This window comes from Candoia aspera, chromosome 6 (assembly GCF_035149785.1).
Source record: "Candoia aspera isolate rCanAsp1 chromosome 6, rCanAsp1.hap2, whole genome shotgun sequence".
Classification (NCBI taxonomy): domain Eukaryota; kingdom Metazoa; phylum Chordata; class Lepidosauria; order Squamata; family Boidae; genus Candoia; species Candoia aspera.
This window is the reverse complement of record NC_086158.1, coordinates 75,405,466-75,471,490: the sequence shown is the minus strand read 5'-3', so window position 1 is coordinate 75,471,490 and position 66,025 is coordinate 75,405,466. Positions and strand designations below refer to the sequence as shown.

The window sequence follows — 66,025 nt, the reverse complement described above, 5'->3', positions numbered from 1 at the left end:
ATAGTTTCCCCAGAAAAAGGAAGATTGGCTAGATCCCTCTTGCACTGTTCTAGCTCTTGTCTTAATTTAGAAAACTTGGAGGAGTGGGGAGGGGGAGGGGCCGAGGCTGTCACTGGGACAGGTCCCAGATTCTCCGGCCCTCCTTCCTCCTCTTGTTCCCCTCCAAACCGCTAGTCTCCATCCACCTGATCTGGATTTGCAGGCGAAGGAGGCAAATTATCAAGGGGGTCCCAAGATTTTTCTTTCATTTTCTGACCCCCTTTAGTTTCTTTGGCCCTAAGAGGCATCATTAGGCTGGTAGATTCTACCCAACACTGGGCATATTTTGATTCCTCCTCTGGCCAAGGCTCCTTATTGTTAACATAAATGTTTAGGGCTTGTCTCACCCAATCTTCCCAAAATCCAAACTTGGGCCACCAGACAGCTGTCCCTTTTATAGGTTCTTTGGGCCACACAAAACAACAGTACTGTATCATTTTCTTCTTATCTTTATCCCTTGTACAAGACACATGTTTCCAATTTTTCAACATCACTCCTAAAGGACTATCTGGAGGAATGTTACCCGGACTACCTTTCCTGGAGTCCTTATTTCCCAGAGACCCTGTCTCCCCACTAGGCCTAGATTTCCTATTCCCCATTCTGTCTGTCCCGAGACTTCGACTTTCACCCATTAACCAATGCTTCGTCCTTCTCTGACTGTTTCCCTCGCAGGAGAAAAGAACTGCAGATCCGGACTACACAATCACTTCGTACACAGTTGTACATCTCAACCACACACTTTCAAAGTCTCATAGAAGGTCCTACCCTCACAGAATGTCCAACCAGGGAAGTTCTTAAGTCCAATTTTCCTTGCCCCGGTCCCAACCACCAAGGTAAGTACTTATAGTCCCCTTTTCCTTACCTCTGGCTCGTGCACGAGGTCTGACTGGTTGCCGTGGTTATAGGTCCGGTTTTCTTTTTCTCAATGTCCTTTTGCTACCTCTCAAATAGGTTTAGTTTCCCTGGGATCCTCTGTCATTCAGAGACTCCAGACCACTGCTCCAGGACAGGACCACTGAAATCAGTGGGGCATGCCTTCCCGGCCGTCAGGGCAGTGCTCAGAAGTCCGAAGACTTTTGGATCCTGGACCAGCCCCCAGTTGTGAGAAACATACTCACCGAATAAATTTTATAAAGTCTTGAGAAACAGCAAAAAGATTTTTATTAGCGTTCTTGCAAGGACGGGTGCCCAGTCAAGATAGGCACACCCCTTCACACAAAACATGCAGTTTTATTCTCTATCCCAGCCAGTGGAATCCCTCCTCCTTTTCCCCATTGGATAGGTACTTAGGAGTTTACAGCCTATCTGAGACACCTAAAATTCTGCAGGAAGTCCCGCCTTTGTTTGTATCTCCCATTCCTCACTTTTTATCTCCCCTAGTCCCCTATTTATTCTTTTCCTTATAAGGCAGCCGACCCCCTTGGAGCGAGGTCAGGGTCTTGTCTGACCACAAAGCTTGCTAGTACTGGTTTGGAGCATATTTTCAACTTGGGTAGACAGCCTACTTCCTTTATACCTGCCCTTATGGAGGAACAGTCTCCTGCTTGCCCAACCACATATATCCCACATCCTCAATATTTTGCAAGCTGAGTTTTGCAAGCTACTGGGAAAGCAATCTTATAGAAATAGCTATTGCAAAAACAACATTGTGACCCTCCCCCTTTTTCTCACACATTTGATAATCAGACCTACTCACATTATTATATTCTTTTGTTAAATCCACGAATATGCATTTCTTAATGACCTGCCAAAGAACAGAAGTCTGCCTAGCAAAAAACCACACTGGACTTCCCAAAGTTTGCTAATGAGGACTATTTGTACCCAAACAGCATCTAGTTCAGCAAGTTACCGAGATACTCCATAAGCCTATGTTGAATTGGGCCTACCATATCTGGAGTGCATAAGCCCAGATGACCAACAGAGGGCAGAAGACTCTTAAATCGTTATAGCCATCTACTGTATGCCCACATTTTTCAGCTTAGATTTGGTAGCTCAATTACAACCAAAACTATTTTTTTAGTGTACAGGTAGTCCTCACTTAACAACCATATGTTCAGTGACCGTTCGAAGTTATGGCAGCACTAAACGAAGGGGCTTACAACTGGTCCTTGAAGTTACAGCCATTGCAGCACCCCTGCAGTCACGTGATCAAAATTTAGGCTTTTGGCAGCCTGCCCATATTTATGACTGCAAGGTGCACTTCAACTCCCCCACCCACCTATCTTCTCCCCATCTCTACCCCTTTGGCGCCCCGCACTCCACGGCCTCTGCTTGCCCTGCTGCCCTGCACTTGCAGGCCCTGCTGACCCTGGAGGCCTTGCTGCCCTCTGCTGGCTGGCCCTGCTGTCCTCCCATCCCTGCTGGCCTTGCCATCCTGCACTTGCTAGTCCTGCTGGCCTTGCCGCCCCCAGCTGACCTTCACAGTTTTCTTCCTGTTGCTGCTGATGAGGCACACACAGTCTGGCCCTTTGCGAAGCAGCAGCTGGCCATGCCAGGCCTTCTTCCTGAGGCCGCATCCGCTCCTTGTCCAAATTACATGTGGCCTTGTCTAACTTGTGTGCAGCCTTCTTGCGAGGTTTTGGAAGGCAGGTGCATAAAAGAAGGCGCCAGCCATGCCAGCGTGAAAGAAGGATCCGGCTAGAAGGGGTCCTTTTCTAGCTGGGTCCTTCTTTCACGTGCCTGCCTCAAAAAGGACCCCTTCTAGCTGGGCCCTTCTTTCACGCTGGCGTGTCTGGGGCCTTCTTTCATTTGCCTGCCTTCCAAAACCTCGCAAGAAGGCTGCACACCATTTAGACAAGGCCACACGCAATTTGGACAAGGGGCGGGTGTCCCTTGATCGATTGAGGTACCATTTAATCTACAATTATTCCCCCCACCCACCCCCAAGGCATATTTCTTAATCAAGGAGAAGAAGCTACATAGGCCCCCTACGTTCTGCAGAAATCGCTGGGTAATGGTACACACTTTGCACAACTGTCTGTTTTCTCCTCTTGCAGATCTGTTGTGGGGAGTACCTGAAGTAGCCCCATCATAGATGCAGAATTGTGGGCAGGCTTGTTTTTTTCCCTTTCAACAATCATTCATATGTTTCCCCACTTCCCTCTTAGTGGGAACTCTTCACAAGGGAAACGGAGGATTCATTGCTAGCATGATAGATGAAAAGATCTGAAGAACTTTGGGCTGTTGAAAGGTCTCTCTGACTTTCTTAACAAATGGTCTGGATTTGCTCAAATAGTACCTGATCAATCTTTATTTTCTGAGTTACTGGCATCTACTGGATATAGATTTACAGTACGATACATCTACAACAGTCAGGGGTGTTAAATTAGGGAACAATCTTTTCCAATGATTATTTGTAATATTAGCTCCAAATATCAAAGTAGTTAATCATTAGGATGTACCAACCCATTCAGAATCATCTGTAGGGAACATTAAGAAGGTGTAAATGACAGAATAATTATTGTGCTGTTGCAACGCAAACTCCCTCCTTTTTGTACCTGCAGGCTGCCACATTGTGCACATGCATGAAAGGGGGGAGTTTGCAACACAATGGTGTCCACATGGTCATCATAAGTCAAGTCTGATGCAAATATGAAGCGTGATTGAATGGAATATGCATGGATATTATATGTGTGAGAAAGTGTGTGGAATATCTGTGCATGAAAACATTGTTTTGTGAGGAAAAATTGGCATACAGAGGGCACCAGGATGAGGGAGGTTGAGGACTAGAACTCTCAGTCTCCTGAGCTAGAAACCAGGAGGCTGTGAGTTCTAGTCCCCCCTTAGGCATGAAAGCCAGCTGGGTGACCTTGGGCCAGTCCCTCTCTCAGCCCAAGAGCCAATCAGGCGTAGTAGGTGAGTTCTAGTCCTGCCTGAGGCCTGAAAGCCGGCTGGGTGACCTTGAGCCAGTCCCTCTCTCTCAGCCCAACTCACCTCACAGGGTGGTTGTTGTGGGGAAAATAGGAGGAGGAAGGAGTGTTAGGTATGTTAGGTATGTTTTATAAAAATAATAAAGGCGGGATAGTAAATAAATAAAGTAAGTAAGTAAGTAAGTAAGTAAGTAAGTAAGTTTTACAACTTCTTTTAATACCAGGCAAAATTATTATAAGTACCATTGGCTTTAGGTTTAGGGGATTGATATTTTGGAAGACTTTTGACTGAACATAGAAAAATAAATCTTAATAAAAGCCCATTGATTTTCTTTACATGAAGCTCACCAGGAGACTATTCATTGATGGTATAAAATAACATGTACATATACAGGATACAGAGCTACTAAGGGCTGAGCAATTGTGTGGGTATGCAGCTGTCATTCTCTGAATCACTCATTTTTCCACTGTAGGTAGTAGAATAATTTCATTCATGTAACAGGATAGAAAAATGATCAAAATACACATTTTCAGTGAAGCAGATTCAGCATATGTAAGGGATATTCTGGGCAATCCAAAGTACCAGTGATTTTCCTGAATTCATCTCACCATTTCAATTTATTTAAGTTGCACATTTTTGTGGAGTTTTACAGCCCTGTTTACTTTACAGCCATCTTCTTCAATCTGATGCATAAAATATTTTGTAAGGCCTTGAAGACTTGGTTTTGTTACTGAGCCTGTGGCCCTGGCTATGTGGTCGAGCCTGTATCATGGTTGTGCTAATTTTTGTTGGTTTTTTTAAATCTCGGCTGCTGTATGTGTTGTTTATTATTTTGTTTTTATCTTGGTTTTTTATTGTTGTTAGCTGCCCGGAGTCATGTATTTGAGATGGGTAGCCATATAAATAAATAAGTAAGTGGGTAGACCAAGTCAAGTAGGGGCTGAACAGTCTTGTTGAGTTTTGTTCCCCACTCTACAGTATTCACTCAGATTGTACATAAGGTGGGGTGGATGCAGTCACCACTGGCTCCCCATCTGAGTAAGCCAGGCTTGTATACTGTATCTTTAAAGGAATTATCTTGGTAATCATTTGGTCCTTCAGAACCTGATCTTGCAGTAAAGCCTCCATTACTCCAGTATGATGGAAGGAGAGAGAGAAGGGTTGGGATCAAATTATCCTATTCCAGGGAAAGCCTAAAGAAATAAACAGAGGGTCTGAAGTTTATAACATAGTGATCAGCCACTCACAATTGGTAGGCTCAGATCAATGGGGACCAACTACTGTTACCAATCTAAAAAATCTTCTTGAAGAGTTTCAAATTTTGAGGTTTTATTTCTTTGAAACACTTGTTATTCTATACAGACCTAGAATGTGGCTATTTCTGGTAATGGCATGCTTAATCCAGCAGACTGAAAGATCTGTAAGCGGAAGACATTTGAATCCTCAAGAATTCATGACAATTGTGAGTTGCTTATTTGAATGCCTTTGAAAACAACATTGGATTCATGTGATAAAATCATGCTTATAATTTCACTTTTTAAACCTGAATTTTAAGAACAAAAGCTTATATCATGCCTGCCATGTGGTTTTAAACAAACTTCTAAAGATTTAAATAAGCTGTAACTGACACCCAAATAGGAAATACTATTTTACAGACATGATATTTATGGAATGCAAATAGGAAGTGGAAGGTGAAGTTGGCATAGTTCTTGGGCCATTGGGAGTGCCTGTGGTGTGTAAAAAAATGAAGCCCTACCCCTTCTTACATACCACATGACACTTTTAAAAAGAGATGGAGCTTTGATCATATGGTTGCAGCCACCATCTTGATGTTTCCTCTCCTGCAGACACTCATATTGAGTTGAATCTGGAGTAAGTCAAAATAGGACTATAAATGGGACTAAACTATTTTGATATTCCTATTTTTGACTTACAGTAGGATACTTCCACACTGCCACCTTTTACCTCAGCAGCTATTTAAAACCAGCCCATAACTGTCTATAACTCTGCTAATCTTGACCCACTGAAAGTCCTACATGAAAAGTTTAGTGCTCCTTCCAGCTGACCGTGGTAAGAAAATCAGGTGGACTCTGCACCAGACCCCTCCCATCCATGTTGTAACTTCATTTTTGTAGTGCTTGTTGCTAGGGGATGCAATCAAGGTGCTCTTCTTTTGACATTTTGACATTCAAAAGGAAGCAGGAGAAAAGTGTGGAGTCCCAGCAACTTAATCTCTGGGGTTGGGGGGAACCAAGGAAATGAGAGGCAGGACAAGGCCAGAATTCCTGCCACTGCAATCAACCATTTTCACATCCATTCTAGAAGTTAATTGGCTTTGCTGCCGAACAAGGACAATAACTTGAGCATAGAGCCAATTCAATAGAGGTACAAATAGTGTGTGTGGAAGGGCCTTAACCGAGGATCCATTCCAGCCTAAAATGTTCTTCTTGGTGAATTATTCCTATGTAGGGTCTATCCAAATTTGGCAGATTGCCTTAAATTATCAGAGAAGGTTTTATGCTGTGGCATGGAGGAAAGCAGATGTGATCAACCTGATGTGAAAACCAGATGTGAAGATTCTAATGTATAGAGCAAGATTGGTTTTGATATTGTCAGTATTTATCATTTCTACCCTTTCTGTCTTGGTAGCTTTTCTGGAACTGTTCTCTCGTTAAAGCTGCAAGTGAAGCCACAAAAACGTTGGCTTTGTGTTGGCACTGATAGCGCTAAAAAAGGAACTAGAAATCTTTTGGATTCTCAATCCATTGAACAGATAGTGAATTTATAAATGATGTGAGCCAAAGGTATAATATTCTGTAATATTTTATTTGCAGCCTCAAGTCATCCAGTACTGGGGATATCCCAGTGAAGAGTATGAAGTCCTGACTGATGATGGCTATTATCTTAAGTTAAACAGAATTCCTTCTAGAAGACATTTTCCTTTTCTGACAGGTATATCCATAAGGTAGCAATTCAAAGGGTGTGTGTATAAATGTGAAGTAATAACGTAATAGAAGTGGCTAAAAAGTTTTGTGGCAAGCAATACTCATTTTTTTTACAATTCTAGAGAAGTATTGCATGGGCTTCTCTAGAAATATGGGACAGTGCAAATAGATTGTTGGAAAATGTAGGTAATTTTCACTTTAATCTGCACCTAGCACACTCCCAGTTAATCCTTATATCTGGATCAGAGCCAGCATACATGCCACTCAGTACAGCTAGCAAAAATATATAGAGCTTGAATGTTTATTTATTAAACAACAGCAAACACTGAAACAGCTAACTGGCAAGAACAAAATAAAATCCCAGCAAAAACAAAGAGAAAGACATGAACAGTGGCAAGAATGAACATTATCTACATATCTTAATATCAAAAGGCACAGAACTTTCTAAAGCCGCTGAAAACAATACTGTGAGTAATTAGCATGGATATTCCCAAACAGGGTGATCTTTGGTTATTCAAACCTTAACCCTTTCATGTACAAGTGGCAGCAGAGTAAAGATTGAAAGTAGGGCATTAGGTCCTTCTTTTCTATTTCTACTCCTCCTCTATTCTTAACATTAAAGAAACAACTCAATGGATGGGGATGATATATCCAACACAGCTAATATGCAATGAATAACACTCTTGATTTCTTTTCCAGGGCCTAAGCCAGTTGTATTATTGGTACATGGTATGCTATTTGAAGGGAGATGTTGGATTGCAAATCTTCCCAGCAATAGCCTGGGATTTTTTCTATCAGATGCTGGTTATGATGTCTGGATAATAAATAACAGAGGGACCACTTGGTCTAGAAGGCACCAGAAATTTTCAATTGACCAGCAAGAATTCTGGGAATTCAGGTAAATTCAAGAGAGAATATAGGGATGATAGATAGTAAAAGTTAAGGATATACATACCTTCACACCTGTGTGAACAAATTTGACTGAATTATGGAATTATGAACAATATATACTGAAAGCATGGTCTGAATGTGAGATTTTGTGGCATTGCTAATACCGAAGTTTTCAGTATTAGAACTTAATTTTGTTTTTAAAAATATATAAATTCCATACAGTACTGGATTTTCTTAGCATAAAATGTAGATTTTAAGTGCAACTTGTCAAGGGTTAAAGGATGTGTGTAAATCATATGTTCAAGAGGGGGCATTATATCATCATCATCATCATCATTATCATCTTACAACACTTCTTGTAGGAAAGCATCTTAAAGTGATGTAGGAAATGTGCAATGCATAATAAATACAATACATTAAAAATAATATAGAAATGTAAATGTTTAAAAAGAATAGGGAAAAGAAAAAGAAAAACAGAAATTCAAAAACACTCATCCAACATTCATAAACCCTGGGCAGTGTTTCTCAACCTTGGCTACTTTAAGATGTGTGGACTTAATTCCCAGAATTCCCCAGTCAGCCATGGGCAAGTTGAAGTCCACACATCTTAAAGTAGCCAAGGTTGAGAAACACTGACCCTGGATGAAGAAGTGAAGTTTTCAATAGGTGCCTAAAAGAACCTCATGAACTTCAGAGGAGGGAGCACTCCAAAGTGTAGGTGCTATCACAGAGAATGTTTCCTGCAACTATGTACAAGGATGGCATTCTGCAGTTCTGGGCACACCCAGCAAGATTATGCCTACCCACCTTGACAATCAAACAGGTGAAGGCAATATCTAGATGGTATGTTTATGGCCTTATATCTCATAATTGTAATCTGGTTTAATAGTTAATTGGTAGCCAGTTGAAATGCTTCAATGAAGATGTATCATGATATGGCCAGGCCTCCCACTTAAGAACCTGTTTGCCACATTTCCTCCTCCACCCCAGCAAGAGAAAATGACCCCCAAGACCCAATTTCAGCAATGGGTGGTTTTGCCATGATGGGGGGTGGGTGGAGGGCTCCCTCAATAGGCAGGCCACCTTTCTTCCCCCAGTCTGAAATAAAAACTAAATTGAACATTTGCTCCACTTAGACAGTTTGGGACGGGGTCATGGTAGCCATGAAATCTCAGGCTGGTCCTAGTTCAGCAACAATATCCCAAGTTAAAGCCCTCAAGGCTAATGTAGTTCTGAATTGTGGGGTTATATTGGGATGGCATTAAGGGCCAGAGGAACTCTATTTCCCCCCGGACCCCGCTGGCTGGACTGATGCTGCACTGAGAAACCAAGTAGCAGAACTAGATCAAGGTCAATCTAGCTCATCCTTCACCCAGGTTTATGTAATACCTTTTAGGGCAACTTCCTTTTTCACAATCAAGTTATCAATGAGATAGTAATGAGAGTTACTGTGAACTGACCTGGTAGAGCTGGAAGGATGGATCAGAAATCGTACCAGTCAGAACTTGGCTAGAGGGTTGATGACCTACAGCTTTAGACATTTTCTCCCACTCACTTGCTTCCCCCTTTTTCCATGAGTTAGAATTAAGACCATTCCAAAGTCAGTAAAAGAGAGAAACAGGGAGACATTTTGTCAATCAGTTTATTACTTGTCCATGACCATTTAAAAATTTTTTCATGGATATTCCCAAATAAAAGGAGCAGTAAAGTATTCGAAGATCCTTCTCTGCAATAAGTTACTCTAAAAATATAAGAAAATAAAGTTGAATTTATGGCAAATGAGGTGATAATAAGCATCTTGGCACTCTGGATTTACAATAGAGGACACAAAAGAAGGGAAAGAATGGAGGTAATGTTTAAAAGGCAGTTCTTTTAAGAGTCATCCCTCATCAAACTGCAGGTACTTATTGCCATGTCTCCCAAATTAGGCATAACCATGTAAGCAGTTTTTATATGATGCATCACCACAACACTGTCTTGCCCAGCCCACGCAGGACTCAGCTAAAATTTGTCTTTAGCTTTTCCAGTTTTAATGCATTGGTTTCCTTCTCCTGCCACAATCTTTTGCCATGGACACAGTCTAACACACTTCATCAGCGATGTGGTTGATCTGCCAAGCTCCAACTGACCAATTTAAGCAGCTGCGGGGATGACCTGGTAGCTGGGCTCCATGCTCCATGGCCCTTCTGCCTGGGGTGTAGGATTGATCAAGTGCCTGGCTTCTGCTGACATCTGACAATTTCTTTTCTTTTTATAAGAACTTTATTCAATTTCAATATATATAGTTGCAATACAATATAACAAATATAGAGAAACAAGAAAAGTTAGCTAACGAACTAAGAAGAGACTATAAAAGTGAAGCAACGAAAGATGATTTCCGGTTTCTCCAATAGAGATATAAATACAATTTGAGACATAACCATTTCCAGAGTGCCTTACACTAGCTCCACCCAAGCCTTTTGCCTCTCTCTGGCTTTTGGGAGAAGTTGCAGTTCCATCCTCATATCTAGAGAAAATAGGTTAGGTGAGCAGAATCACAACTGATTTTTGTTTGTGTGCATATATATGTTTGTTAACAGTTTTCATGAAATGGCCATATATGATCTCCCAGCAACTATTGCATTCATTCTGCAGAAAACAAAGCAAAACAGATTATATTACTTTGGCCATGCCCAGGGAGGAACAATAGGTAAGTTAAGAAAGGACATATGTATTCTTGCCACAATTTGATAAGAATGTAAAAATACAGCATTTTCTTTTTTCAAGCAAGCTTGCAGATTAGGCAAGAAGGCAATGCTGTTTTGGTTTTCTTGTTTTGTTTTTGCCCCTATCATCCTATGCCCAGACTTCTATTGATCTTGTTGTGGAGGCTTCAGAAACTAGGTTGTTAAAAGCTATGAGGATATTTATTTAATACTTTTAAAGTGTTGTTTCACCCTGCATGGAGTTGAGAGGTGTAGATTGCAATCGCTCTGCCCCAATTAGGTAACTTGTGTTTGCCTCAACTCAGCAAAGTACCTTGTGCAAGTGAATTACTCTGCTTCTGCAAACCAGAGCCCGGCTAATTGGATTTGCTGCTTTCGTTTGACAGAAATGCCTCTTCTGCATGTACTGCTCATGTGCAGAAGCCACTTCTGATGACCGAAGGGAAACATTGCAGCCTCTATCAGTTGGAAGTGGGGTGCTGCAGCCCTTCACAGAGGGACTTCAGGGATGCTCCTCTGAAGACCTCAGAGCCATAATGTGGAGTTCAGTGAGGGAATGTCCACCCTACCACCAGTTTTTCTCTAAGGCCCTTTCTTCATTTGCTAGTCTTTAGCAAGTTAAAGAATGGTGTCCCTATTAATTCAGCTGAAGTTTCTTCTAAGTCCTGCATTTGTCTACTAGCTTTTCATTATGCTTGCTTAGTTCTTACAGTGAAGCTATCAGTGAATGATGTGACATGGGGTTTTTAATTTTGGGCCAGCTTGTTGTAGAGCCTGATGTGATGAAGGTTGAGAAGGAGTGACTTGCCCAAGGTCACTAGCTGATACCTGTGCCTAAGGGAGGTCTAGTCTCCCTACTCCTAGTCCAGCACCTTAACTACTACATCACACTGGCTCTCAAATTCAGTTGATTATCTAGTTAATAATTTGTGCTGAGGGAAGAAAATACTTCATTCTAAAGCTAACCCACCAAAAGGAATGTTAACATTTCCCTGAGTAACATGTTAACATTTCCCTGATCTGGTCTTGTTTGACTAATAATATGAAAGTAAAAGATTTTATTTTTTAAATTTATTGGCAGAGCAATCATATTCTTCTCTTATAAATGCTCAGATTAATGTAGTCTGCTTTCAACTGGATTGAAAACTCAAACCAATAGGTGATATCTTACTTATCACGGAGAAAGACCAATTCAGTCTTTATTTGTTACAGGTGTTTGAAAATGCATACTGTTCTAACTGTTCACTCACCCTGCCCTTGCCTTTACATGTGGGGAGGGGGGAATAAGAACACTGAGATGGAAAGAAGGAAGAATTTCTTTAGATGTTCAGAAGGAGTTTGGACCTTTCCCAACTAACAGCTTTGATGAAAAGGCATGAGTTTTGTGAGCTGAAGCTCACTTCATCAGATGCGTAGAGTGGCTAGACTGTTGCAGAATTTAAGTTGGGGTGAAATTTGGGGGGGAACGGAGAGGAAGACAGGTTGGTTATGCAGATGTGAAACAGATTACAAGCGCCTTATCAATTAACATTTGTAATGTATTAAAAACCCATTTTGTTTGTTGAGATGTTCTGAGATTGCCTGAAACCTTTTGATGTACAGGAGGTAAATTCAGCAATCTCTTGCTCAGTGGTGCTGTTAAAGTCTTGTTTTTTTCAAAACGGTTGTTTATTTTTATTATTTATTTATTTTCTATCCTGCCTTTATTATTTTTATAAATAACGCAAGGCAGTGAGCATACCTAACGCTCCTTCCTCCTCCTATTTTCCCCACAACAACAACCCTTTGAGTTGAGTTGGGCTGAGTGAGAGGGACTGGCCCAAGGTCACCCAGCCGGCTTTCATGCCTAAGGCAGACTAGAACTCACAGACTCCTGGTTTCTAGCCTGGCGCCTTAACCACTAGACCAAACTGGCTTTCATTCAGAGGTCTTCAATAAAGTGTCCTGGCAGGTTAAAATGCTCTGATATTACTTCGGTTTTGTTTTGAGTCCTGATGTCAAATTTGTATTCTTAACTCTTTTTTGAAAAATTTGGCCTGTTTGTCCTACATAGAATCCAGAGGGGCATTACTGGCAGATGAAGGCATATATCATATTAGAGGAACAGCATGTGACGGCACCTCTAATGTTTACTTGATGCTGCTTTTACTTGAAGCTGCTGTTGGCATAGATGTACAGGCAAGATAGATTTCTGGGTTTGTCACACAGTCTAGTTCCCATATTAGCATCATTGCCATGTTGTTTCTTGTTGCTTGTAAGAATCTTCTTTGGGCTGGATGATTGTCTGTATGTAAGTATGGGCCTGCCATCCAGTGCCTGAGAAAGTGCAGTTTAGTTTCATTGCGTAGTAAGGGTTGTAGCTTATTAATAATGTGTTTGAGCTGTGAGCTTTTGAAATAAAATGCCCCGTGTGTATTTGTAACAGCAAAAGGTTCCATTCCTACAGTCAGCAATATTTCCTGGAATGGTCAAGTGGTCATGTAGTGCTACCTGGTCACATATTCATTCCAAGTAGTTTTAAGGGAAAGGAAGGCTCTGTATGAGTATCCAGCCTTAACACATGATGCTTCTTTGAATAAAACAGATCCCCCAGCCAGTCATGTATTTTATGTGGGTTGTGCAACTTCTCCTGCCCTTAGCCTGTGAATTTTTAAGTGAATTTTAGACAATCTTGCTTCCTTCACAGGAAGCAGAGAGTATCTCAAAAATACAGGGTAGGATTCAGCCCAGCATTAAAACTAAACAGAAATAAAAGTTGTAGTGGTCCAGACAGCAGTGTAGACATTGGTCATCATGCAGTTTTAAAGCTGAATTCTTCCCCTCTTTTTACAGGATTTATTGCCTTTTCACTCTTCCCCCAGCTTGCTCAAAAAGTGAGGCTTTTTCTGTGTTTTACTCCTGCTTACACATTGATGGGTATTTCAGGGTTTCCCAGCATGCTGGGAAAAGTCCCTGATGGTCTCAGAAAAGTGAGTATATCTCATGTTTTTGTTAGTGTATTAAACTCATTTTTTCATACAGAAGTTTAGAAAGAAAGAGCCAGCCCACTTATGATCAGTTTTTTGCAAAAAATGTATTAAGAGGATGCTTGTGCATTCAGCGAGATTTATTTACCAGTAATTATAACTTAGCCTGTTTTTTAGTAGAAAGACAGATTAATTTTAACTAATGTTCAAATAGCCTGTAAAGGGTCTCTCACCACCCAAGTATTTCTACGAGGTTAAATTTGTTAGACTTCTGGTTTTGGTTGATAGTGCCTGGATATTTTGGAACAGTGTTTCTCAAGCTTGGCAACTTTAAGATATGTGGGCTTCAATGCTGGCTGGGGAATTCTGGGAGTCCACACATCTTAAAGTTGCCATGGTTGAGAAACACTGCTTTCAAACAGGAATACATTTTTTCAGAAGCAGCAGAGTTGCGTGTATTTCAGTTAATACTTTTGCAGAAGAAAGTTTGCTTGAAAATTCACATGGATATTGCTACATCTTTTTCCTAATATAAATACTTTGGACTCATTTTGAGCAGCACACCCTTTGCTTGCAATTCTCCCCTAACAGGGGAGAATTGTAAAGCCCTTTTGGAAGTGGCATGAAATGGGGAAACTATTTTGTTTCAAATCTGGAAGAACCCGTTGCATTCCAAGGGTTTTGAGTCAGTTCTGAACTGGTTGGAGTCAGCCTTGATTCTGTAGAACTCCATATGATTTGGTTGGTCAGGGTTTCAGACAAAACAAAATCCAGATGGGCTAAGAAAGGTAAGATTAATATGTGTCACCTACTCCTTCCCCTTAGCATATTCCATAGGTGCATCCTACCTCAGACTTCTTCATGCCTTCCCTCTCTGCTGCTGCTACTGGTACCATGCTAATATCCCAATGCATCATATCCCATCAGCCTGTCTACCGCCACCCAATATTCCCAGCTCCTTCCCCTCAGCCTCCATTGCTGACAGTATCCTAACATGACATATCCCACTGGATTGTCTGTCCCCTGGTTTTCTTAGCCCCTCCCTTCCTTGTCTTCAGCCCCTAACAATATTCTAGTGAGCCACATCCCATGAGCTTATCTGCCTCCAGCCCCTTCAGTCCTTCCTTGCCTCTCTTCTGTTGCTGATCTCCTTTTTCCTCACTCCCACTCCAAACTACCTCTATCCAGAACAAAACAGCCCCATTTTGACCCCAAACCAGCTATTCTATGCATGGAATGTTTCCTATCTGGAAAGTTTTGCACATCACTAGTCCCTTTCTTTAATATACCCATTTATCTCTGTATTTATTAAATAGGAACTATATCATACATTTCTGAAAAATGTGGGTTTGTGTAGATACAGTTTATATTCCTGTAAATACTGGAGGGCATACTGTTGGCAGCCTTTGAAGGAGGCTGTGCTGCACCACCCATTTAGGAAAGATTGCTGAGGTTATGATGGAGAATCCATACAGAGCACCCTAGAGGAAGTGGATTATCTGGACCCCCTTCAGTCAGGGTTCAAGGCTGGACATGGGTTGGAGTTGGCATTGGTAACACTAATGGATAACCTTTGTCGGGCTCTGGATCTAGGAAGTACATCCATCCTAATCCTTTTAGATCTCTGTGGTATCTGGGGTGGGGGTGGGGGGAGTGGTTGGAGGCTGAAGACACTTTTAGACTTAACATTTGTGTTTAATGTATATATGTGAATGTGCATAGATTTATACACAGTGAAGGAACTTGGACTCAGCAAATGCACAATCAGCAGTTGGGCAAGCAGATATTGGCAAAGGAGGAAGACTTAATGTTTGTGCATTTTTATTTTACAGCTAATATGGGGCAAGAAGGAATATTATCTTTTAAATAACAAATTAAAAGCCTTCATGGCCTATGGATGCAGCCATGCCATGTTAGATAGACTTTGCCTTCGAAGTATTTCCCTTTTGGGAGGACGTAATATAAAAAACCTAAACGTAGTAAGTAAACTCTATTTTTATTTATATTTTCTATAGAGGAGATGGGAGAGGAAGAGGGAGAAAAAAAGAAAGAAAACAGCTTAAGCCATCCAAATAACAAAAGTATATATCTCACATCTGTTTTTCTTTTGTTGCTATAGGACACATTTTTACCTATAAGTGTATAATACATTTTGAACAGCCTCCCTCCTTTAATGACTGGACTATAGAATTCTGAAATAGTTGTTTTCTCAGAATGTTATCTGAACAAACACTGAGTGAAAACTGACTTTTAGAAACCTGTTCTGAATTTGTGTCTGTAGCACCAAAACTGTCTAAATAGAACACAACTCAGTATGAAATGATATTGTTGATTCATATTTGAGGATGAAGAAGTCAAGAAGATTCTGATAGGAGGACAGGAAGGCTTGCTCCAGCAACAATAATAATAGATAGTGCTTTAGATTCAGTGTTCGAAATTCCCACTTTTTTTACCAAGAGTTTTCACTGAATATTATCTAGAGAAAAAGTAAATTAAGAATAGGTACAGAAAAATTAAATATAGTAATACACTGGCAAAATCTGTGCAGCTTGAATCTAGTATCTGGACAGTTGTATTGTTGTTGTTGTTATTATTTAGATTTACTTCTTGCCTTTTCTCCAGGACTTTAAAGTAGATGTATAGCACTACACTTTTTTCACTTTTTTCTTCTTAAAAAAATTGTGCCTAAAATTGCCCTTCTATAAACCCTGAATGTATTCATCAGCTCTACTACAGAAGATCAGACCACCTTCATTCAAATGTATTACATACATTATTTTTTTAATCCATTCAATCATGTCCATTTCTCAGAGACTGCTTGGACTAGTCCCTGCAGTTTTCTTGGCAAGGTTTTTCAGAACTGGTTTGCCATTGCCTGCTTCCTAGGGCTGAGAGAAAGTGACTGGCCTAAGGTCGTGCAGTTGGCTTTGCGTCGAAGGCTTTGCCAACCGCAATCTCATGGTCTCCTGGTTTCCAGCCTGGTGCCTTAACCACTACACCAAACCAGTCTCACATTACATACATACCACTTCTTTTTCCTAGTTTTGCAATCCTGCAACATATCTATTTTTCTTCCTTTCATTTCATTTGTTAATTCAGGTTCTTTACCACATACTCCTCTTACATTCCAAGTCTTAATCTTTTACTTGTGATGGCTGTCACCAGATGAGCCAATAATGATCTCTTCTGCCTGTCATGGCATTGATCAATTGAGCTTTCACATAAAGCTTTTTAATAAGATGAAGAGTAGGGTAGGTGTCTGATCTCCTTAGTAGGACTGTAAAGGAACAATGATCTCTGAGCTCAGATTAATAAAATGATTAGGGAAAAGGCTGAAGTAAGAACACAAACATTGCAGCAAGTAACTCTTTCAAGTGTGGAACCTATTCAAAACTGTTATATTGTGGTTTTCTTCCTCCTGCACCTTCGGTAACAGGGAAGGTGCCAGTCTCTTTTGTGAAGGTGGACCAATCTGTCCTTGGGCTGTGCTTATATAATGGTACCCTTATTATCAGTATGAGAATCCTCTCTTACAAAGGATTAGCAGCTTTATTCATACCCATATCACATATAGCATTCCTTCCTAAATGTAATGATAAGATATTATTAAGTCAGTTTGGGCACATTTTGGCCAGTAGGTCATTAGGGCAACTGAAGCCTAGTTTTATTCTAAGCATGGTCATGCTATCTTTACAAACTAAGATTACTAGCAGTTACTGTCGCCCACATACCACCAACTAGGAGGTATGTGCAATTTGCTGATAGATATTAAAATGTAAATTTCTCTTGTTTTCCAGAGTCGAGCAGATGTTTATGTTGGCATCTTTCCAGATTTTACATCTGTTAAAACACTATCTCACTGGGGACAGGTAGAATGTAATTTACTTTTTCACTGCAAGACAGAATCAATATTGTATTTGACCAAATGCTTCGTTCGGTACACAAGACGTGATTTGTATATCTGCTTTTTAAATATTTTCCCTCCCTCCTGCATTTTTAAGAACTAATCACCAGGTTCCAATTCTTTATTCATTTACATATGAGTGGGTGCCATTTAAATGAATGTGTACTTACCGCTCACATGGAATATACAGGATGATTCTGCAGATGTTTCTACAATGCTGAATTGCATCAGTAACTGAACAGGAACTATCAGAAATTTTATAAGTAGATTCTGATTCCTGATTTAACCCATTTGCATAAGTGAGGCGGTGCTGAGTATATCAACCCTTTCCCAGTATTGTTACCTGTTCTTGTTAAATGAAGACATTTGCGTACGTATTAATTGAGCACTTTGCACAATCTAGAATCCTGATCGGGCACAAGGTGAAGTTTAGGTTCATGGCCAAATATCTTTGGCTTTTCAACACAGTGGAAGAAATGAGTCATTAGAAAATATGAACAAAAAGTCAATGATCATTGTTCCAGAACATCCAAATTTTCAACTGGGTGTAACTGACTCCATTGGTATTTTCCTACAAGGAAATTAATCCTGAGTTTAAGATGACCTCTTAAAAGAAAGAGAAGAGAGAACAAATATATATAAGCAGACACTTTTGTTTGTTTATTTATTTATCGAATTTGTCACTGCCCATCTCCTCCCACCAGAGGGACTGGACATAAAAATCACATGCAATACCAAGCTTCCTGATTCCCACCAGCCCCATTTCAGAAGTCTCTGAAATATATACTGTGTGTATATGAGTCTGTAGACAAACTGGCCCAATGCTTCACTCCAAAAAGGGCAGGGCTAGAGCATTCATACTTAACTGAATTAATAACTATTTATTAACCTTCATTACCTGTGGATTAAGGTTCCTCTTTAATAATTGATCCCAAGTACATGTACACATATGTTTTTTTCCTATCCTACACAAACATTCATGCACGTACAGACAAATACCCACATATATTTCCTTCCCGTAAAGCCAACAAGAATAGAAGAAAAAAGACAGAATGCTGATCAGGTCATCAGGACTACAGGTAGTCCTCACTTAGCAACCACAATTGGGACCAGAATTTCAGTTGCTAAGCAAAGCAGTCATTAAGCAAATCTGACCTGATTTTACCATCTTTTTTGCAGTGGTCATTAAGCGAATCGCCACAGGCATTAAGTGAACCACATGGTTGTTAAGTGAATCACACAATTCCCCATTGATTTTTCTTGCCAGAAGCCAGCCTGGAAGGTCGCAAATGGAGATCACGTGACCACGGGACACTGCAATGGTCATAAATGCGAACCTGTTGCCAAGTGCCCAAATCAGTTGTGTGAGGACCGGTTTTAAGTCAGTGTTTCAAATACCATTGTAAGCCCAAACCGTCACTAAACAAATGGTTCTTAAGCGAGGACTACCTGTAAAGGATAGCTGCACTGGGCAAGGAGAGCAAGAGAACGGGGAAGAAAACTGGAGCAGGATGAGCTGGGAGAAAAACGTAATTGGAGAAAGAAGGAAAAGAAAAAGAGAAGTCCTTTCAGGTGCCACAAAAAGAGATAATGTTCACAAAAAGCTGGGACAATGAGCCCCACCCTTCCCAAACTTCACTGACAGCTACTCATCTTTGGGAGGCAGAGCTGTTGCCAGGTGACATTTAAGCCCTTTTGTATTGCCCAAATGAAGCTAGAGTGTTTGATGGCATGTTGAAGGTTAGTGTCTACAACAGTGTTTCTCAATCTCAGCAACTTTAAGATCTGTGAACTTCAACTCCCAGGATTCCCCAGCCAGCATGGCTGGCTGGGGAATCCTGGGAGTTGAAGTTCACAGATCTTAAAGTTGCTGAGATTGAGAAACACTGGTCTACAACAAGGTAAGAGACCCAGAGAGTTGCCGCCATCCCTTCTGCCTCACCAGACATCAATGGACACCATAACTCCTGTACAGTGAGACAGAAGTGGCTTCTCCTTTTCATTTCATTGGGGGTTTCTCCCATTTTCTTGCATATTCTGCCCTCCAATAGCCTCCGCCTTTTAAAAGAGCACTCTCCTCTATTTTCTGAATATAAGGTTCCCCTCACCACTTCAAAGGTATTTATTCTGAGAAAAATGTGTTTTCCCTTGAAGTAAACAACTGCATACCTATCGCCTTGTTTACCCCAAAACATTCAGTTCCGTAAGCAAGGGATTACCATCTAGCCAATCAGAAACCACTTGGCCCTGCTATGAAACACCAAGATGGGTTGGTAGAAAGAGGATCCAGAATATCCTGTCTTGGAACAATAGGCATGCAGGGGCAGGATTCCTAGAGGATCCCCTTTCCTCTCTTCTCTTTCTCCACCACTCTGTGAAGAGGGAATAGGGAATGGCCTCAAAGGACAGGAGGAAGAGCCGCTGCTAAGGCAATGACCAGACAAGTATGGCTTGAGTCCATTCCAAGAAACTAATTTGAGAAAACATCTCAGACAGGTCTGAAAGTGCTTCTCCCCTCCCTAGTTCACACGAAGATAAAGGGGAGCGGGGAAGCACTTGCAAGGTTCTATAACTATAGCTCTTACAATAAAAATAGTCCTGACCTATATGACGTTGGTTTTTTAGTCTGGTTTACTTTATAGAGCTGACACTCTGGAGGAAGGAGTAGGAGAATATTCCTGAATAGTGAGTCATGTTGGAGCAGATTTTCAAGCTTAGAAAGTAATGCTTGTGAATTTGAACTGAAACCCATGTATCAAGATGCCCCTCTTCTTAAACTATGTATTTCATATACAATAAGGATAACAAATCCATTTATGGTTTTTGAACTGAGATCAGTGTTTCCTGTATTTGGATGAATTTTTTATGAATGTTGTCATAAGCAAAAATGGTAGTAATTTTAATTTCTAAGTTTTTACTTTTCCTAAGCCACTGCCAGTCCTTCAAGATAGACCAGATTAGGAAACCAGAGTCATGCAGGCCAATATTACTTTTATTATAAAGATGTAGTAACAGATTCTTGCAAGTCTGAATGTGCTTCCCTCTCCTGCCCTCCGTCCCTTTATCTTTGTGAGAAAGAGGGAGGGTCTTGAGACGTTTTCTCAGGCTACAGTTTTGCCCCGGACTCAGGTTTCTTTTACCTGACCATTGTTTGGGTAGCAGTTCTTCCTCCTGTCCCTCAAGGTCATTCCTTCTTCCCATTAGAGGCACACAAATGTAGGTCTTCATAGCACCTTCTCCCATGCACTTTAAATGTTCCTGTTAAGTGCCCTCATGACATTGGGATGTTTTTTTTTCTTTTTTTTTATAAGTGGCTTTTGCACACACACACACAGTAATACATGCACATACACACCATACATACATAGCTTTTGTACTTTCATATGTTCATATATATTTTCTGTGCCGTTTACTAACCTATTTTATTATTTTTATTATTTTATTGCTTTTACTCTTCTAAAGAAACTTCAGAAGCTATGTGTATGGTCTACATGTCACATTTTTAGTGACCAAATGTTCCTTAGTAACAAGGACTTACCGTATGTCTGAACTTCACTGTACTGATCTCAACAAAACATTTGAAGTCAGAATCAGGATGTTTAAATGCATATTGGCTATTATATCATATTACTTCTACTGCCTGAATATATACTCTGTATGTGCATATGTATGTGTGTATGTATACATGTGTGTGTGTGTGTGTGTGTGTGTGTACATATACATATATATATTTACAATCAGTGTTTTGACTATTCTGGTCTAAGTCCAAAATAAAGTTGGGTTTGATACATATAAATCAAACATTAAAAAAAAAACTAAACCAGCTTTCAAACTGGGTAATTATTTCATTTCTTTTAGGTTATTTATTCCAAGGAATTTAAATATTTTGATCATGGGAGTACAAACAAAGACATATATAACAGGGTAAGGATATGCAATAGAGATGGAGGCTTGATCTGATAGTCCCCAAAGAAAAATACAGAAATTATTGAAATCAGGATTTTTAAAAATATATCCTGTATCTTTTTTCCTGGATTTTACCTGTCTTTCTGAAAATAAACATAATCTCTATTTAATATTGCTTTTCCCCCCACTTTATCTCATCTACATGAATCATACTTTTTGTGATTATCAGCATTAACCACCGAGTCTTGATTGTGTGCTGTTTGTTTTCTAAGAGAGAATTACTCAGACTGATTACTTTTGCTTTGGGGCAGATATCTCTTATACAATGAGGAGAAAAAGCCCACCTCTCTATCTTAAGCCTGCTCATGCTTTGCTTGTATATGCACTGCTTTTTCTATCTCCACCCATAGCTGAAGTCCTTCAGAAGAAGTGCAGAGAGGGCAGCTAGACTGGACATTCTCCCTCCCTTGCCAGCCTTTTTATTATCCCAGAGAGAAACCTGCCTCCCAGCCTGGACATAAGCCAAGTATAGCCCCAAGGAGGTTGCTGGGCCTTACAGAAACTGAACGAACTGGACCCAGCACTTTGCCTTCTTAGACTCTAGAACAGTTTCTCAACCTTAGCAACTTTAAGGCATCTGGACTTCAACTCCCAGAATTCCTCAGCCAGCAAAGCTATTTGAATTCGCACTAATCACAACTCACCTGTGCACTTTGGTGCCATTTTAACCTCCCATTGAACTGAACATGCTACTTTTAAAATCTCTTGCTTTTCTTGCCCTGAACCAGCTTTCTGAACCCTTTGGCTTTCTCTCACTGAACTGAACAGGAAGCTAAATTCTCAGATTGCTACTATTTCCCATTGGATTGCTTTGTACATTAGCTTTACAGTAAATATTCCTTGTGCTATATTTTCTGTAAATGATCAACTGCTTATTATTTGATTGCCCTTAAGACCATTAGTCTCAAATACTAGTTAAATGGTTTTGACTGGATATTTTTTTTTAAATTAAATTTTATTTATTTATGCATTTATTTAGCCATTTATTTAGCCATTTATTTATTTATTTATTTATTTATTTATTTATTTATTTATTTATTTATTTATTTATTTATTTATTTATTTATTAAATTTATATCACTGCCCATCTGCCCCAAAGATCTTTCCATGCCACTCCACTCCAAAATAGCTTTGAGTGGAATACAATGGAAATAAAAGTTAAAAACATCAGAACAGTGACAGTTAACACACAGGGCATACTGATCACAATAAGTTTTATTAATATTCTTTTCAGAGAAAATGTTACTGTACCTAGGAATGTTCAAAGGTCATGCATCAAAGGAGTAAGGCAATGTTTTGAAGAAAACGTCAATTCAAACATTTAATGTAATTTTTATAATAAATTGTGTATGGGGCCTGATTTGGGGAATGCGGCCTGACTTTTGGTACACCCTGTACATTACAGTACAGTAGCACTAACCAGCAGTAACCACCAAATGCTACCTCCCAGAGACACATTTTCCCCTGCTTTTAGAAACGCAGTAGGGAAGAAGTGATTCTTTTATGTGAAGGCAAGAAGAGGCACCATCATTGAGGTGGCCCTACTCTGGGGGCCCATAGATGGAATTCCTTTGGAGGACCCTCAAGATGACCTCTTTTCCAGATCTTACAGGACCAGCAGCTTCACTTCAGAGCAGGCAGTCTTGAAGATAGCTGGGCTGTAGGACTTTAAAGGTTACCTTGAATTGCACCCAGAAGCTGACTGGCAGTTGACATGTAACATGGGCAGACCTCATGAGCAAATCTCAAGATGCCCAACCCTGCGTGCATTCCAGATAGCCTGCAAGGGTAGCCCTGTATAGAGCAGGTTGCAGTAATCGAATTGTGAGGTGACAAGGGCATGAGTGACAGCATGTAATGCCTCCTGGTCCAGAAAAGGCACACAAGACGTAATTGTGCAAAGGATCTCCTGATCGTGGCAGGAACTGTAAGTCTGGGAGAACCTCCAAACTGTGAGCCAGTTCTGTCTGAGGAAGTGTACCCTGTCCAGAGTGAGAGGTGACGCATCTCTGGAGTCATTATCCATTATCCATAATCCAATAATAATATTAATTATAGTTCTTTTGTTTTCAGAATTCTGGAACACATAAGCATGTTTAATAGACTACTGCATAGTGTAAAGGCCCTCACAGAACTGACCCTGCAGCAGGCTGCCGTTCGTAATACAGGGTTCTTGCTCAGAAGGCAGTTTTGCCTGCAAACTTTTGCTGCTGTAGATAGGGTGAAACTATCAGTTCCTAGGACCTGGTATTTCTGAAGTAGGAAATACCTAAAAATGCAATTGATCCATGAAACCCATTGCTCTTTTTTCTCTTTTCATCAACAGACAACACCTCCATTTTATAAAATCGAAGACGTTACAATGCCAGTAGCTGTGTGGAGTGGAGGAATGGACATTGCTGCAACCAAAAAAGATGTTGAATTACTGATTTCTCGAATCACTCATTTGGTTTTCTATAAGAATATTCCTGACTGGCAACATATGGATCCTATCTGGGGCCTAGATATTCCAGAACAGCTGTATAATGATATACTTAAGCTAATGAAGAAGTACAAGGTTTAATTTTAGAGCTGGAACCTATGGAAGAAGCAAGATCTTAAACCCTTCATTTACTTTTACCATGAGCTCTTCAAATCTAAATTATATTGGAAAATAAATATGTTAGAAATTAACTTAGTTAATAAGTTAATTTCTAGTTACTAATTAGCCAATTTTATAGCATACAGCTACTATAAATGTAACACTTCTCCACTTACCTCTTTTATCTCAATCTTTCCAGTGTTAACATGTTTTGCTTTTTTTCCTCTTTACGCTGGTTATGTTAGGCTGAGTAAAAACCTAAGATGGTTTAGGATGCTTTAACTATATGAGCTAAAAGAAATGTTATTAAAGAAAAAACAAAATACTGCATGGCAAAAAGCAAGTTTTTATTTTTCTTCAAATAGCCTTCATTAATTCTTTTTCAAGTGCCCTTATTATGGCTTATGTATCACCATGACTATATTCTGCCCCTTCTTATGTTATATTGTACAGGATGATGTTTTACTGTTTTCAAGAGTATTGTTTCTGGATTAAGCTTTGTTTATTATGAAATGCTTGGTAAGTTGTCAGGTTCAGTCTTGAGTCTTCTAGTCCTTGTCATTGATTAGATTTTAGTTGCTGGATGCAAATTCAGCCCAGATGCACCCACTTGACTGCCAGAGTTATACAGGCCATCTACATCAGGAACACCTTTCTCACAACACTGGAACTTTTACTAATATATAATATCACTATCCTCCCCCACTTCCAAATTAATGAGTTTTACTGGAGTATTACTCACAATGCTACCATCTAGCACTATGCATTGCTACTCAGAAACAAATCAGTGCATTCAAGATGGCTTGCTCCTAGATAAGGGACATTTTTCTTTCCTTCAGCTGAGAGCTTTGAGGATGGATAGTGCCTTTGTATTACCTTTTTACTTATTTTAGTTGTGATATGGAGAGCCTTTATAAATAATGGAGGATCTCCACAATATATAGTTAATCTTCTACCCTATAGAGAGTGAGGATACAACTGTATAGACCTGGAATTCTCATGTCTTCTCCCCACTCTTCATGTAGAGAGTTCATTCCTGGAAAGGCCCAGAAAAAGCAGGAGAGGACCTGCGTTGATGTTTGTGAATACAGGTGTCTAAATAGATGAGATAAGAAAAATAGGTGACCAGCCTTTCTGACTTTTGACTGCAGCACAGATGACCAGTAGGGATTCATGTATAACAGAAAATATATTTTGTTTTATGCTGGGACAAAAGAGCTCCTCTTAGACCATATCACTGGAACTTTCCAAACAAACTGTGTTTGGGATGCATTGTTTCAAGAATTCCTATCATTACTGTCCTGCGAAAACAATCGGGATTTAGAACAAGAGTTTCATTTCCTTGTTTTCACCCCAAGACTATAAAAGTGGATAAGATGATAGTCCATGCTGAAAGCTAGCTATCACACAACCTGTAGAAACATCACCAAAGGAATAAAATGTTTAAAAAATGTTCATGGCAAACAATGGAAGCTAGCAACAGTTTTAGGATTCTGTTTTTTGTTTTTCCTTTTTTCTCCTTAATAGGCATACATAACAATTTGTTGCTGAAATTTTGTGCCTTTTTGATTTAGGGATGGCTCCTTAAAAAAGTGATGCTTAATATTTGCATGAAAATAATGTTAATATTAAAACAAGAACCATTACAATGCCCATGAAAACACCACAGAGCTCAAAATACCAATGAAGTATGTATTAAATGCACTCTAAAAGCACAGCATGAACAAGATACAATAGCAGACGTGAAGTGATTGTGCACACATTCCAAACCTCAACAAACCACCAAAACCAATAGAGTAACCTTTGCATTTCTATACTCATGTTGTGCTGATCCTTGAATGCATGCTCCAAAGCTGAAAAAACAAAATGAGGATACTAGCATTTACATTTACAGCTTATATCCTGAAACCAGAACAGCTTTAGAACACGTGCTGTATGTGTGCTCAAGCACACACTGGTCACTCTGATATCAATACCTGGGAAAATTCTAGAGTAGATCATATCCGTCTGACATCAATACCTGGGAATATGGAATGTAAAGATACTGACAATGTAAAAACTATGTGGTAATTACAGGATGCATCCATAACAAAGCTTGTCATATAATGTTTAATTTCAGCTTATCCTGTGGGTAAACACACCATGACCTTTTGATTAGCAAACTACTGAAATATGGGCTGGATTGCATGATGGTGGTGGCTACATAGCTGGCTTGAAGATCATACTCAGAGATGGTCACCAGCAGCTCCTCAGGAACTGAAGCACTGAGTGGTGCCATAGTGTTCCATCCAGAATTCTATACCTTTATGTTTATTAATAACATAGATGAAGAGATAGAAGGAATGTTTATCACATTTACAGATCATGTAACATTGAGTTAGATTGCTAGCATAGAAGAGAAAATTCAAAATATTGACTGTTTAGAGAAATCATTATGGTCTCCTGATTCCTCTGAGTCAGAGGCTGAAGGGCATGAGCCAATTAGTTGTCAGGTCAGGAAGACCAGGCAGGTTCAGATGATGACAAGACAGATCTTGGCAGGATGCCTAGTCTCAAAATATGTCAGCAATTTTGGAGAACAAAACAAACATCTGCTTCGAGATTTGGGAAACAAGGATTACAACACCCTTAATTAAGCCAAACCTCAGTTGGAGCTACTTAGGACCAGGCAGCAGAATCTTGCTCTCTGTTGACAACAGAATAGAATCAAGTTACAGGAAGGCAATTTCTAATGAATCTTGAAGGGGCAGGCTCTCCTGCTCCATCTCCATTCCATAAGAGCAATTTAACTGTGGAACCAACTATTGCCAGATTCATTCAAATATCTATCATCTGTTGGGGATGCTTTCATTTGGAATCCTCAACTAAGCAGGGGGTTGGGCTTGGTATCCTAAATGACCTCTTCAAAATCCAATTCTATAGCACCCTCTTCAAATTTTCCCCATAACAACACCACTGTGAAGAAGATGGGTCTGATAGTGGCTGGTGCAAACCCTCCCAGTGAGTTTCCATGGTTAAGGGTAGCTTTAATTCTCAAATTCCCCAGTCTTAGTCCCAAATTTTAATTGGTCATAAAATGACCAGCGTGGCTTTAAAATGGCATGTTGGAAACAGCCTATGACACAGAAGTCATTGGCACCATAGGTTTATACTTGTTCTCGGTGTGGAGTGTTATTGAAATGCAGCATAAGAAGAAAAGTGGAGAGATGCATAATAAGGACACCACTTTATACTTGATTGTAGCTTATACTAAAAGTTGTTTTTTGCACTGCTGCTCCATATCTCCCAAAGACCAACCCCTCAAAAAACGAGTTTGTATTCCTTACTTGAAAAAGAACCCTGAACTTTTAATTATATTCTAAATTTTAATATATTTAAAATTTAAATATTTAAATTCTAAAATATTTAAAGCGATAGGAAGAGATATGTCCAATTAAATGAAAAATTCCAGAGGTTAGCCAGAAGAGATAAGGAATTATTTTTAAACAAGCACTGCGCGGAAGTGGAAGAAGACAATAGAATAGGAAGGACAGGAGACCTCTTCCAGAAAATTAGAAACATTGGAGGTCCATTCCAGGCCAAAATGGGTATGATCAAAAACAAAGATGGCAAGGACCTAACAGAAGAAGAAGAGATCAAAAAATGGAGGCAAGAATATACAGAAGACCTGTATAGGAAGGATAACAATATCGGGGATAGCTTTGATGGTGTGGTCAGTGAGCTAGAGCCAGACATCCTGAAGAGTGAGGTTGAATTGGCCTTAAGAAGCATTGCTAACAACAAGGCAGCAGAAACTGATGGTATCCCAGCTGAATTGTTCAAAATCTTGCAAGATGTTGCTGTCAAGGTAATGCATGTTATATGCCAGCAAATTTGAAAAACACAAGAATGGCCATCAGACTGGAAAAAATCAACTTATATCCCCATACCAAAAAAGGGAAACACTAAAGAATATTCAAACTATTGAACAGTGGCACACATTTCACATGCCAGTAAGGTAATGCTCAAGATTCTGCAAGGTAGACTTCAGCAATTCATGGAGCAAGAATTGCCAGAAGTACAAGCTGGGTTTAGAAAAGGCAGAGGAACTAGGGACCAAATTGCCAATATCCGATGGATAATGGAAAAAGCCAGGGAGTTTCAGAAAAACATCTATTTCTGTTTTATGGACTATTCTAAAGCCTTTGACTGTGTGGGCCATAACAAATTGTGGCAAGTTCTTAGCGGTAGGGGGATACCAAGTCATCTTGTCTGCCTCCTGAAGAATCTGTATAACAACCAAGTAGCAACGGTAAGAACAGACCATGGAACAACAGACTGGTTTAAGATTGGGAAAGGAGTATGGCAGGGCTGTATACTCTCACCCTACCTATTCAACTTGTACGCAGAACACATCATGTGACATGCTGGGCTTGAGGAATCCAAGGCTGGAGTTAAAATCTCTGGAAGAAGCATTAACAGTCTCAGATATGCAGATGATACCACTTTGATGGCTGAAAGCAAAGAGGAACTGAGGAACCTTATGATGAACGTGAAAGAAGAAAGTGCAAAAGCTGGTTGCAGCTAAACCTCAAAAAACCAGGAGTATGGCAACCAGTTTGATTGATAACTGGCAAATAGAGGGAGAAAACGTAGAGGCAGTGAAAGACTTTGTATTTCTAGGTGCGAAGATTACTGCAGATGCTGACTGCAGACAGGAAATTATAAGACGTTTTATCCTTGGGAGAACAGCAATGACAAATCTCGATAAAATAGTTAAGAGCAGAGACATCACACGGACAACATAGTTGTCCGCATAGTTAAAGCAATGGTGTTCCCCGTAGTAACATATGGCTGCGAGAGCTGGACCATAAGGAAGGGTGAGCAAAGGAAGATCGATGCTTTTGAACTGTGGTGTTGGAGGAAACTTCTGAGAGTGCCTTGGACTGCCAGAAGATCAAACCAGTCCATCCTCCAGGAAATAAAGCCAGACTGCTCACTTGAGGGAATGATATTAAAGGGAAAACTGGAATACTTTGGCCACATAATGAGAAGACAGGACACCCTGGAGAAGATGCTGATGCTAGGGAGAGTGGAGGGCAAAAGGAAGAGGGGCCAACCAAGGGCAAGGTGGATGGATGATATTCTAGAGGTGACGGACTCGTCCCTGGGGGAGCTGGGGGTGTTGACGACCGACAGGAAGCTCTGGCGTGGGCTGGTCCATGAGGTCACGAAGAGTCGGAAGCGACTGAATGAATAAACAACAAAAATACAGGTGATCAGGTGACAATAGAAAATAATATGGATCATGCTTGGTTGTGTAAGGACCTTTTGGTTTATACACCTTGTAATTATCTTCTATTTATTTTTTACATACTTATTCAAATTATATTCTATTGTAAGCTTTGTGTAGAATCTATTCAGTATCCAGGTTTTGCCAGACAGCACAACTAGGTAAGTTGAAGTATATTCTTTGATTTTTTCTCCTTCATTTGTATGGGAAATATTTTTATCTTGCAATACCATTTTAGATGTTTGTTAGTTTTCTTCAAAAAAAGAATTACTCTTCCTATTCATTTCCCAAAGTATAATCCTTTAGAATGAAGACATGTCTAATCACTTCACACAAATAATGCTGCAACCAAGTATTTAAATCCTATTATAACTGGTACGATTAGCTATGAAAAATGAAAAGTGGGAAAAGTGGGAAAAAGTAATCAGCTAAAATATTGTTTGGATTTTTAAAGTGAAACAACTGATATACAACCACCTGAAAATCCATCTGTCCCTTTCCATGTCTTCTTACAAATGTTGAAAATACCATTAATGAAATACTTACAATATCCCTAGCTGTAACAGCTTCCATAGCTTGGTTGCTGTTATCTAAACGATAACGTTTTCTAACTCATGCTTGAAGTTCTTTATGTTTAACACATTATCTAAATATGGACAAAGAGATATAGGGTCCATATGGAGTGACTACCCCATAACCTTTTAATTATGTTAACAACAATTTTCCAAGCTCTCCAGGCAGATTTCAAAATTAAGATATGGCTAGTTAAATTGTCATCAGCTAATGTTAGGGTTGTTTTTTTTAAATATATTCTACATATAGTGCTAAGGCTTTAATATCACTTACAGATGTCATGGAAATTCACCGAAGTAAGGAGCACAACACCGAAGAGAAATTGCCAGATCGTTGGGTGCCTGCTTTACCAGGAAAAGGGCCCTGAATAATAGAAAGAGATTTTTATAAACTTTGCTGTTGAGAAGTGGGAAATCTGAGGGATCTGATTTGTTAACAAGGTTTGGGGTAGCAGAATGTGTTTCAGACAATGGGAAAAGTATTTTTTCTATTGTAAAACAAAAGCCGTGCAGAAGATTCCGTCGTTAACAAGCATGGAACGTTGAGATAACCAGGCACCTCAATAACCAGGCGCGAGCGCGCTTGATGACAATGGAATGCCAGCAGTTTTTCATGTTGTTAACAAAGCTTCCTCATTAACACTGCCCCCCAGGTGAACTAAGGGACGCGGTGGCGCTGCGGGTTAAACCGCTGAGCTGTCGATCGGAAGGTCGGCGGTTCGAAACCGCGTGGCGGGGCGAGCTCCCGTTGCTCGTCCCAGCTCCTGCTCACCTAGCAGTTCGAAAACATGCAAATGTGAGTAGATCAATAGGTACCGCTTTGGCGGGAAGGTAACGGCGTTCCGTGAGTCATGCTGGCCATATGACCCGGAAGTGTCTCCGGACAACGCCGGCTCCAAGGCTTTGAAACGGAGATGAGCACCGCCCCCTAGAGTCGGACACGACTGGACTTTACGTCGAGGGAAACCTTTACCTTTACTTACCAGGTGAACTAGAATGAATGAATATTTTTATTACAGTCATTGACTAGAATTGCAAACAAAAACACATGAAAAATAAAAATAAACTAAAAACAGAACAAAATATTACAGTTGGTGGTGGGCTTATCAGTGGATAATCAAAGTCTGCCTGATTTTACAGGCAATATAACAAAATTTAGCTACGTTCAAGGAGACTGAACTTTGGGCTGGCAGGTGAGGGCTTCCCCATTGTTTTAAGATGAAAGGTGCTTTTCCAACAGTGGAAAATGCTTGTTCTTGAGCTGGTGAGGAATTATTCAGCAGCTTGGGGCTGGTCCTACAGTATCTCTTCCTTTTCTAAAATTACAATGTGAGTGGGGGAGCAAGAGCAGCAGAGGGGAGGGGGAAAAGAGTTTGCAGCTTTATTATTTCATTCTATTTCCATCTATTTTATTACTTCCTCTGAATTCAGATCAGTAAAGTATTTTTAAATGTGGTGTGCACAACGGTAAATCTACCCAGATGGACAGTATAAGTAATTACTGTTGATGTTGTGCCAGAAAAAGAACATGTCAGATTCATCAACTTTTTTGGGTGTGAACAACCTCAACTGCAGATAGTGGAAGAAAAACAAAGATATTTCTACAAAGTCTTGGAAAGTAATCACACGTCACTCTTTTGTAAGACAAATCGTTAATGATACTTTGCTTCTGATCCTAAATTATTTTTGCTTTTTAAACTGTTTAATGCAAACTAAATGGCGTGTTATAGTCCCCCCGCTGTGTGGATTATATATTTTATTTCCCATAATAAATCCACAAACTTATTTTATGAGACTTAGATCTATCCATAAGATGAACTGTATATCAATCTTCCCTTGTTCGATGTACAATGACCAATGTACAGTTCAAACCAAGTTTAAACCAAGTCCTATAAAAGCCAACTCCTCCGTTTTTAATATCTGGCCAAACGTCTTTGTGGTGCGATTAAAGATCTCCTTGATACAAGAGCGAAATCATTGGTTAGCCTTAAGCCCACATGCATAACATTGAGAGCTAAGTAAGAACTCAGGTTGAGTCAATGTGTATGTTTATTTCTATAAGTATAGTACTGCTGTTTGTTTCTCTAGGTTCATAGATGTCCTTCTCTGTACCTCTCCTCTAACATCCTTAAAAATGGAGTTGAATTATTGTGCCATTCTGTGCCTGTTGGTAACTAATTGTGACTAGGGCCCCTTATCTCTTCCTGTTGTAAAACACAGGGTCACCCTGTTAGAATAACAACTGAGCCTCAACAAACATATCAAAGTCATTAAGATGCATTCTTAGGAATGTGTCTGTGAAGTCTTCCTTTGTGGCCCCCTTGTGTCCTTATCACTTGTAAAGCAATTCTTTTTGTATTGGGGATCTGCTGCTAGTATGTGCACATGCTCAAACTGTCTTTGATCAATGCATTACATACAATTGATATACAGTACTGTATGAGGACTATGTAAACTCATGGCTCTTAGTCTTGGCACTTCTCTTTGGAAGAGAGCAGTGGCTCATTGTAACCTCCTAGCTTTAGACTAATAAAACACTGTTAGGATACTCTCCAGTTTGTTGGATTATTTTGCCGTGACAGCAGGATTAGCCCAGAAATGTAACATTCAATTAGCATACAGGTAGTCCTTGCTTGCCAACTGCCTTGTTTAGTGACTGTTCAAAGTTATGATGGTGTAAAACAATAGCTTTGTGACCAAGCCTTGCATTTATGACCATCACAGTGTCCCGTGGTCCCATGATCACCATTCAGGTGCTTCACAACCAGTGAGCATTTACAACCTTACACAAAGATCAGTTATGGCGGTAGTTTGATTTTTCTGTTCTATTAGTTGATTCGTTAATGGGCCTGTACTGACACAGACTGGCTTTACAACTCATCTGCATGTTCTTGATTTACAGAGACCCACAATGTGGCTGGCTTTGGCTGTAACATGCTTAATCCAACAAGCAGTGACCTCAGGAGAATCCATAAGCGGAAGACATTTGCATCCGCAACGTTTGATGAACATTGTAAATTGCTTATCCAGATGCATTTAGAAGTGGTGGTAAAGAGGAAGGGATCCTCATTTTTTATTCAACCAGTTTCTCAAGAAAAAGAGTTTCCTGGACAGAAGTTCCTGACTTTTTTGGTTGTTCCAGGAGACAGTTTTGAAATATTTTATTCAAGTTTCCTTTCCAGATTAATTGAGTAACTCACACTGACCATGTTAAAAAGGCTTGTCATCTTTATGGCAAAACTGCTAAATCTCCTTCTGTAAATTGTGTTTCTTCCAAGCTACCAGTTCTGTCTTGGGTAGATTGACTATGACTACTTCAGAGTATGGAAAGGATGTTGCTGGCTTAGCATGAACCCTATGTTCACAGAGAACCCACTGGGCAAGGAGAGAAAGATTATATCAGTGTTTCCCACGCTTGGCAACTTAAAGATGTGTGCACTTCAACTCCCAGAATTCCCCAGCCAACGTGAAATTCTGGGAGCTGAAGTCCAGACATCTTCAAGTTGCCAAGTTTGAAAAACACTGGATTATACCCTCCTATTCCCACACACTGGGAGTGTAAGAAGAGGGGCAGTTTAATGTAGTAAAAGAACAGAGAAAACACTTAGATAATGACCAGTTTTTTTTAAAAAAAAGTTTGTCATATTATGAATGATTAGGGTAGTAATGTTGCTGAACACTGTCTAGCTTTTGCAAGGTGTTGTTGATTTATTTATTTTTCTTGCAGAGTCAAATTATTCAGTATTGGGGATACCCTAGTGAAGAATATGAAATCTTGACAAGTGATGGCTATTATCTCAAAGCAAACAGAATTCCTAATGGAATACACAGTCCTGAAAAGACAGGTATTTTGGAGATGAATTATTACTGTGGTGTCATTTCTAAGGCAAGGACAGTCATTTCTCCTGGATTCACTTTTTAATACATGACAGGCAGTGAGGGAAGGGAGTTTCAGTGTTGTGAGTTGATAGGTGGAAATTTGAGCAAAAGAAGGAACAGGTGTGGACAAGGTCAGGTACTTTTTCCAGTCTGGTGTCCTTTAATTAGGACTTAATCTGTCATTAATTGTAATAATTAATGCATTGTGATAATTTCTATTCACTCTTCCCAGTCAATTTGGGAACAAACTCCAAGTTGTTCTTATCATGTGCTCTGTGGCTGGCTTTCATCCATTTACTTACACTGGAGTAAGCATAAATGTTTCTCGGTTAAATAGGGACTATTTTGAATGGGCTAGATTAAAGTTATGCCCTTCTCTCAGCTCAGCTGCATCCACATTGAGAGGAGAAAAGGAAGATCAGAGTAATGTACGCAGCATTATGATGCCACAGTGCAATCCCTGCTTCTTTTCTGTCTCCATTGCAATGTAGCACCCAATGGGGCAGAACTTTCATAATTCTGGTGAAATCAGGAAGACCCTGTGGAGGCCTGTCTCAGCTACTTCATTCTGAAATACACCTCCATGCAAGAGGTTTTGTATGTGTGTATGTAGATGATATAGATGTAGATGAGAGCCAATTTGGTGTAGTGGCTAAGGCATCAGGCTAGAAACCAGGAGATGGTGAGTTCTAGTCCCGCCTTAGGCACAAAGCCAGCTGGGTGACCTTGGGCCAGTCACTCTCTCTCAGCCCTAGGAAGGAGGCAATGGCAAACCACTTCCCAAAAGACTTGTCAAAAAAACTGCAGGGACTAGTTCCCCTTGCCCCAAAATGTATGCACATACTGTAGACAGATGATAGATGTGCATCAAACTTCCATTGCCACTAAAGAAACTGGAACTAGTATGGTGCATAATGTATTTTATCATGATTATAAAATCAGACCCAGATTTTCCCAGAGCAGCTACAACACAAAATAAAAATAAAATAAACAATTCACTGCACTCAAGGTAGGAGGAGGCTTTCTCTTGTGAAATCTTAATTTTGCAATATATACTGTATACATATATCATGACTCATGGAAATTGTGTGTGCTGTAATGGCCCCAGGTCAAGATGTGGACAGTATTTTGCAAAAACTGAAGTGCTTAGGATTCAAGGACTTGAAAAAATTTCCTCTACTGATGCCATCCGATCTATAACTTACAATTAGCTGGGGAGGCCCTACTGCATTTCTTTTTGTGGGTTTTGGTGGCACCAAGGTCTGCTCATTGATGGTACTCCATTTTTGGAACTCCTTTCTGGTGAGATTATCACTGATTTCTGTCTTTCTCCACAGTCCGATTGCTTTGGAATGACCAAAACTGCTGCTCTTGATAAATAGTTTTAATAGTGCAGTGAAATGCTGCTACTTTATTGTTTTTCTAACTTTGTAAACAGTGCTTCTTACAGCATATTCTGTTGTAGATTGTTTTTATTGTGACCCTTACTTGGGCTCAGTTCTATTGCAAGCCCCCTTGTGAGGAAAAATGGTATATAAGGGTTGAATGAAAAGTAATGCCCCCACTTCCTTAATTTTAGCTTAAATAGGATCTTTTAATAAACAAAACAGGAAAATAATCCTCGAAATGTGCCCTCATTACCCTGTATTTATTTCTCCATGTAATCATCACCATACTGCTGCCAATGACAGACAAGCTTCTTAAAGCCACCACAAAAGACCTCCACATTTTGTTTTTTCAAGCAGATGCTGACAGTCCTTTCCATCTCTTCATTTGAATAAGACAGATGCTCACAAAGGTATTCCTTCAATTCTTTTTCCCTGCAGGTGAAGCTTTGTGATCATATTTCCTGGACTGATTTTATAATGAGCCCATGATTCAACAGCTGTTATGATGCTGTGAAGAAATTCCTCATCTTCATTCTCATAGCATGACAACTGCTGGAAAATTTCAACCATTGAAGCTTTCCTCTCTGCCATCAGCACATGAAGAACCCATCTTGCACAAAATTTCCAATATTGCAGAATATAAATAATGCAACCAGCATATTCTTGTGAAATGCCAAGCTTGACAGCAGCTTCCCTTTCAGTGATCTGCTGATTGTCCTTAATCAATTTATTAACCTTTCTCGTGTGAAACTCAGTGGTTGCTGTCACAGGTTGTCCACTTCACTCTGGATCATACAAATAAGTTCAAGATTCACCATCTTTGCATTTTTTGACCCAGTAATGCACAGTACTCCTGTCAACGTAGTCATCATCATAAACTACCTGCATTCAACTGTGAATTTCATTTGGAGGGACTTCTTTGGCAATTAAAAATTCAATCATGGCACATTGTTTAAAGTGTACTGATGAGTCTCACTAGGGCTTCCATTCACAAACAATAGCAACAAAACTTTTCTCATAGCAACTTTCCACTAACTGAAGTGAACGCATCAGAGGTACTAAGGAACACATCAGAGCTTCTAGCTTGTCAGTACTGCCATCTGTTGGCAATTGATAAAATTGAAAACATTACTTTCATTCAGCCCTCATATATGTCGGCTTATACTGAGCTTCAAGGTTCCATAGACATCAGAAACATATAGGAATTGTGATGCTCCATGTTTATAAAAATACTATGTTCCTTGCTGGAATGACCCTCAGATGATATAATGTCTAATGTTGTTTCTTTTCAAGGGCCTAAACCAGTTGTGTTATTGGTACCTGGTTTGATAACTGAAGGAAGATGTTGGCTTATCAATCTTCCCAGCAATAGCCTGGGATTTGTTTTAGCAGATGCTGGCTATGATGTTTGGATAATAAATAACAGAGGGTCTACATGGTCTAGAAGACATCAGAACCTAACAATTGACCAAGAAGAATTTTGGGATTTCAGGTAAAGCCAGAAACTGTTTGTATAGCAACCAAATAAAAGCAGTTATTTTGCCAGAAAAAAATGAGTCAGGTCTTGTAGAATGAGAGAAGATGTAACCTTTAGTAGCTTTTGAGATTGTATTCTATATTCATAATATGAATTGTCAGATTCATTGGATTTCTGATACTATTTTAGGGAGCCCATCAGAACGTAACAAAATTTTCTTCCGCTTTTAATATCAGGTATTCATTAAGGCTTTTCAGCACTTCAGATTTTATGTTTAAAATGTAATTTGAAGCACACAAATGAATGAGTATGAATGTTATACCTGTGTTCAACACTTTGAAGCAGCTGTACTACACATGGCTCCCTGCACTTTTTCCAAGGAAAGGAAAAAGTGCTCCATGAGCTCTGAAGATCAAAGTGCAAGGGAGCACTTGCTTCCTAGTGTTGATAAATTAGTGTTAAACTTTAATTTACATTAATACCAAATTAAATATTAAAATGTATTTACTACATCAGACCCAGTTTGGTTTAGTGATGAACATCTTTGGACTAGAAGCTGGAAGATTATGAATTCCAGCCCTTCCTTAGGTACAAAAGCCCACTGGGAAGAAGACAATGGGAAACCACTTCTGAAATGTTGCCAGGAAAACTGCAGGGACTTGTCCATGTAGTCATCAGGAGTTAAGGTTGACTTGAAGGACCATAACAAGTTCCTATGTAGCCCAAACTGGAATGCTAAGGTGAGCCGTCAGTTGACACCTGGAATTACAGGTAAGCATGGCCTGGGAGAACAAAACGAAGCAGGACATAGGCTGATAGAATTTTGCCAAGACAACTCACTCTGCATAACAAACACTCTCTTCCAACAACCTAAGAGACGGCTTTATACATGGACTTCACCAGATGGACAACACCAAAATCAGATTGATTACATCCTTTGCAGCCAAAGGTGGCGGACATCTGTACAGTCGGTAAAAACAAGGCCTGGAGCTGACTGTAGTTCAGATCATGAACTTCTTCTTGCACAATTTAGGATCAGACTAAAGAGATTAGGGAAGACCCACAGATCAGCTAGATATGAGCTCACTAATATTCCTAAGGAATATGCAGTGGAGGTGAAGAATAGATTTAAGGGACTGGACTTAGTAGATAGGGTCCCAGAAGAACTATGGACAGAAGTTTGCAACATTGTTCAGGAGGCGGCAACAAAATACATCCCAAAGAAAGAGAAAACCAAGAAGGCAAAATGGCTGTCTGCTGAGACACTAGAAGTAGCCCAAGAAAGAAGGAAAGCAAAAGGCAACAGTAATAGGGGGAGATATGCCCAATTAAATGCAAAACTTAAAAACAAAGATGGCAAGGACCTAACAGAAGAAGAAGAGATCAAGAAAAGGTGGCAAGAATATACAGGAGACCTGTATAGGAAGGATAACAATATCGGGGATAGCTTTGACAGTGTGGTCAGTAAGCTAGAGCCAGACATCCTGAAGAGTGTGGTTAAATGGGCCTTAAGAAGCATTGCTAACAACAAGGCAGCAGGAGACGATGGCATCCCAGCTGAACTGTTCAAAATCTTGCAAGATGATGCTGTCAAGCTATATGCCAGCAAATTTGGAAAACACAAGAATGGCCATCAGACTGGAAAAAATCAGCTTATATCCCCATACCAAAAAAGGGAAACACTAAAGAATGTTCAAACTATCGAACAGTGGCACTCATTTCACATGCCAGTAAGGTAATGCTCAAGATCCTGCAAGGTAGACTTCAGCAATTCATGGAGCGAGAATTGACAGGTGTACAAGCTGGGTTTAGAAAAGGCAGAGGAACTAGGGACCGATTGCCAATATCCGCTGGATAATGGAAAAAGCCAGGGAGTTTCAGAAAAACATCTATTTCTGTTTTATTGACTATTCTAAAGCCTTTGACTGTGTGGACCATAACAAATTGTGGCAAGTTCTTAGTGGTATGGGGATACCAAGTCATCTTGTCTGCCTCCTGAAGAATCTGTATCACGACCAAGTAGCAATGGTAAGAACAGACCACGGAACAACGGACTGGTTTAAGATTGGGAAAGGAGTACGGCTGTATACTCTCACCCTACCTATTCAACTTGTACGCAGAACACATCTTGCGACATGCTGGGCTTGAGGAATCCAAGGCTGGAGTTAAAATCTCTGGAAGAAACATTAACAATCTCAGATATGCAGATGATACCACTTTGATGGCTGAAAGCAAAGAGGAACTGAGGAGCCTTATGATGAAGGTGAAAGAAGAAAGTGCAAAAGCTGGCTTGCAGCTAAACCTCAAAAAAACCAGGAGTATGGCAACCAGCTTGATTGATAACTGGCAAATAGAGGGAGAAAATGTAGAAGCAGTGAAAGACTTTGTATTTCTAGGTGCAAAGATTACTCCAGATGCTGACTGCAGTCAGGAAATTAGAAGACGTTTAATCCTTGGGAGAAGAGCAATGACAAATCTCGATAAAATAGTTAAGAGCAGAGACATCACACTGACAACAAAGGCCTGCATAGTTAAAGCAATGGTGTTCCCCGTAGTAACATATGGCTGCGAGAGCTGGACCATAAGGAAGGGTGAGCGAAGGAAGATCGATCCTTTTGAACTGTGGTGTTGGAGGAAAATTCTGAGAGTGCCTTGGACTGCCAGGAGATCAAACCAGGCCATTCTCCAGGAAATAAAGCCAGACTGCTCACTTGAGGGAACGATATTAAAGGCAAAACTGAAATACTTTTGCCACATAATGAGAAGACAGGACACCCTGGAGAAGATGCTGATGCTAGGGAGAGTGGAGGGCAAAAGGAAGAGGGGCCGACCAAGGGCAAGGTGGATGGATGATATTCTAGAAGTGACGGACTCGTCCCTGGGGGAGCTGGGGGTGTTGACGACCGACAGGAAGTTCTGGTGTGGTCTGGTCCATGAAGTCACGAAGAGTCGGAAGCGACTAAACGAATAAACAACAACAAGCCCAAACTGCCTCATCTATACAACGGGGGGGTCACAAGTTCTTCTGCATAATGCATAGGATTTGCCTTAATAATTAAAAACAAGTCAGACCAGTAACAAAATGTATCAATGAGGGATCAGCCATGCTAGAAATTTGATAATGAAATGATTAAAAAGACAGCTACTACTCTGGAAATCTAATGGGGTTAGTTTAAGCAAAATACCAAACATGTAATTAAAAATTAGTTTTCTTCACTTCTGTAGTTTACATAAAACAAACAAATGAACAAAAAAAAAAACTTGCAGCCTTCTGATTTTGTACCCTTAACCTATTGTACAGAATAAATGTCAGCAGTGTTTTGTGTCTTTGTATGTGTGCCTCCATTACAGTTTTCATGAAATGGGAATTTATGATATTCCTGCGTCTATAAACTTTATACTGCAGAAGACAAAGCAAGATAGTTTATATTACATTGGTCATTCCCAAGGTGCTTCACTGGGTAAGTTAAGAATGAATCATATTTCATCTTTGCATCCTTCTTGAATAATTAATGATCAATGCATCATAGAATCATAGATGTTTAATGATAAGTAGTATAGCTTCTTGATGGGAATGGTGGTAAATTCTATGTTAATCACAAACTATGGGAAATACTATCTTTTTTGTATCTTAGATCTATTGCCTTTCTCCCTTGAAATCACTAAGTGGTAGGCTGTAGAAAACATTTAGAAAAGTATTTCTTTTGTTACTTTAAATCTTTATCAAAATGAGGAAAACAGCCTGACCCAAAACAATGAGGTTATATTTATGCCAAGGGAAATTAGGAAAGAAACAACAGGCCAGTTTGTAGAATCAAGAATGTCCAGTTTTATTATATATATAAAAAAGGGGTTGTCAGAAAGATAGGTTGTATACATAAATAGCATTTGGCTCAGGCTGGTAATGTTTTGCTTGGCTGCTATGGATGGGTAACCCATGATTCTCCAGCTGTTGCTGAGATACAACTCCCACAGTCTCCCATCAGTGGCTAAACTGAATGAATTGTTGGGAGTGAAGTTCCACAACACCTATACAACCACAAATTGCTTTCCTCTGCACTAAGGAGAAAAGACCCTATTGTGAAATAATGAAGAGATGATGGCTATAAGTATACGCCAGAGGTTAGAGTATAATAGTTTCTTGAGAGCAAGAAGTCTACCTTGAGCTACTGAAAGATATATACAGAACAGAGTTAGAGAAAAGGATAAATGCAAATAACCGATCCCTTTCTTTCTCTTTTTTCTGAAAGATGCTGTGGTGGTGAAGAAACTAAGCCCATTATGTATAAAGGCTTTAGATGCCTGTTAGAGGCATGGCAGTAATACAGAGAAATTATTGGAAAGGATAGGATTGAAACCTTAACCTTGAAGTTAAGCAAAATATGGATATCAAGGCTTTGTGAGACTAATCACAAACATTGCTAAGGTTTGGCATTTGGTCATTAGATATTAATCACACAACTGGGTAGAACTTGGTGGCCCATGGTCCCTGCTGAAGATAATTAGATTATCCTTAGCATTTAACTACTAGATGCCTGGGTAGAAGCAAAGCCCTCTCAGATCCTTTTATTAGTCTTCTCCCCACCCCCTGTCTAAGGCTTAACAGCAAATAGGCTCGTGTTTCCAGCCCTCTTCTATTTTAATTATATCCCATTAATTCACAACTCTTCTGATCTAGAATTCCTTTCTATTCCCAATATTCCATCTTCAAAGGAAATCAACCCAATTCTGATACTCTGCTGCAGAGAAAAGAAAGCCACTTTTGTAACAACAATAACTGCCCAGAGTCCCTCTTTTGGGGGAGATGGGCGGTAATTAAATTTGAATAATAATAATAATAATAATAACAACAACAGGATGATGATGATGATGGTGGTGATGATGATGATGAGTGACTCTTTCTTGCAAGCCTGTCCTGTATGTTTCTGTCAGTCTTGGAACAAAGCAAGCATTGCAGACACCATCACTTAAAGATCAATACAAATATCGATATGGTGTTTTGGCCTAAATTTAGCTTGGCTCCCATTTTTTAAACTTACCTTTCTTTCAGGTCTTATTACTTTTTCAACCTCGCCACAGCTTGCTCAGAAAGTAAAGCTTTTAATGTGCCTTGGACCTGCATACACACTGGAGGACATCAAGGGAATAACAAAATATATTTTACTACTTCCCTACAAAGTTAAAAGAGTAGGTATTTCTCATAGGTTTCCATTCTTAAACTAAATGATTCAGTATAGAAGTGCAGATGGGCTATCACTCCTGCCATTCATATAATTTGGCAACGGCGTATAAATCTCTGTTTAATATCCAACTCCTTTATCCTCAGAACTGGTGGGGATTTTTTTTCAGCCATCTGCACTTAAACAGACAAAAAATGACTCAATGAATTCCCCCTCATGCATACGATGCTACATAATGTGACAACAAAACTGGACAGAAATTTTCAGAACTGACATTTCTTCATAAATGTTTGTTCCTTTGGGGGGCCCTTCTACATTATTAGAGATGTTCATCTCCCCTTGAGAGAATATTTGACAAAATGTTGCTTTCCCCATTTTGCCTTTCACAAAGATGGTTGAGAATTTTACGTGAAGCCACATGCACAATATTTTTTTTAAAAGTATTGCTGAAGAAATAAATAGTCTTGTCTCCATTTCTTTCTGTCCATTCTTTTTAACCAGTTGCTTCATCTAAAGTATGATTGGACAATACATTTGCACTCAGTATTAAGCAGGATGAAATTTCCAGAAGATTGTTTATCTTTTCAAAAAATACTTCTAAGTTGGAATTCCCAAATTCTTGAAGAATTCTTGGGAAACATTCAGAAACCATTCTTTGTTGTTTCCACAAATAGTGTACAATTTTTTAAAAAGGCAATTTTTATTCACTCCCAGTTATTTTTCCCTGATTTTTTAAATCTATGTCCTGTTCCCCCACCAGCCAATTATTTTTTCTCCTTGTTCTACATTTGTGTCTTATTTGCTTGATCTTATTACAGGGTTTAATTTCAACTTCTCTTCTAAAATGCTTTGATAAAACTGATTAAACAAATAAAAACGAGAAAGGCCAAGCACCAGGAGTCTTTTCTTTAAAAGTTTTGCTCTGCATCCTGCAAACAGTTTCAACCTGCCTAATAGACATCTCCCTGGAGAACCTATTAATCGTTCCCCACTTTCAAAAAGTGAGGGGAGCAGATCTTACATATCCTGGTTTGTGGTCAGTGCTCCTAAACTTTAGCCTCTCTGCAGAAATATGGTTTGTCCTTTTGCTATGCTGTTCAATTTCCATTAGCTAGTAAAAAAACAGCTTTTCCAGAAAGCCTTTGAGTTATGAGTTGTTCTCACACAGTATTGTGTGTGTTAGGCTTCATTTGTTACATTATTCTGTTTTTTTCCTTTTCTCTTTTATCATGGATGGAATGATCGACGGACGGCTTTATATTGATGAATGTTGTAAGTTACACCCACTGATTATAGTGGGCATAAATCCCATAAGTAAAGAAATGAAGATTGAATGCATCTCTCAAAATATTGTTAAAATAATCCAGAGAATCAACGGCTATATTGAATTCGCTGAATTAAATGAGGCACCATCCCAACCATTGTTAGACCTGCTTCTGTTGAAATTTGCTATAATGTATGTATTTGTATTTTACAGTATTTATGGGGCAATAAAGAATTCAGTATGCTAAGCAACCAGGCCAAAAATATCACTGCCAATCTGTGCAGCTACCCAGCAATAGACCAGCTTTGCACCCAAGTATTTTTCTCTTTTGCGGGTTTTAATGAAAACAATATAAATATGGTAAGTGGATTGTGGGGTTTTTTTTCTTTAGATAAATAAAAAATATTTATTTTTAATATGGCAATTTATGCTTATCTTTGCAATAATAGTATATCTTGATTTCTGTGCTTATTTTTGCTTACAACACTTCAAAATTTAACTGTCGCAGCAACTTATTCAATGTGTTTGTTTTCATTTGTTATAATCCTATGTAGCCTTGACTGCACAGTTGCAGATGCCATCTTGACTGTTTTGACCCCCTTTCCTGCGGAAACCCTGTTTGGTGGGTGTTGGCCAATAATGAGGCAAAAGTGTGCCCCTTGGCTTGAAATTTTCAGGTCACTGTCAGCTGGCACTGAATAGCCTCTCTCAGACAGAAGAGTAAAGGAATCTGCCTACCTCTTTTTTTGCTCTAAGAGGCTTAATTGATGCAGCCTCAGCACTGCCAAATCCAACCGTATACAAACGTTTCAATTATTCCCTGTTTATTGTTTTTCCAGAGTCGAGTCGATCTTTATCTTGGCATTTACCCTGATTTTGCTTCTGTGAAAACTGTATTTCATTGGACCCAGGTAAAGTTTCATTTTCCAATTTTCTTTGCAAGTCAAAATAGAAAGGTCGGTGCTGCTATTTGATTACATGTTTAGTATCAGGTATACACCGGTGCATGTTTAAGTTTCTTTTCCAAGAACTTCTTTTAAAAATGAATTCAATATCATTGGCCTTAATCCTGAAATCATTTGCTAAAACATGGTAGTATTGGTGATGGAGGCCGGCTGTGGTTCATGGCCTCCATGGCAACTGTGGGCTTGTCCACAGTAATTTCAGACACAAGACACATAAGTGACCATGTCTTAGACCTTAGTTTCACTTCAGAGCAGTTGTCATGCGATCTGGGTATGGAGGACATTGCCATCACCCCTTTGTCATGGTCAAATCATTTCCCAGACTGTTGCAATTGATGTCTGCCTGTGATTTTTCTGAGAATCCACACCAGGTGCTTTATGGATGGTTTCTAGTAGGCTCTTGGGGATTTTTTCAACAATCTGATGGGTAAGTCCGTGAAGAGCTTGTTCACCATTGACAGCAGGAGTCATCTTGAGCCTTTGAAGAAATTCTTCTTGAGCAGCTTCTCTCTGTCAACAAATCCCAGGTGGCCCTTTGGTTTTCAGAATTGATGCCTACAGGAAAGGTAGTGGAGGACAAAGACTGAATGGATATATGCCCAGGTTTGGGCCTGCTCTGCAGTGATGAGTGTCCCCTCCTTGAAACTGTGACACAGCATTTTGGCACTCAGATTCATGTGAGTCTTGATTCCACATGGACAGGGTCTAGAGTGGTGAGTAGGACAACATCCTGCCATGTTATGTGGGATTTTTTTTCCCTGTAGCCCCTGAGGAAGTAGATAGGGTGCTCTCTAGGATGTCTTCTGCTACTTGTGCTTGGACCATTGCCCTACCTGGCTCCTTGTGTAGCCAAAGAGGAAATTGTTCCCTGGATCTGGGAGATTGTCAATGCCTCCTTTTAGGAGGGATGCTGCTGATAGCCTTGAAGGAAGCTGTGGCATGCCCCCTCTTTAAGAGGCTTTCTCTGGATCCAGTGTGTAAGATAACTAACATCTGGTTTCTTCATAGGTGGTGAGGACCAACTACAGAGTGCCTTAGATGAAATTGATTATCTAGACCTAGAGTTCAGAGCCTGGGCATGGAATGGATATAGCTTTGGTTGTGCTAATGAATGGATTGTCTTGGGATCTGGAGAAGAGTAAAGGTCCTTTTAGACATCTTAGGGGCTTTCAATCCCATAGTATCCTTCTAGGCTTTCTTTGGGGTTTGGAAGTGGGGACACAGTTTTGCAATGCTTCCACTTCTTCCTCAATGGCCAGTTCCAGTTGTTGGTGGTAGGAGAAAAGAAGTCAGATCAGTAGCTGCTCACTTGTGTGATGCCACAGGAGCCAGTCCTCTTCTCCCCCTACTGATTAATATCTACATGAAACACTGGATGAGGGTCATTTGTGATTTGTAGTTCCATACCATTAGTAGGCTGATGATACTCTGCTTTACATCTCTACCCTTCTGGAGAGGTTGTTGAGGTCTTGTCCCAATGAGATCTAGATGGGAAAGAAAATTTAACCCTAGCAAGATGCAGTTAGTTTTCATCACAATACTTGACAGCTCCAGTGGTGTCTCTTGGTGGGGAAGCAGTATCATTAGGGAGCAGGACTGTGCTTTGAGGTCCTCCCAGACTTGCAGTTCCTGCTTGAACAGCAAGTGGAAGCTGTGGCCAGGGATCCTTTGCCCAGCTTCAGCTGGGATGGCAGTTGTGACCCTACCTGGGATGAGAGGACATTGCTACATTGACCCATGCCCTCATCACCACTCTCCTAGAATACTACTATGTGCTCTACATGGGGCTGCCTCTAAAGAACACTCAGAACCTTCAGTAGGGCCAAAATTCAGCAGCCAATGCATTACCCAGCACTCATGAGAGGGAGCATATCACACCTGTGCTACAGGCCATGCAGTGGCTTCCTGAAGCTTTCTGGGTGCAATTTATTATTATTATATTTTATTATAGTCTATTGTTTTAATTGACTATTTTTATTGTAAACTGCCCAGAGTCCCTCTGGTGGGAGGAGATGGACAGTGACAAATTTGATAAATAAATAAATAAATTTAAAATGCCGGTCTTAACCAGTCAAGCCAAACTATCTTAAGAACTATGTTTTCCCACTAGAATTGGCACAACCTAGTCATTCTTGCCAGGAAAAAGCATTTGTGGTGACAGTAGTTTCTCACTTTTGGGGAGGTGACAATGTCCAGACTACAGTATATGCCAAATGTACCAATTGAAAGCTTGCCATGTTGCAATGCTTGTTCTTAGATGGTTGAGTCTGGAGATAATGAACACTCTCTTTTGGGAATGAGAGCAATTTAAAAAAGGACTTGCCTCCTACATGTGTGATCAAATTGACAGCAAATATTATTGGAACTTCTGTGTATGAATTTAGTAAATTAGTAATATAATTGTCTAAAATGTCCCAGGGATTGTTAATGTCACAGAGCCTGCAAAGAGGGGGGATATAAATATTTATAAACAAGATATTGTAAGGCAAAATATTTAAGGAGAAGAGCTAAGGTTGAACTGGTTCAAGCATACTCAAGAGAATACTAAATGGAAACCATTATACTACCCCCACCTGCAAAACTCACATATTTCTTGAATATAGGGAACATAGGGGACTTATCCAGGCAAAAATAGATCAGCCATATTTTCTTGAAAGAGGAGAACATCAGAGTAGTAATATAATACAGGAAGGAGACATCAAGCTTTTTTACTTTCTAGCCTACAATGTTCTAAGAAAGGGTGGAAATTAAATCATGATCACAGGAGAATCAGTTGGCATAAGGAACCTCAATCCAGGCCCACACTGAACCATCAAAGAACATAAGAGAAATCTAGTGAAATAGCAGCTGGGCAGTAGGTCGAAAATGAACCCATGAATTGAACTTGTCTTGCTTATGACATCTTTCATTAATAAGTCACAGAAGCTGGGTTTGAGCTGATGGAGACCTGTGAAAGACCCAAACCCAACTGAGGGGGTGGGGAGGGGAACTTCTAAATCTGCTTGGCTTGATGCTCCCTAGGATTGGAGGTAACTTGCAATGGAGTGACTATACCTGTATGTCTCTACAGGGATATCCAAATATCCTTTTATAGAGCATCTTCCATTTTATGAATTTTTTTACAAATTGGAGAGAGGGTCTGATAATTAAAATCCTTTGATTTTGAATTTGCATGTATCTCAAAATTCAGATTAAAAAAATTAAAATGTGAAAGTTTGCCAAGTTTCAAACTCAACACAACTCTTTCTTCCCAATTTAGGTTTCAGAATCAAATGAATTTAAATATTTTGACTACGGAGACAAGAACAAAGCTGTTTACAACATGGTGAGGAGAACATTGGTATAATGTTTGTGATGGGGCATGTGCTTGCATGCATACACTCAGAGGTGTGAAGATTGGCCTCCGGGCACCCAACTTCCATGCATAATCCTCCTACTTCCCAGGTTCTTGGTGAAAGCCTATTCAGCATGCTCCTACCCTCCAATCTGTTCCAGAGCACTTTCCTCTCTGCTGTCCTAACAGTCAGAAATCATGCTGAGACGAGGAGTAGGTCTCTAGTGTTTATTACTGCTACATAAAACAGAATCCTAACAAACTGAAGAAGCGTGGGAAAAACCCAGACATATAAACCCCAAAGGCTAAGGCAGGTCTGATCTGTGTCTCTTTGAATGGCTGCTTAATTCCTCAGTACTATGCACGTGTTTTCCCCCCTGGATAGAGGCCCCTTCCAGCTCGCCATCAGTACTCATGCAATCTGCACTGGTTTAATTTGCAAGGAATGGCAAGTGTCTCTGACTTTATGAGTAGCCTAACTGGTAGAAAAGTGTGCTAAATTAAAGTTACAGTGCTTTCAGAATGAGTGGGCTGATTCAGTAGAGAAATTCATGTCTTTTCTTGCATGATCAAAATTAGGAAACTAACATGAAGGAAAAACCAAGAGAGATACAAAAACAAAAATAGGATTTGGACAACTAATTTCAAGAAGTTTTTCTCAGCTGACCATTTCTTCAATCTGGAATACACGCATGGAACAAGGGCAGAAGTTATAGAATAACAAAATAGAGACAAACAATGATTAGCAAAGGCTTAAAACTCAGGTAATTTTTCAATAAAGCCACCTGAGGGGGGTATTTTTCTGCTCCTGATATGATCTTCAGAATTTGACTTTTCCATGCTTTGATGGTCTCTGCCCTCTATCTAGATTGAAAGGTTTAGGTGTGATTGATAGATCAGATTTAAGTTTTCCTTTGAGTCTTTCATGTTGGAACTTCTTAAAACAGGATTTTCCCCCATCTGCTATATGTTGCTTTATCAGGTCCTAAGATGAATGCTGGGTCTTCCAGAAAGCCAGTTTGGTGTAGCTGCTAAGGCACCAGGCTAGCAACCAGGAGACCATGAATTCTAGTCCTGCCTTAGGCATGAAGCCAGTTGGGTGACCTTGCACCAGTCACTCTCTCTCAGCCCTAGGAAGCAGGCAGTGGCAAGGTCTTGTCTTGGCAGTTGCCAGGCGTCAGCACTGACTCAAAGGCAAAAAAAAATAAAATATGAAAGCTGCAGACCAAGAAATCAACTTAAGTGTTCCTCTCCTTTTATTGCAATCTTTAGTTCCTTCTAGTTCCTGTTTTGTTGTTTATTCGTTTAGTCACTTCCGACTCTTCGTGACTTCATGGACCAGCCCACGCCAGAGCTTCCTGTCAGTTGTCAACACCCCCAGCTCCCCCAGGGACGCGTTCGTCACCTCTAGAATATCATCCATCCACCTTGCCCTTGGACGGCTCCTCTTCCTTTTGCCCTCCACCCTTCCTAGCATCAGCATCTTCTCCAGGGTATCCTGTCTTCCCATTATGTGGCCAAAATATTTCAGTTTTGCCTTGAATATCATTCCCTCAAGTGAGCAGTCTGGCTTTATTTCCTGGAGGATGGACTGGTTTGATCTTCTTGCAGTCCAAGGCACTCTCAGAATTTTCCTCCAACACCACAGTTCAAAAGCATCGATCTTCCTTCTCTCAGCCTTCCTTATGGTCCAGCTCTCGCAGCCATATGTTACTACGGGGAACACCATTGCTTTAACTATGTGGACCTTTGTTGTCAGTGTGATGTCTCTGCTCTTAACTATTTTATCGAGATTTGTCATTGCTCTTCTCCCAAGGATTAAGCGCCTTCTGATTTCCTGACTGCAGTCAGCATCTGGAGTAATCTTTGCACCTAGAAATACAAAGTCTTTCACTGCTTCTACATTTTCTCCCTCTATTTGCCAGTTATCAATCAAGCTGGTTGCCATACTCCTGATTTTTTTGAGGTTTACCTGCAACCCAGCTTTTGCACTTTCTTCTTTCACGTTCATCATAAGGCTCCTCAGTTCCTCTTTGCTTTCAGCCATCAAAGTGGTATCATCTGCATATCTGAGATTGTTAATGTTTCTTCCAGAGATTTTAACTCCAGCCTTGGATTCCTCAAGCCCAGCATGTCACAAGATGTGTTCTGCATACAAGTTGAATAGATAGGGTGAGAGTATACAGCCCTGCCGTACTCCTTTCCTAATCTTAAACCAGTCTGTTGTTCCGTGGTCTGTTCTTACTGTTGCTACTTGGTCGTTATACAGATTCTTCAGGAGGCATACAAGATGACTTGGTATCCCCCTACCGCTAAGAACTTGCCACAATTTGTTATGGCCCGCACAGTCAAAGGCTTCAGAATAGTCAATAAAACAGAAATAGATGTTTTTCTGAAACTCCCTGGCTTTTTCCATTATCCAGCGGATATTGGCAATTTGGTCCCTAGTTCCTCTGCCTTTTCTAAACCCAGCTTGTACCTCTGGCAATTCTTGCTCCATGAATTGCTGAAGTCTACCTTGCAGGATCTTGAGCATTACCTTACTGGCATGTGAAATGAGTGCCACTGTTCGATAGTTTGAACATTCTTTAGTGTTTCCCTTTTTTGGTATGGGGATATAAGCTGATTTTTTCCAGTCTGATGGCCATTCTTGTGTTTTCCAAATTTGCTGGCATATAGCATGCATTACCTTGACAGCATCATCTTGCAAGATTTTGAACAGTTCAGCTGGGATGCCGTCGTCTCCTGCTGCCTTGTTGTTAGCAATGCTTCTTAAGGCCCATTCAACCTCACTCTTCAGGATGTTTGGCTCTAGCTCACTGACCACACCATCAAAGCTATCTCCAATATTGTTATCCCTCCTATACAGGTCTTCTGTATATTCTTGCCACCTTTTCTTGATCTCTTCTTCTTCTGTTAGGTCCTTGCCATCTTTGTTTTTGATCATACCCATTTTGGCCTGGAATGGACCTCCGATGTTTCTAATTTTCTGGAAGAGGTCTCTTGTCCTTCCTATTCTATTGTCTTCTTCCACTTCTGCGCATTGCTTGTTTAAAAATAATTCCTTATCTCTTCTGGCTAACCTCTGGAATTCTGCATTTAATTGGGCATATCTCCCCCTATCACTGTTGCCTTTTGCTTTCCTTCTTTCTTGGGCTACTTCTAGTGTCTCAGCAGACAGCCATTTTGCCTTCTTGGTTTTCTCTTTCTTTGGGATGTATTTTGTTGCCGCCTCCTGAACAATGTTGCAAACTTCTGTCCGGAGTTCTTCCAGGACCCTATCTACTAAGTCCAGTCCCTTAAAGCTATTCTTCACCTCCACTGCATATTCCTTAGGAATATTAGTGAGCTCATATCTAGCTGATCTGTGAGTCTTCCCTAATCTCTTTAGTCTGATCCTAAATTGTGCAATAAGAAGTTTGTGATCTGAACTACAGTCAGCTCCAGGTCTTGTTTTTACCGTCTGTATAGATGTCCGCCACCTTTGGCTGCAAAGGATGTAGTCAATCTGATTTCGGTGTTGTCCATCTGGTGAAGTCCATGTATAAAGCCGTCTCTTAGGTTGTTGGAAGAGAGTGTTTGTTATGCAGAGTGAGTTGTCTTGGCCAAATTCTATCAGCCTATGTCCTGCTTCATTTTGTTCTCCCAGGCCATACTTACCTGTAATTCCAGGTGTCATTTGACTGCCCACCTTAGCATTCCAGTCTCCCGTGATGAAAATAACATCTCTTTTAGGCATGTTGTCCAGTAGGTGCTGCAGACCTCATAGAACTGCTCTACTTCAGCTTCTTCAGCATCTGTGGTTGGGGCGTATATTTGGATCACTGTGATGTTAGATGGCTTGCCCTGATTTCAAATTGAGATCATTCTGTTGTTTTTTGGATTGTACCCAAGCCCTGCTTTAGCCACTTGACTATTAATTATGAAGGCTACTCCATTTCTTCTGTGGTCCTCTTGTCTACAGTAGTAGATCTGGTGGTCATTTGATGTGAAGTGGCCCATTCCAGTCCATTTCAGTTCACTGACGCCCAAAATGTCTATCTTTAATCTTGACATCTCACCAATAACCACATCCAATTTGCCCTGGCTCATAGATCTTACATTCCAGGTTCCAATGGTGTGTTGATCCTTAGAACATCGGATTCGCCGTTCACCACCAGCACCGTCGGCCGCTAGCCGTCCTTTTGGCTTTGAGCTAGCTGCGTCATCACTTCTGGGGCTAGCTGAACTCATCCTCTGTTCCTCCCCAGTAGCATTTTGACCATCTTCTGACCTGGGGGTCTCATATTCCAATGGTATACTGACATATCTCTGGTTGTACTGATCCATTTAGTTTTCATGGGAAGAATACTGGGGTGGGTTGCCATTACCTTCCCCAGGGATCGCATTTAGTCTGACCTCTCTGTCATGACCTTCCCGTCTTGGGTGGCCCTTCACGGTTTAGCTCATGGCATCATTGAGGTGCTCAAGCTCCAGCACCACGACAAGGTAACGATCCTTTGCTGAAGTTCCCGCTAGCGTTCAATTTTTAAAATCTTATTATTATTATTTTAATTCAAAACAAAAGCATTTTCCCATGGAAAGGATTCTTTAATAATTAATTCCAAAATGTTATTCCAAATTTATCTGGCCCCTTAGTCCATTTGTAGCTTTCTAAAATCAAAGTTTATTCTTTTGCTGTTAATCACCCTTTTGCTGTTTATTCCAACAACAACAACAACAACAAAAAGTTCTTAAATTTGTAGTTAAAACTTCTTTTGCTAAGGATTGAAGGAAACTTACCCAATGCTGTCAAACATGTCAATCCAAAGGTTCCTAATAGCTGAAAAGCAGTTAACAAGCAATTTCTGAAAGTGATTAGAAAAAGAAGTATGCAAACTTGACAGTCCTTTCAAAGGTGCTGACTGTGGTTTGAGCCAGATGGCTATTCCCTCATCTCCCAGAGCTCTAAACTCACCAGAGACCGCTGTCTCATGGTCTCCTCAGGAGCAGCTGTCTGGAGCACTTGTGGGTGAACTCAAGTCCTCTCCTTGTCTGGAGAGGAACTATTGAAGAACATCACTGGCTGTTTACTCTGCCCCAGTCGTCAGCTCTGTTTTTAGGAGCTGTATTCAGTCTGCCATTTCTTCCCTGGAAGTTTTGTGCATTAGTGTATTATAAAATTTGCTTCACTGTGTTCAATTATTAAATTGCTAATGTACTAAATATTATGGATGCAACTTTCCTATATCATAATACAATTCATCATACCCCATTTAATCACACACACATACATGGGTGTTTGTGAATGCAAATTTCAAATTTTCAGGTACACAAAAATAACTTGTAAAAATATACTTGATTTTCAATCAATGCATTTTTCTCAGCAATTTTTGAAAAGATTGAATTGGTATGATCTGATGCAAAATATACAGGTGTGATTAGTCTTGAGGTACTGTTTAATTAAGCCTTTAATGTGAGAGCTTTGTAACTTATCAATCACAAGATAAGAATTAAGTATGATAGAAGGTAAGAGGGAATGTGTCATGAGTACGGATGGTGAGCAGGAGGAGGCCCCTATCCAGGGGGGAAAACGCATGTGTAGTTTAGAGACTTTGAGCTGTCATTCAAAGAAACCCAGAACAGACCCGCCTTGACTTTTGGGGTTTATCTGTCTGGGTTTTCCCAAGCTTCTTCAGTTTGGTAGGATTTTCTGTCTACAATAGCAGTTAAATAAAACACTAGAGACTTTCTCCTTGTCTTGGCATGGTCTTTGCTTAGCCAGGACAGAATGAACTGAGAAGAATGTTTTTTTCAGGTCCAGATGCATGCCATCAAGAATGTTGATATTGCTGAAAGGTGAAATATCTGGAAGATAGGAAAGCTGAAGGATATTTTCATATTTTGCATCTCTTCTTCCACAGACCAAGCCTCCATTTTATAAAATTGAAGATATAACTGTGCCAACAGCTGTTTGGAATGGTGGGAATGACTTCGTTGTGAGGCCAAAGGACATCGATCATCTGCTCCCTCAACTTACTAACTTAGTTTTCCATAAGTATATTCCTAGCTGGAACCATGGTGATTTTATCGTGGGCCTTGATGCTCCAAAATACCTGCACAAGGATCTTCTTCATCTAATGCAGAACTACAAATAAATACAGATAGAAATTATATCTGGCAATAGAGGATAGCAGTATTTCAGATCTGATGTGGAAAATAAACAGTTTATATTTTCCACATCAGTTTTGAAATATTGCTATCCTCTTTTGTCAGAAAATGTCTTCCAGGTACTTTGCGCTCCTATTCCTTCCTCACTTATGCTCTATTTTCATTACAAACTTTCTTCCCCAATCTATCTGGCTGTCCTTGTTTAGCTGAGGGACATTAAAAAGCATTTTTCTGTGTGAAACAGCCATTATTCGTCATGCATTGCACTGAACAGTTATTTCTGGGCCAATGCCTATAATGGTTTTGGCAATGAAGCCTTAGAGTGTTGTGTACCCAACACAACAAGTACAGAGTGTTTCATTAGTCAGACTTTTCCAGCTAGTTGAAAACTATATTTAGGCATTTTGCTAAGTCCACACCACAACTTTATGCCTGTGATGACGATTCATCCAATACAGATGTCTCTGTCCAAGAGTCTTCTGTACACACAACTGAATGCGCACTGAAATTTATACAGCACATCGGCATTCCTACAGTAAGCACCACATAAACTATTGTCAGTAGATCACGTTCAGAAAGACAATTCATCACCATTTTGCTTTTCTAAAATAATTTTTATTAAATATTTTTAAAAGGAAGATAAAAACTAATAGAAAGTAAGAAAAAGGAAAGGAAAGGAAAGGAAAGGAAAGGAAAGGAAAGGAAAGAAATCAAAGGGAGAGCTAAAAGTGCAAGAAGGGGGGGAAGTAAAAGAAAGATAGAAAGAAAAAAGATACAAAGGAGTAGCTTTCAATCGTCTTTACAGCAGTTATAAGTACAATGATAAATTTACCTCTTCCTCTACGGTTACAACATAACTCTCTTCTTTCTATAATCTATCCTGTCTAATCACCAAAACCATAAATCACAAGTTTGTTTTTTTCCTGTTTTATGCAAAAAATCTGTAAGAGGTTTCCAGTCAGCAATAAACATAGGTATTCTCTTTTCTCTGAACAAGTATTTATTTATTTATTTATTTATTTATTTATTGCTTGCATTTATATGGCCACCCATCTCACACAAGGTGACTCTGGGCGGTGTACAACAAGTTAGCCATCTCAGCAAGTTCCATCATCTTCACCAACCATTCCTCCATTGTGGGCAGTGCTGAATCTTTCCATCTTTCTGCATTACAACAATCTCGCTAATTCATCCTCATTTTGCTGTTGCATCAGCCAGTCTTACATGCTAGCTTTCCAGGAAAAGTGAAGCTAGTCCAGGCTTACAATTCCTATGTAGTTCACAGACAACAATATGTCCATATGCAAAACCCTAACTTGGGCACAAAACCCAGATCACAAACTCAGGCAGAAGTTAGCCTGACTCAAGTCAAAGGTTCAAGAGATGAAACACACTGTGGGCAGAGTTCCTGTGGTATATGGTGGCAAATGCCCCGAAGATTTTTTTCACAGTTACATCTGCACACAGATCTAACAGGCACTGCTCTTGTAGGTCAATAACTCCCTTAGCTGCTGTGACATGAAACACAAACCAGAGTCCATCACAGAGACAACATAACATCTTTTTCAACCTCTTCCTCCCCCAACTGTGCTCTAAATTGGATAAGACTGTGCATATATTGGCATGGAATTTGTTGGAAATGCAAGGCTTAGAATGTATAAATTGGTCTGGGGTATCAAAGCTTTCTAATGGCTAGATTGTACATTATTTCCTTATTTTAGTTTCTTGGAGCACTTACAATTCTTTTTGTTCTCACTAAAGGTAAAGGTAAAGGTTTCCCTTGACGTAAAGTCCAGTCGTGTCCGACTCTAGGGGGCGGTGCTCATCTCCGTTTCAAAGCCTTGGAGCCGGCGTTGTCCATAGGACACTTCCGGGTCATGTGGCCAGCATGATTCACGGAACGCCGTTACCTTCCCGCCGAAGCGGTACCAATTAATCTACTCACATTTGCATGTTTTCGAACTGCTTGGTGTGCAGAAGCTGGGACGAGCAACGGGAGCTCACCCCGCCGCGCGGTTTCGAACCGCCGACCTTCCGATCGACAGCTCAGCGGTTTAACCCGCAGCGCCACCACGTCCCATATGTTCTCACTAAACAAGAAGAAAAAAAAATCCTACTCTGTAATGAACTTTGTCTCAGGATTTTTTCTCTGGATGGGCACTATCTGTTAGGGCCCATCCATATGTCTCTCCAGGAGAGAACCTGGAGAGACAATAAACAATGGATGCCAGGATTACAGCAATATGCAAAGCTTTATTAAGTAGTAGAAGCAACGGTACCCAGACCGGGGAGCTCTCATCCCAAACAGTCAAAACAGACAGCAATGGGAGACGCACTTCATTGTATAAGTATAGATTACATGAGTTATAACTATGGGTTATGTAACTATGGGTTCTTTAGCACGCAGGTTTATAATCCCAGGCTCTCCCTCCCATCCAGCACCAGGAAAGGGTGCCAGGAAGATTGATGATGAGATTGACATTTGTGCCTTCATGTGTGTGGGAAGGAGGAATACTTCCTGCTCCCCAAGCTGCATGCAATAAATCTATTGATGGGAAGCTAGTCATGTGATCAGGAAGAGTGCAAGGTTAATTACATTGATAGTCAGAATGGAAAGGCTATTTGCACTGAAAAAGGGAGGCTGCAGGCCTCTTATCACCTGAGCCTAAAACTAGGACGTGGAATGTTAATGTTGAAATGAGATCTGAGTTCACCTTACTGTTTCTGGAGACGGTTATGCTCTGAGTTTCCTGCTTGTTGCTTTTGGTCTAGCTACTATAACAGGCATGGTCTTCTCATATTCTTCTCCAGGACATCTCCTTGCCTTATTTTATTATCAGTAGGCTTGTGCCCACTTTTTGGCACTAAGGCAAGAAATAATTGGGCACAGTGCATTCAAACAGCTGCGAGTCAAGATAATATTTATCTCTGCGATCTTTTGATATGAGCTTGGACATCTAGTTGTTTTAGGCTCAGTGTGTTCTCATTGAGATTAACTGAAGAGATACTAAAAGAAAGGACAACTTCTAGGAGTAGCTGTATAATAGGAACATAAAGGGTGTTCATATTCTTTTAGAACAATACAGAAGATAGGATTCTGACTCTCATTTATTAAGCCTGACAAGTGGTGACAGTAACAGGAAGCCAAGATAGAGCTTTTCATGTATACATTTAAATATGCATTGAGGAGCCTTGAAATTTTTGTCCATTGTTTTGCTACTAAAACTGCGATAAGGAAATCTACAGCTGCTCTTCATTTAAGGACTTGTGAAAATGCCCCACTACTTGTAGCAATCTTTCCATTATGAATTACCTCTTAACCATATTGGCTCCTTTAGATGTCTCCTAGCTTTCTTCTTCTTTGGCATTGCTTAAGACTGTGCTATCAAGAAGTCCCAGCCATATACAACACCTCTGCCTTTAAGGTTTTCTTCCCATGGCACTTAACAACTGATTGCTCTTAGTTTATTAAAATCGGCTTTTTGAAAACTAGTGGTCTATGTTTGACTGGTGTTTTACCAAGCTTTTTGTTATAATCATGAACTTTACTCATTCATGATCATGTGCTCCCCTTTAATACCTTTGATTAACTCCTCCCAGTTAGGAAGGACCAAACGCAAGGTGGCAATTCCCTTAGTGCCCACCCTTACCTTTCGAAAGAGAAAATTATCACCAACAGAAGTCAAGAGTTTTTCTGACATTTTGTATTTACCAAAATTAATCTTCCCACGGATATCTGGTAGTTGAACTTTCACATCAAACTACTTCATGATTTTTTGATGCTTCAGTTATCTGCTAAATAAATCTTAATTTACCACTTCGGACTGGTTTGTGGTCTTCAGCAGACCTCCAGAAAGATATTTATTTATTTATTTATTTATTAATTATTTATTTATTTATTTTCCGAATTTTGTCACCACCCATCTCACTCAAGTGACTCTGGGTGGTTTACAATAAAACTAAAACAAATACAGGTTAAAATACAATAAAAAGAGTATTCTTAAACAGCAATATAAACATGAATACAACATCCAAGATGGGGACGTTAAAAAGTTCTTAATTAATTTCATGTAATTCACAGGGATGTCTTCAAGGTGCTAACCACCCCCAGGACTGATTACCCCTCCTCCCTCCCCAAGTGAGATGGCAGTTAGTATAGCTGTTATTAGCTTGTTATTTGATCTAAATCCAAATGCTTTTAACACATTTGTTACTGTCAGGTCAGTTGGCCTCTGTACCAATAAGTTTAGTCCTGTGTTGCTTGCATCACTATTGCAAACAGGAGTTAATCTGAAACATTTTCCTTTTTCGTCCTGGACCTTTGCATATAGCGGGAATGTTCTTTCTGCTTCAATGAAGATTCACCTATGTTTGGGAAGAAGCTGCCCTGCCCCTTGTGTTCCACAGCTGTTTTCCCCCTCCACTGGTTCTGCTGGGTGCAGAAGAGGAATGTGAGGTGGAATATATTCTAGATATATTCTGGATTCTAGATGCAGAAGGGGGCAATTAGAATCTTTAATTCACTGGAATAACTAATCTGATATGGAACAATCCTAGGAAGTGGCAGAAGACATTCATGTACCACAGCCTGACTGCCAATTCCACCTGAAATACTCACAAAGCCCATCCTCCTGAACTGCCTTTAGACTCACCAGACAATATTCTCTGGGAAGAAGGAGACACCTTGCTTCCTGCCACCTTGGATTCCATGCAACAAGAAAGGGAGGAGGCACTTTTCAGCTCGATCTAGATCTTCCCTATCAGACTTCTCCATTGACCTTGATGAGCTGCTAAGCCCATCTTTGTGCATGGGAGGAAGGAGTGATTCTCATGGAGGGGAGCAGAGGAAAGGGGAAGGGGTGAACAGACAGTTAAGGGGGAGTTTCAGAAAATATTACTCAGTTCTGGGAAAGAAGACAACAGCTGCTTCTGTTTCTGGACCTTGCCTACCTTGAAGGGCTGACATTACCATCTCGGCTAGTTCATACACCCGGAATGCATACAGATCTTACTACATAACTGAAACTGGCACTGTCTCAAGCACGCTGAAATTTGCCTGTGAAATAAAGTGTTCCAAGAAAGGGAAAGTTTGGCTGCTGCTTGTAGAGTTTTGCAGCTCCTTCATTTCATACTTTCATCACTTCCAATATGATGCAACATATGGTTATCAAGATTTTCATTTGCTTGATTGTCATTACTGGAAACATTTCTGTTTCTATTCCAGGGGAGATTACTGAATCTTGAGAATTTAAAACAATTCTTGCTTATTGCTTGCTCACAAATAGACTATATTTCAAAAGAGCAAGTCTCAAATACTTAATAACTCGGGAATCAGTAATAATGATGACAGACAGAAGAATTGAAGCAATGATATTATGCAAATCCACTCCCTATAATAATAAGTTGGAACTCCAAAGGATGGAAAGGGTAGTCAGTCTTTAAAAGGCAGAGTTCATTCAATCTTCTCACGGCTGTGAACGTTTCAATCTTTCCAGGCCCAGAATTCCCACCCAGGACAGCAAGTAGATTCTGGTAAGTTTTTCCTTTTTTTCTTTATGCAGACTGGCTTGTAGATTATTGTAGAACAGAAGAATTATAATGTTATATCTAATCACCCATATTTTAAGGATCTGAGAGCAATCTTAGCTATGATGGATTGTTGGCTTGTGTCAATGGATGCCAGTGTTGCAATTGTTTGCTTTCATTTAAAGCAGTGTTTCTCAAACTTGGCAACTTTAAGATGTGTGGACTTCAACTCCCAGCATACCCTAGCCAGCCTGGCTGGCTGGGGTATTCTGAGAATTGAAGTCCACACCCCTTAAAGTTGCCAAGTTTGAGAAACACTCCTTTAAAGTGAAAGAAGGTTCTATTTTACTGGGAAATATAGAATACGTTTTTTCGCTCAGATTGTGGGTCTTTGGCTTATAGAGAGATACTGTTTTCATATATTTAAGGGGTTTATTTCATGTCAGCCACCTGTCAGTATCCATTAAGAGGTCAACAGAAACCCTCCAGGGTATGACCAATGAAGGAATTCCTTTGTCAGAGAAGATGGGTAGTGGCACCTCCTCTGACAAATGTCCACCAATTGTTTATCTAGATTCTTCTATGCATGCATCAGAAGTTCATTTATGAGGAGTGGACCATTTTTTGAAAAATTAATCTAATTCAAGAAGCTGTGACTCCCCTAAAAATAGTCTATTAAATATGCCAGATTTATACTAACATCACTGAGAGCATTTTTATTCTCTCTCAAGTTTACTTCGCTTAACAAAAATCCTAGCAAAGGGTGTTAGCAAAGGAATATTTGTGTTTCACTGAATTAATAAGAATATGAATGGAAAAGGCTGGTTTATGTTACTTTTGCATGTATTTGCTTAATTTTATTTCTCCTGCTTCAGCCCAACCTGTATTTAAAAAAAAAAATCCACCCCCGTAAAATGTAAATACTTATTTCAATGCAGAATTTCTTGCAGAATTTACGTTTCTAATACAGTATATTTCTTTATTATATCCATAAGGATATCAATCCGATGAAAGTAAAAGAGGCAAAAATGGAAATATATACAACTAAAAAAGAAATTAGTGCACTTTTCAAACCGAAAGAAAGACTGATCTGTTTGGGGGAAGAGGTAGAACTGAGCAACTTGGAATGGTGTGTCCAAAGACTGGCCAAGTTTTCTATCAAGGAATTTCTTCAGGATAGAGTAGATGAAAGTAATCTGGAATCCTCTGTAGAAAGAGCAGTGAAGGAGCATTTGCTTCAAGGACAAGCAACAACAGATCTAAGAGAGCACTGTAAAGCAATGGAGCCTGTAATAAATGTTCCAACTTCTTTGGATTACAACACTTTTGGTGCCAAACAACAGAATAGTTCTGAGATTTTGTTCTACTTCATAAACACTTTGAGTTCTGCAATTGTTCCTCCTCATACTACTTTCCCAGTCTAAAAGACCCCTCCCATGAAGGTAATCTAAATGTTGCTCAGGAAGGGGAGATGGGGGAGATACAGAGTAAATGTTACTTCTCCAGTCTCAGTGCTTGTAATGGTATGTGGGAATGACCTTGGGTTACAGGAGGAAGAGCCTCAGCCTAGAAAATGGTCTGATAAATGAAATTTGAGTCCAAAGGAAGGGTAGGGGTGGAGAAAGCATCTCAGAAAGGGCCCTCCCTAATTTTCGGGAGAGTAAAAGTGAGGGATGGGAGGGGTACTTTCAGACTTGCAAGATTTTGTTAATGTAACCTAAATTTAACAAAATCTTGCAAGTCTGAAAGTAACCTAAAGGTTACATTAAGGTACATAAAGGTAGAGCTAGTATCTCTGAGTGCGCTTCTTGTGTGGATTACCTCGCAAGGCTGACATCAGTCTTGCAAGTTTGAAAGTACTCCTCCCATTCATCACTTTTATTGTCCTGGAAATTAGCACAAGTAAATTGCTATTTGCTAACAGGGAAATTTCCAGAGTAGCTAAGCCTTAATTCTAATAATTAATTACAGAATGATTGCAAAATAGTTCCCAATTATTAGAACAATTACAGACATGTTCTATTAAAGTCAAACATTTCTCTTACTCAAGCAACTAAACACCATTTGTTTATTATATAGATACAAGATGTGGCTGCTATTACTAGCGGCTTTTGCGATCCAAGGCATTTTGTCTTCCAGAGGAGCAGTACCCCAAAGAGGAAATCCTGAAGCATACATGAACATTGTAAGCTGCAATTTTGTTGGTGGTGGATGTAGTATAATATAATACAGAACTTGAAAATGGGAGTAAGGATAGATGGGATCCACAGAATAGATGGTTAAAACATGACATTTCAGGCTCCATGTTTATTAAGTCCTAGAAAAGCAGAAAGCATAAAAAAAAAATCAAAATAACCCTGCCTTGACTTTGTTCAAGATGTAGTAGAGAGGAACTGATGATCTTTCAAGATTCTGTTCTTATAGCCTATAACAATAAAAAGCATTCCTGAACAATCCTGCTACTTCTCTTTCTTGACCTTCCCTACCTCAAAGGGCTAACAAAAGCTGAAAATGACAATAAGAATACATGGGGTCCATATAGTCAACACTTAAAACATGAGGTTTCAGCAATCTGTTACTGGAGTTAGAAAAATGGAATTATTCTCTGCCATGTTAAAGAGAAAGCAGTACTTGCATCTAGATAATAATGACAATTTTGGTTCATGTGCATACATTTATTTATTTAAATATAAATAAATAATTTAAATAAATTTATTTAAATATAAATAAATAAACAAACAAAATAAGGTCTTTTCAGGGACATTAATGATTTCCATTATGGATGACAAAATGTCTTCTGGGTTAGAAAATATTAGGTGTTCTACTGGCAATACATTCATGTTCCCACTTTTAAGGTACTACAAAGACATGAATTCTTCCACTCCTTTTCACATTTGATCCTCCACATTTTTAAGAAAACAAACAAAAAAACCTTTCAATATTTCCAGACTTCTTTTCAGTGATTCTACACATTAATAAAGCACCAGTTGACAGGTAACGTAAAAACATGATGTAGTTATCCTGAGATTTCCTTCAACAGAGTGAGATCATTCGCCATAAAGGATACCAGGCTGAAGAATATGACATAGTAACTTCTGATGGTTACATCCTCACTCTTAACAGAATTCCTTATGACAGAAAACAACATTGGAACCTGTGTGAGTAAAAACAAAGAACTGTACAATTTTCAAAAAATCATGGGAGATAGATATTAAATGTTTAGAATGATTTGCAAAAAAAATATTAATACATGTCTAACCTATCCCATTGGAGTGGCCAACATTACATAACCAATCATCTTTCTGTCTCAGAAAAGAAACAACTTGTGCTTTCAAATGATTATAGAACCATAGAATCGTAAGATTGGAAGGCATCTTGGAGGTCTTCTATCTATCACCCTACCCAGGGCAGGAATGGAATATACTACCCAGTTCCTCTGATTCTTCCATACCTTTCTGAAGACCGAAGGATCAAGGAGGTAGAACTCAAATGTGTGCAGAGGTAGGCACATATGCCTACTCCAAGGTATCTAGGATGCATTTTTCCCGATTATATCCCTAATAATTTTCAGTATTAATGATGTCAGGAAATATATTTATGATGCACACAGGATGGAATAATATATCTGCAGAAATGAGAATACTGCAGATCCATTCTCAGGAAGAACTGGCAAGAGATTGTACAGACAGGAAAAATCTCCACCAAAGTTTTGACAAATAAAGGTACAGTTCTATGGCCCCTGAGGACAGCTTCCCCAGAACTATTAAATAGGTTTCATGCTGCAAGACCAGAGGCAGATTTCCAGCTTTGGAAGAAGGAATCTGATATCTGATTGTCTTCTCCACATGCCCGCTGGTCTATGAGGCCAGATATTTCTAAGGTCACTTTATAGGAAGTGTTGCAAAGGATAATTCTGAGAGGTCAAAACATCCATAGAATCACATGCCTCTCTGGTCTTTTAGCTAATCCTCCAATAGTGAATACATTTATTTCTTCTTATTCCTTAACTTGGGGGATAATCCATCTCCCAAAGGAAACTGAACTGCAGCAGCATTGCTCTTCCCTCTTTCTGTCTTCTTCCAGGAAGAGGCTTATGTGCAGTGGCATCTGCTGGTGGCAGGGGCTGGGCCAAAAAAGTCAAAATGGTGCTTGAATTACACAATCATGCCTGCCATTTTGACTTTTTTGCCCCCCACCCCAATGCCTCTGCTTACCTATATTGGAGTGGGTTGTCACAAGCATGCTGACCAATGCTTGGTACTTATTTATTTATTTTTATTTGTTTATCCCACCTTTATTATTTTTACAAATAACTCAAGGTGGCAAACATACCTAATATTCCTTCCTCCTCCTGTTTTCCCCACAAGAACAACCCTGTAAGGTGGGTTGGGCTGAGAGAGAGGGAGTGGCCCAAGGTCACCCAGCCGGCTTTCATGCTTAAGGCAGGACTAGAACTCTCAGTTTCCTGAATTCTAGCCTAGTGCCTTAACCACTAGACCAAACGTATTAGTGTTTCCAATGGATAAGAAAATTAAAATGCTGAATTCTGGATTTTTGAGGGAGATAATTGAAATATAGTTGTATTTTCTCTTCTACCTCTATGAAGACTTAGTAGGGAATAAAACAGAGATCAGTAGAAGCCCAGGAGTTTTACTAACAGAACAGAAGCATTCAAGTTTAGTTTCTTTCTTAAAGACGGTGTCATTCTGCCCTGAACTGGATCTTCCCTTTTTATAGCACGCATTCACATTCCTCCCACTTTGATGTCATGGCTCTTTAGAAAGACAACTATAATGTGACTTCATATCTTCCATTAAGTTGCTAAGACACAAGAACTGGAACATCTGGAAACAGAGGTAGAATGAAAGCTGCCCAATGTTTGTAGCCATTATGGTAACCTTAACTCTAGGCTGTGATTGACCCCTAAAATGGACATGACTAGCAAACTCAAGGTCAACTACATAAATGTGAGAATGTATTTTCCACCACCTGGAGGAAGCCAAAGTGCTCTACAAACAAGCTAATCTTCAAGGAACTAATTATCTCTATGATTAGAACAAAATTTAAAACAACTGAAGAACACATTCAATTTAAACCACATTTGCACAACTTCACCCAATTTTATAGATCTCAGTTATATCTAAAAGGTGTTTTGTAAATGATCAGTTCAATTGTTAGGAGGACAAGCAATGGAGAAGAAGAGAGAGAAGGGAAGCAGGGAGAGAAAGAGGAAAAAGAAACTACCTCTACCCATTTGGGGCTCTGACCCCATCCTACACTGCCTTTGATATCCATCATCCCAGCATGTAACCCCGAACAGATTAGATTTTGGGAATAAAGTCCTCAATCGAAAAATGCATTCCTTCTCCTGATGGACAAGTGTTTTACTGTATTATTATTCAAAGGAATGATAAATAATGGATTGAGCAGGATAAATCATTAATATAATGGCCAATTGATGAATTGCTCCCATGATCCCTTAATGAAAAGCAGCATTCCTTTTATGGTTCCATGCTACTGTTGACCATGGAAGACTGAAATCACATAAATAATTTGCACCCACCAGCAAATGATGGGTATTTTGCTCCAGTTCTGAGCAGCAGCCTAGACTCTAATGTGAACTTAGAGGTGAGGGGTGGGGGTCAAGAACCAAGGGCCTAAACTGGTACTGAATCCAGAGCCACTCAATATGCACATGATAAACAAAGCTGAGCAGCCTACTTCACGAAAAAAAAAAAATCAGGAACTGATGCCAACAGTTATCTTTATGGTATTTTTTTACAGCTGGAAAACCAGCTGTGCTTTTGCAGCATGGCTTTGTTTTAGAAGGAAGGATCTGGGTTGCAAACATGCCCAATCAAAGTCTTGGATTCATGCTAGCAGATGCAGGTTATGATGTCTGGATAGGGAACAACAGAGGCAACTCCTGGTCTCGAAAACACCAACACCTTTCAACCAAGCAAGACCAATATCATGCTTACAGGTAATTTAAAACAGAACGTGTAGAAAAGCTTGGGATCTGTATTTTTTGTTTGCTTTTAATTGCATTTCTTGGTAATATATTCTGGAACAGCTTTTATAGCAGTTTGTAAAACTCTGTTCACAAATGCATGTTGTTTAGCTGCATTTCCTTGTTCAAAATACATATTAACTTATGAGCATGTAGTGTGACAGAGAAACTTTTGGCTTTTTGCTCTAGAATACAAGATCTAAACATTCAACACGAAGAATGGAAAAGGAGAAATTTGAAAATAGAGTAATATTGACCCTGTTTGACAGTGTATCCTTAATTTTTTTGTATTAATCAACTGATTATGTCCTCCTTCAATATATCATGTGAATAATATAATATAACTAATGGTTAAAATCAGTAACAAAGAAATAGGCTGTTCAGATTCTTATTTGTAGCAGTGTGCTATAGAAAATTCCATCCGTTGATTCATCCATTGACAAATATTATGATATGGAGATTCAATACATCAACTTAAAATATTTACTACTATTTTCTACAAGTCATATTAAGGATGCTTATCAGTTTTTACCTGGAATCAATGGAATGAAAAGATTCATGCACATGTAGAGACTGGTGGTGATACGAACCACTTCCCTGCCTATGAAAGTATGTGCAGAGTTCAGAGCAGGGGTGTCTACAGGGAATGTTTAAAAAATTGACAGTTGCAACTGCACCATGAAAGCCCCCCATTCCCCTTTTTTTATATGCATCACACATTTGATACATGTAAAAAAAAAAAAGACAGAACTTCAGTCAAGGTCATGGCCATCTGGCCTTTTTAACCCCCTCCCCCACCGACACCCTTGATTCAGAGTACATTTATTTCTATCACTAGATCACAAACCTTATTGTTATCTATCCTTGCAAGGGCCAGATTCAATCAACCTCTATGTTGTTGAAATCCCACTGGTTGAATTAGAGAGTTCATAAAAACAATGTTGATTGTCTTATTTAATATCAATTGTCTACTATATCTTACAGTTTTGATGAAATGGCCAGATATGACCTTCCAGCAATGATTTCTTTTATTGTGGAAAAAACTAGAAATTCCAAGATTCATTTAGTGGGCTATTCTCAAGGTGCCACTCAAGGTATTTTATAGAAACCATTACTATATAAACTGTACACGGTGAAACTC

General features: G+C 39.7%; 3 protein-coding genes across 3 annotated transcripts in view; all 3 read left to right on the top strand.

Moving 5' to 3' along the window:
• Nucleotides 1-5,278: 5,278 nt before the first annotated feature.
• LOC134500267 (lipase member M-like) lies at nucleotides 5,279-24,030 on the top strand. Its single transcript, XM_063307467.1, has 9 exons — nucleotides 5,279-5,371; nucleotides 6,744-6,861; nucleotides 7,554-7,752; nucleotides 10,325-10,434; nucleotides 13,283-13,419; nucleotides 15,249-15,395; nucleotides 17,214-17,285; nucleotides 21,179-21,244; nucleotides 23,613-24,030. Exons 1-9 carry the CDS (start codon nucleotides 5,279-5,281, stop codon nucleotides 23,847-23,849), a joined length of 1,179 nt encoding a protein of 392 aa, XP_063163537.1. The 3' UTR covers nucleotides 23,850-24,030.
• Nucleotides 24,031-32,622: 8,592 nt separating this feature from the next.
• LOC134499505 (lipase member M-like) lies at nucleotides 32,623-53,552 on the top strand. The gene is made up of 9 exons (XM_063306169.1): nucleotides 32,623-32,724; nucleotides 33,439-33,556; nucleotides 36,272-36,470; nucleotides 39,807-39,916; nucleotides 41,506-41,642; nucleotides 43,113-43,259; nucleotides 43,739-43,810; nucleotides 47,124-47,189; nucleotides 53,102-53,552. Exons 1-9 carry the CDS (start codon nucleotides 32,623-32,625, stop codon nucleotides 53,333-53,335), a joined length of 1,185 nt encoding a protein of 394 aa, XP_063162239.1. The 3' UTR covers nucleotides 53,336-53,552.
• Nucleotides 53,553-59,881: 6,329 nt separating this feature from the next.
• LOC134500495 (lipase member M-like) overlaps nucleotides 59,882-66,025 on the top strand; it is a 12,299-nt gene continuing 6,155 nt past the window's right edge. The window contains exons 1-5 of the mRNA XM_063307830.1: nucleotides 59,882-60,163; nucleotides 60,925-61,059; nucleotides 61,915-62,032; nucleotides 64,659-64,857; nucleotides 65,869-65,978. Of these exons, the coding sequence (XP_063163900.1) occupies nucleotides 59,882-60,163; nucleotides 60,925-61,059; nucleotides 61,915-62,032; nucleotides 64,659-64,857; nucleotides 65,869-65,978 (844 nt within the window). The remainder of the gene's footprint in view (nucleotides 60,164-60,924; nucleotides 61,060-61,914; nucleotides 62,033-64,658; nucleotides 64,858-65,868; nucleotides 65,979-66,025) is intronic.

Excerpts from the sequence above, each read along its gene's own strand:
- LOC134500267 (XM_063307467.1), top strand. The coding sequence starts at position 5,279 with ATGTGGCTATTTCTGGTAATGGCATGCTTAATCCAGCAGACTGAAAGA. Across the intron at positions 15,396-17,213 it reads ATATAAAAAACCTAAACGTA|AGTCGAGCAGATGTTTATGT; the intron begins GTAAGTAAACTC and ends CTTGTTTTCCAG. Across the intron at positions 21,245-23,612 it reads ACAAAGACATATATAACAGG|ACAACACCTCCATTTTATAA; the intron begins GTAAGGATATGC and ends TTTCATCAACAG.
- LOC134499505 (XM_063306169.1), top strand. The coding sequence starts at position 32,623 with ATGTGGCTGGCTTTGGCTGTAACATGCTTAATCCAACAAGCAGTGACC. Across the intron at positions 32,725-33,438 it reads CGCAACGTTTGATGAACATT|AGTCAAATTATTCAGTATTG; the intron begins GTAAATTGCTTA and ends TTTTTCTTGCAG. Across the intron at positions 33,557-36,271 it reads ACACAGTCCTGAAAAGACAG|GGCCTAAACCAGTTGTGTTA; the intron begins GTATTTTGGAGA and ends TTTCTTTTCAAG.